The following is a 72,089-nucleotide window of genomic DNA, read 5'->3' as shown; positions in this document are numbered from 1 at the left end:
GACGATGATTTCGTCTGGTGTCGCCACGTTGACCTGAAAACACACAAACAGCAGCATAACAAAGTATTTACTCTTCTGGAGAAACACTGAGTATCAGCAGAATAAAAACTTCTGTTTAAAAACATGTTGATGCTGCTGACAGATGTACCGGTGTGTCCACATCACATGACCAATTTAAGGTGACGTGATTAACTTTCTTCCTCTGCTTTATAAGTGTTGTGGCTCAACCAACCAATGGCCGCAGCAGGCTAAACATGAGGACACAGATGACGCGCAACAATAAACGCATAAAATACACTTCTGTACCATTTGCTCCTTATATTCCACATGCAACTGTCCAATATACAAATCAGCACATGGGATTAACTATTAAACAAATGCACAGACTGCACAAACAAATAACTGCAACTCTCCAATAACTGCACTAACTACTATGTCAAATTACAACCTGGTCTATGGCATCAATTAGTGCACAAATATACAAAAACCATCAAGTTACAGTTAAAATACATCAAAATCATTCAAGCTGCGGTCAACAGAAAGTTTTGCCTCATGCTCACCCTACCTTTCTGCTCATCAACATCAGGTGCTGTGAACAGGTGAGTGCAACCACATTTATCATCTACCACACCCATGAGACACGCCCCACACCCGTGCACTACAATATATCCAAGGTTTTTCAAGGATTTCAAGCACCTGTACGAAACCTGCATATGAAGTTGATGATTGTTAAAATACAATAGAACATTTTCATCAATTTCTTGTTTGCTCCGAAATCTACGACATGGCTATATACAGAAAAGCTTGACATGTTATGCAAAAGAAAAAAAATACACGAACAAAAATTCTCGTAATTGTCAGTTTCGTAATTTCAAAATTCTCCAAAACTAACATTTTCTTTGATTGACTCATATTAAATTGCCTATGGTCAAATTTAGTGTGAACAATATTACACAAACAAACGTGTGTGTGCGCCTGTGCATACATTAGAATCACTTTGATCCCTTGTGACGCGGTAGCTTTGCTTTGATCCCAAAACCCATAATACGAGCGCTCACCCATTATACTTTATGGCATAACGGACGTTGACCTGACACCAACCCAAACCCTTTCGAGATGTTTTCAGAGCATTTTACAAAAGAAACCAAAACAAGTTCAGTTTTGTTTCTAACCAATTCACAGAGCAAACAGACAGATCGTGGCTATTAAAGTCAACAAGAGCGACCCTGAAATTCTGCAACAGGCAAAACTGACCAAAGACCAATTTCAATACGAGACAGATTATCAATCGAAGGAAACTCGATATATAAAACCAAAGCGTTTCGATGACCTCGAACAACTACTGAAGGTTAGGCGAGCACCTGAAAATGGTCAACCATTATTTCTTAGTCTAATCAAACAGATGTTGGCCATGTTTCTGAGGTACGTTTTCTCCTTTTTTATGTTGTTCTTTCAGTTTTTCTCCTGAGATGAGGTATGAAGTGTCTGTGGTGCAGCTGATCACTGCGGGGGCGCAGTGTGAATTAAAAAGAAGATTGCTTGGACACTGCTAGCATAATGGACAGGCTTTTTGACGGGTCTTCCAAACAAACGCAAAGGAGAAGATGAAGCATTGCCAAATATCCTTCCAAGCCAAAGACTAGAAAATATGATGAAGCATATCTTGCCTTTGGCTTCACCTGCACAACGGTGGTGCCAAGGTAGGCCTCCCCGACAGAATTTGTTTTCCCAGCGTCGGGAGCACGTGTTGGGCTGTCCGAATCATGGATAAACAGCATCCCACAGCTGTTCATGTTTAAACCCATTTTGCACAGAGAGGCATTTTTTGAAAAATGGCTTTATAGAATATTCTTAGACAGTAAAAACAAAACTACACAAAATAATTGTCACAGGCTGGGTCTCTGACCCAGCGCACTGAGTATAATTTGGTATTCGTCTCAAGTTAGCCTTGTGATAGTTCATGTATTATTTCTATTTAGTTTTTAGTCCACACTGTCGTTTTCAGTCATTTTCACAGAGTTGTGCGTCCACATTGAAACGGCTGAAAACGCTTATGTTCCAGTACTGCACATGTGTGAAACCCAAGACGATTTGACCTGCCTCATTTCTGTCTGTTTGTTCCCAAACTTTTTTTTGCTAAAAATCAGCAAATATAGATTATAGGCTGCAGTCTTCTATAATATTTAATACAGCTAAATCAGGTGGTATATTCAGATCCCAATGTGTACTTTTATTTTATTTGTGTGACGCTGACTGATCCGTCAGGACAAATATGGTCACGCTGCAGACACTATGAGTGAAAAATGCTTCAAGGAAATGAAAGCAACAATAACGCTCTTCCTGACTTTACGCCTGCTCACACGATAAGGAATGTCAACTATTTTCACTTTTTTAAATGAGACATAAGATAGACCATCAGATAACTCCTTGTGCCGCGATGATTACTACTGCTACTGCTTTTATCTGCAAATATTTCGCAAGTAAGTCTGAACTAATTGTACTTTAACAGCACTGTTAGTGCCATCGTTACAAAAACTAGCCTTCAAAGGATACAGTTTTCAAAACGAACGACTAACTTGAGGCTAGCCGTTCTTCATCGTTTTAGCTACACAATAAACTCATGCTAACTAACATTAACATTAAAGCTGTTGAAAAAAGTCAGTTGACTTTATGTTGGCTACTACCTCTGTCACTGTGATGGACGTTGGTGGCCTTTTCTGTCCAGCGTTGCGCTTCAGTGACCCCATCACCTTCCGTATTATTAATAACTGAACTGCCTCTTAACAGTGGCCTTGTCAACAAAGCGTCGCCCAGTAGGGTTAGCCAAAACGAAACAAGCTCAGCCCAGCTTCAGCGATTCGTTCCATAGAGTGGTCCTACATGATGCCATTGGTCTGCCCCTGTTTTCCTAACCGGGATTGGATCTTTGTTTAGTCACTTTCCTTGCTGTTCGCGACTTCTGTCGCCAGTGTTGCAAGGTGGGAGAGTTGCATCATTTCTCTCATAGTATAGGTCCCATTCATTTTGAGCATAGAAATATCAAAGGGCACATAGCTGAAGCATTTCCAAGATTTGCATCGGCATTAAAATTCCACCATATGTGAAAATGAAAAAAAAAAAGGTTTCACATATTAACTTCCGAGCCCCGCCCCCAACCACCACTACACCACGTAAATAAGCAAGAAAAAGAAAGGCTTTAATGCACGTAGACCATTAAAGATTGTGTAATACATATGTCACCTTTAGTCCGGTATGATTTCAATCAAAGTTTCAAAGAAAATGTCAGTTCTCTCTGAATAAAGACTTGGACACACTGGCCTCAGTTTAGTTCTGACTGCGAATGAATGGAGAAATAGTCTTCTCTATAATATGCAGTGCTAAGTGTAGACCTTGATCCAGTATAATAGGCCCTGTCAACAGAATAACCCTGCTTCAACTGACCATCATAATTTTCTTTAGAGCGACATAGTCTAATTGGTCAAACTCTGAATTTCCTCCTCTGTGTCCTTCCTTCTCTGCTGGCTTGCTGTTCTCCCCATGGCCATCTCTTTGAACCTTTCAGTTCAGTTGAAGGGAACAAAAGCAAACAAATCACATCGTCCTTTCAGGGATTTTGGCTTGTTCACTGCCTTTCATGACTTCTTTAGGCAACTCTATGCCTCTGCTCATTCAGGGTTTCTAAGAGAGTCAATGGTTCCTTACATCCTGGTTTGACAAGTCAGGAGGATAGACACTAATCTCCTTAATCTGGCCTTTCTCCTGTGTGCGGCCACAGGGAGAGAGGGACCACAGAGAGTAATCCTGTCAGAGAAACAATAGGATTAAAGGCCCAACACTGTGAGTGACAATTGGATATCCACTGACTGTTCTGCAAAGCAGGAGCACTGGCCACTCTTTCTTCATTGTTACTTTATTTTTGTTTGGCAGGTCTAAGAAGGATGGGGTAATGTAGGGGTTGGGATGGAAGTGAGGATTTTTCTTTGATGGGGCGTTGGAGTTCTGACAGGTCTGTAGCCCCTGAAGCACCAGGAGCCATGGATGACTGACAGGTGAGAGATAAAAGCGAGGAGGGTGTGAGATGTGTATGTATGCATCGAGCCTCTGGAAATACGCCAGCAGTTTAAGCAGTGATTGTCAGACAGACCACCTGGGAGGCGAGTGCTGACACAGGTTTTACTACATTCAGCTTGGGACATTTTTTTATTAGTTGCTTCTGCTTTCATTGTTATGGACTTGGAAAAAATGGTGGTGGTGCAGGAAGTGGTCAGAAGAGTTATTATAGTTTTTTCTAACTAGTTTTATTTAATCAGTGCCTGATCAGGCATGTTTGTTTTTAACAGACAAACAAAAACTACAAAAACGAAAGATATTTCCTCTCTATTTGTATTTTATTTTACTTCACAAAATCATTTCAGTTAGTTTTTATTTGTATTTTAGTTAACTAACATTTAGTTTTATTTCATAGTGTTGTTTTAGTCAGCTATAATAACCTTGTTAGATAGCAAAGGGTTTTCTATGTTTGCATGTTCTGCCTCTAATTGTGCATTTGAATAAGAAAGAAATAATGAAAAAACAAAGAAAAATATAGAACCAATGTGCAAATAAAAACACTATAATGTCGCTTGTTGCACTTTTTAACTGCTGTGATCAACATGGGACTTTCGCCTCATTGACACCAGAGGGCCCCATCAGCACAAGTATGTCCTTAGCAGGATCCTTCACAGTAAGAGACCTCTCTGTGGTCAGGTCAGAGATAAAACGCTGCACACAGACCTTGATAATTGAAACACTGAGGTGCTGTCAATAACATAGGACAGCAGAAACTTAGGTGCGGCTTTTGGCTTCAGAATTGAGGGAGACTAGTCGCTCATCCAGTGAAAACAGGTTCCGTTTAGCTCCACTGGACTTGGCCAAGAGAACAGCAGCTGACTCCTCACATCTCCTCGTATTACAGTCACGGTTTTCTTAAGTACTGGAGGTAAACTACAGGTTAGAGGATGGTGGCATTTCATGAGTGACAGGTGCCTGCAGTGGTTACTCTGTGTTTGTTTAGGCTAGATGGAGCAGCACTCCCAGTTGTTAGTGTGGAAATTCTGACTGAAGGTTTATTCTCAGAGGTCAGGGTTAATCAAATGGTAAACTAGGGGCCTGAGAAACTCAGGGGTGCCTGACAGAGACATTCTGAGTGACTAGCACTTTGTTCCTGATGAAAATACCCACCAAGACCACTGTTTCATATTTCAAAGCATCCTAATATTTTATTCTTTCTCCTTAAAAGCCTTTAACTTTTTTCTGAATAATCATACACAATCTGACGTTGCCAGTTGGATGTCTCGAGACCGGTCCACTTTTACATGGTCTCGCTGTCTCGGTCTTGCTGTCTTATATCAACATAGTGGTCGGGAGATTTGGAGTCAACAGTATCCATGACACACAGCGTAACGTTCGATAATGTGTCATGCGCAAAAGCTTTAGCTCTAAGAGCCGTGCTTAGAGAGTGCTTTGCAGTGAATCAGAATAGTCGACTCCCATTGAGCGAGAGCTGGCTCCTCACTTAATTTCCTTTTGCTGCTCAGCTCTCACACAGCGACACACAGTGGCTCAGCCATGCTCAAATCCCTCCACATTGTGGGATATTATTATTTCGCCTTTCGCACCCTTCAAACACAACTAAATGCAACCCATTAGATTGAGCAGTATGCCCGGTCAGTAAGTTACAGAAATGTCAGCGACTTCGTCTTTCATAAAGTTTGCGTTCATAGAACACAAAGAGTTTTCGGCAAATGCAAAAGAGAAGCATTCGGCAAAATGCAGATTTTGCAAAGTCTCCTTGACTGAGCCGGGACTACCTCAACCTTCACCAGGCACCTGGAGCGCAAACACCCTCAAAGGTAAGCTAGCCAGTAGCCATCTATGCATCTTCAAACTCTTCTACCCACCTTTCCAACCTCAGATGACCAGGTCATGTTTATGTAATATTTGTGTTGTCTTCGTATAGCTTTGAATAATTACACAGCATCCACTTGTGTTTCGCGAGCGTCTGCTCCAAACATTTTATTATCTCATTCACAAATCAGTCTTCTTTCATAGAGGCATTCATGAGCCCTCTCAAATACAGCGCCCCCTACTGGCAAAACCCCATTGGCACATGAACACCCACACATCACCACATCCCCCTTTCTCTGACAACATAGGTCCCACGAATCAACATATACACATATTTGTATTACAACAATTTTTTTTTTTCTCTCAACACCATCAGAATATAAGATAAAAACAAATCCAGTCATAGCTTTACAGATTAAGCCTAACTGGTCTCTTGACCTTACGCTCTGACCTCCTCAATACAGGTTCTGAGACAACTGCACTTTTCTCCACATGCTCATGTCCATCCAGTGGTTTTAAACCAGACACTGTCTCTGCATGTGACACATCAACATTTTCATCTTCCTCACCATATTGTTCCTCCTGAAATGTCTCTTTAGTCTTCAGCAAGTTACGACGGTTCCTTCTGAACACATGACCTTCTTCAGTTCTTACGTCATATGATCTCGGACCTGCTTCCTGAAGAACAATGGCTTTCCTGCTCCATGCATTCTGATCTTGGATTCTCACTACATCATCCTTTGCAAGCAATCCAAGTGCTCTTGTTCCCTTGTCGTATTGCAGTTTTTGCTTCCATTTCAGATATTCTTGCTTTTTTATAATTTCTTCACTCTGCTTGCTTTCTGCATAGCAGGGCAAAGTTGTGTGTAGCTTACGATTCATCAGCAATTCTGCAGGGGATAAACCACAGTGAAGAGGAGCAGTCCTGTAGTTCAGCAGAGTTAAATAAGGATCTGATCGACTGTCTGTAGCCTTCTTCAGAAGCTGCTTGATGATATGCACTCCTTTTTCAGCCTTGCCATTCGCCTGTGGATGTTGAGGACTTGATGTGACATGTTTAAAGCCGTATTCTCTTGCAAAATTCTGCCATTCTTTGCAATTATAGCAAGGACCATTGTCACTAATGACAGTTTCAGGTATTCCATGCCTGGAAAAGATAGACTTCACATGTGTGATCACATTATTAGCAGCTGTACTTGTAAGCAGAGCAATCTCAGGAAAGTTAGAGTAATAATCTATCACCAACAGATAGTCTTTCCCATTAAAATGAAATAAATCTGTTCCGACTTTCCTCCAAGGCGCTGTAGGAAGTTCAGGAATCATCATGGGTTCTCCTGCCTGTCTGCTCTGAAACTTGTTACATGTTTCACACTTTCCGACCATGGTCTCAATGTCTTTATTAATGCCAGGCCAGTACACAGTGTCTCTAGCCCTCCTTTTACACTTTTCTATTCCAGAATGTCCCTCATGTATTCTTTGAAGTATCAGCTGTCTCAGACTATGTGGTATCACAATCCTATTGCCTCTCAACAGCAGTCCATTAAACACATTGAGCTCCGATCTAACATGATAATACTTTGAACAAGACCCTTTGGGCCAGTCTCCTTGGATATTTTCCATCACCGTTTGCAGCTCCCTGTCTGCAGCTGTCTCCTCGCATATTTGTTTTATCTTTGCGTCAGACACTGGCAGAGACTCCACTATCATATTAACATGATCGTCTAAGTCTTTCTCAGTGGAGCTTGCGTGACACACCTCTGATGCTCGCGACAGTGCATCCGCTAAAGCTAAATGCTTCCCTGGTGTGTATATCAAGTCAAAGCTGTACCTCTGCAGTTTCATCATGAGACGTTGAATCCTCGGCGACATCTCGTTCAGATGTTTCTTAATGATTGACACCAAAGGACGATGATCTGTCTCAACTGTAAAGGTAGGAAGACCATAAACATAACAGTGAAAAATATCAAGTCCATATGCCAGTCCGAGACATTCTTTCTCAATCTGAGCATATCTGGTTTCAGACTTAGTCATGGATCTAGAAGCATAAGCAACTGGTTTCCAACTCCCCTCTTCAGCTTGAAGTAAAACAGCTCCAAGCCCATCCTTTGAGGCATCTGTCGAGATTTTCAGACTCTTAGTTGGATCATAATATGCAAGCACTGGGCGTGTTGTCAGTGTGGTTTTCAAATCATTCCATTCTTGTTCATGCCTCGCTGACCATTTAAATTCCATGGAATCACGAAGTAACTCCCTTAGTGCTGATGTTCTCACTGACAAGTTAGGTATGAATTTTCCTACAAAGTTTATCATTCCCTCACCCTGAGCACACCTCTCTTATCTGTCGGGCGTGGCATTGTTGCGATGGCTTTTACTTTTCTTTCATCTGGCTCAATACCTCCAGCAGAGAATTTGTCTCCCAGAAATGTTATTTCCTTTACACCAAAATGACACTTGTCACGATTTAGCTTTAATCCATTCTCCCTCATCCGCTGCAGCACCTTCACCAGTCTTTCATTATGTTCCTGTAGGGTGGAGCCCCATATAACCACATCATCAACATAACAGTGAACACCTTGTAAACCCTCTAACATGTTGTCCATGGCACGATGAAAAATCTCAGATGCTGAGATTATGCCAAATGGCATTCTGAGGAATCTATACCTGCCAAAAGGTGTATTGAAAGTACAGTATTTTGAACTTTTCTCGTCCAGCTTTATTTGCCAAAAACCCTGAGCTGCATCTAGCTTTGAAAAGTATTTGGCGCCTGCCATTTCACTTGCAACCTCTTCACGCTTTGGTATCTGGTAGTGCTCACGTTTTATGGCTTGATTTAAATCGCCAGGGTCCATGCATATTCTCAAATCATTGTTTTTATTCCTTTTATCCACACACACCATTGAGTTTACCCACGCAGTCGGTTCTTCCACTTTTGTAATGACCTGCAACTGTAACATCCTGTTAAGTTCTTTCTTTAAACGGTCCTTCAGTGGAGCTGGGACTCTACGTGGTGCATGGATCACTGGCTTTGCATCCTCTTTCAGCTGGATACTGTAATTGCATGGTAGACATCCCAAACCTTTGAAGATATCCTCATAATGCTGTACAATGGAGTCAACTGCTCCTCGCTGTCCACTTTCTGTTTCTGGACAGCTGATGTGATACACTCTTTCTACTAGGTTCAATCTTTTGGATGTCACGCCACCCAGCAGTGATTCACGACCTTCTGGAACAACATTAAACAATACATCATAATCTTTATGTTTTATTGTCACTTTAAGCCTGCATTGACCACTGCTCTCAATATACTTTCCATTGTAGTCTTTTAGAGGTACTCTTTTCTTTATTATTTTGGGCTTTGGTTTCATGGCATGGATCTCTGTCATGCTGATTAGGTTCGCCTGCGCACCTGTATCAATCCTTAGTGCCACCAAAGCTCCTTGTATTGGGAGTGAAACAATCCACGTGTCTTCATAATCTGAGCATCGCTCACTGTCCTCTGCTTCGTTATGCTCACTTTTTACATCCTCAAGTGACACTATGCCCACAAAGAAAGTCTCGCTTAAATCAGTCTCTTCAACTACATGCACTGATTTGGGTTTGGCTTTCGACAGACATTGTTTGGCAAAATGATTTTTTCCATCGCATTTCAAACATCTTTTGCCATAAGCTGGACACTGTCTAGGTTCATGTCTGCTACCACATCGCTTACAGGAGTACACTGTATCATCATTGCTGGGCTTCTGCGACATATTCTTCCTCATTTTCTTTTTAACCACAGCTATTCTTGCACTATCATGTACTGCAGCGACGCTCGTCTCATTAAATGTCTTTGCATGCTGCAGGGCTAACTCACTTGCATGACACAGTCTTTCTGCTTCATCCAGAGTTAACTTGGAATCTCTGAGCAGCCGTTCTCTAGTCCGTTTATCATGGATCCCATACACAATTTGATCACGAACCATAGAATCTTTCAGCTCTCCAAAATCACATGACTGTGCCTTCAGCTTCAAATCAGTCACAAAGCAATCAAAAGTCTCTTCTGGTTGCTGCATCCGAGATCGGAAAACATACCTTTCATATACTGTGTTCTTCTGTGGTGAACAGTGTGCATCAAACTTTTCAATCACTCTGTCATACTTATTCCTGTCACCAACTTCCTCAAACTCAAATGTGTTGAAGACTTCAATGGCTTGAGGACCAGCTACCGTGAGCAGCAATGCAATTTTCCTGGCATCGGGTTTAGAGTCCAGTCCCATGGCAGCCATGTACAGCTCAAACTGCTGCTTAAAACACCGCCAGTTGCTGTCCACATTCCCCACCAGTTTCAGTCCTTCCGGAGGCTTCAAACTTTCCATCTCAAACAGAACTTTGAGCTACTATCGCTTCCGCTCACCCACCCCACTCCTGGTACCATGTGTTGTCTTCGTATAGCTTTGAATAATTACACAGCATCCACTTGTGTTTCGCGAGCGTCTGCTCCAAACATTTTATTATCTCATTCACAAATCAGTCTTCTTTCATAGAGGCATTCATGAGCCCTCTCAAATACAGCGCCCCCTACTGGCAAAACCCCATTGGCACATGAACACCCACACATCACCACAATATTGTTATTTATAATGTGTTCTTCAAGCGGTATAAATTGTTTAGGGACAGATTTTTTGCAACCGTCTCTGCAGATTTAACTTGTGAAGATTGTAACTAACGTTACATGCTAAGTACAGGTAGCTAGCGCTAGCAGTGGCTATCAGCTACTTAAACAGTTTTCACTTTAGGTATTTTGGTGAATTCATTGAGCAGAAATATATTGAAACCATTTCAGTGAGCACTTTAAGGGCTGGTATGGTGTGGTTTGTTATCGACTTTAATGGGCATATTTATGTGGTTGCTGACTCGTAAGGAAGGACGGGTGTTTCAAGAGTGCCCCATAACATTGCTAGGCTAACAGCAGCATTCTCGACAGTGAAGCCCAGATCAGAGCGGTCTATGGCTCTGGTCCAGATACCATGGATGACAAAACTGAGTCCTAAAGTTCTAAAATTGAACTTATGGATCTTTGACTATGACTATCTTTGACTGATTCGACAAATTGATCATGTTTGATGTGGTTATCACGGTTTAGGTGTTTTCTACTATGTTGTCCTACTAAACCAGTCCAGTGTGTAGGGGCCACTGCAGCATGTCATTATTAGACACAGTTATTTTGTATTGGTGTAGTTCATTTCTTGTCAATACAGCTGTGTCTGATAGCTGACTGGCATGAGGAGGTTTAATGCAATATGCAAAGTTAATGCACAGACATTTTTTTTTTTTGTAGATTTCATTCAACTGTTTTTTTGTTCTTGTTATTTAAGGTCTTGCAACTATGAACACTCCAGTATTTTCATTATTGCTATGCCTAATGATCTATAAATGTGTCACACTGGATTGGATTAGGTTATTTTGTATGCAAAGACCTGCCCTAGGTTTAAAATTACTGTGCTTGTAAGATACAGTAGTTTGTTGTGGTTGAATAGAAACACATATCTTACAGATTCCTATTTCCCTGTCTTGTAGGTACTTGGAGTACAAAGCAGGATCTGCAACATCAATGATAGCGGTCAATCCCACACAGCCTCAATTATCATTGTTTGCTCCAAGCATCCACTTATTTTCCCCTCCAGGACCTTATAGTTGGATGCTCTCTCCCCCTGTCTATCGTTGAGAATCCACATTTTAGACACTTCCTGAATGTCCTGGATAGCAAATACACTCCTGTGTCTAGGACCACCTTGACAGAGAAGCTGATACATCACCTTGTCACCAAAGTGAAGGGTGACATAATCAAAGCCCTGGAAATCCAGCTAAATGTAGCAATAACAACAGACCTCTGGTGTGACTGGAGGCTTCGGTCTTTTCTGGGAGTTACCGCTCATGTTGCCTGCAAGAAGAAGGACTCTTACAGTTTACAATCATTTTTGCTTGACTGTAGACTGTAGGGTGAGAAGTTCGGCCATCCGGGAGGGGCTCAGAGTAGAGCCGCTGCTCCTCCACATCAAAAGGAGCCAGCTGAGGTGGTTCGGGCATCTGACAAGGATGCCTCCTGGGCGCCTCCTGGGTGAGGTGTTCCGGGCATGTCCCACCGGGAGGAGGCCCCGGGGCAGACCCAGGACACGCTGGAGAGATTATGTCTCTCGGCTGGCCTGGGAACACCTTGGTGTTCCCCCAGATAAGCTGGAGGAGGTGGCTGGGGAGAGGGAGGCCTGGGCATCTCTGCTTGGGCTGCTGGCCCCGCGACCCGGCCCCGGATAAAGTGGATGAAGATGGATGGACGGATGTAGGCGTTTCACAGGGAAGAACGAATCGCCTCAGCATTTGACAACATAGTGGAGGAGTATGGCATTGGCCATAAAATAAGCTACATTCTGACGGATAATGCATCCAATATGAAGCAGGCCTTTAAAGTCAGGATGCCAGAAGTAGAGCACCCTGAAGGTGACAGCAGTGATAACCTCGATGATGAAACAAAGCAGAAGATTCTGATCCATGGTCAACGGGTGAACGTCTTTCTTGCTTCGCCCACTCGCTGCAGCTCATAATCAATGATGGGATGATATAGGTAAAGGCAATAGCTAGAGCCATTGCCAAAGCCAGTTAGTTTACAACCCTGCTGCACAGCAGTAGTAACCACAAAGACTTGTGTGAGTCACACTTTGGCTCCAATAAGTCCATCCCAGCAGCAAACAACACCCGCTGGAATAGCACCTACAGACAGTTAAAGGCTCTGATCACACTAGACCACAGGGCCATTCCTGAAATGTGCAGCGATACAGAGAATTTAGTGTTTTCAACCCGAGAGTGGGCTCAGCTGAAAGACCTTTGTGATTTGCTTGAGCCTTTTTCTGAGGCAACAGACCTTACAGAAGGTGATCATCAGGTGACTATTAGCACGGTGGTCCCCACTGTTCTGGACTTGAAGAATCATCTTATAAAGATGGTAGTGCAATGCCCCAGGTCGTAACTATAGTCAGGGCACTGAAAAGATCCTTAGAGAAACGGTTCTCTGGAATTTTCTGGCAGATTTGCACAGACAAAAAGGATCCAGAAGAGCCGTTTAGCCATCAGATCTACTTCCTTGCCACCGTGCTCGACCCCCAGTTAGGACTGACCTGGGTAGATTTAGATGTCCAAAATGGTGAAACCGGACCAGCACTGAGGAGGTTCAGAGATGACCTTAAAAAGTGATTAATAGGTGGCTGTATGATAATAATTGTCTATTGTTATTGTTGTTGCACTTATTATCACAGTTTTATAGCATTATTGTGTGTTTGTGTGCATCCTTTTCCAGACCTTTTGATCACAGAGGTAGATGGAGATGCACTTGCAGCACCAACAGAAGAATGGTAAATGGTCTGTATTTGTATAGCGCTTTACACTATACACAATCATCCACCCATTCACACACTGGTGATGGCAAGCTACATTGTAGCCACAGCCGCCCTGGGGCGCACTGACAGAGGCGAGGCTGCCGGACACTGGCGCCACCGGGCCCTCTGACCACCACCAGTAGGCCACGGGTGAAGTGATTTAATTTGTGTTATATACTGGGATATTTATAACTGTGCTATTTGTATATATTATAGAGATTTTGTTATATTTTGTAACTTTGCAACAAGAAGACAGCCGCATGTAGCTACGACGGTGTTTGCTAGTTCACCTTACATGCATTAATGTAATAACGTGGTTAGCCTACTCAACGTAAATTACACACGAACAACATGAAGCTACTCACGCAGAGAAGAACGGCTGCTGCTGCATCATCATCCTCATCATTCCTGCTACACTGGCAGGGCTAGGGGCCAGGACTCTCCTCTTCGGGTTCTTGGGGGATGTTGCTAACTCCGGGTCCGATAACAGGCACCACACCCGCAGTAGATGCGCTCGGTGTGAGGTCTCGCAGCAAGCTATCAAATACGGCGCATTTCTCGGCTTTTAAAAAAACGCTATGCGTCGCCAGGTGTTTCATCGGATTCGAGGTGTTACCTCCTTTGCACAATATCACAGTATCAGCTTAGAGCACTTGTTGCTGCTGAGTTTGCATCTTTTGCTGTGAAGTACAGCCAGACTTTGACCTCTAGCTCTGCTCTAAAAGAACGTACGTACCTGGGCCCGCCTACTATCCTCGGAAACGTAAAATGATTGGTTAGAATCTAAAGTGTATCACAGCTCAGGAAAAAACAAAAGCACCGAAATAAAGCACCGAAATGTGCGCTGCTTTTCGGTCTGGTTACTACCGTTTATGACAGAACCGATACCGGTACCCATCCCTAGCGGTGACGCAGATCTGAAGGTTAGACCGTCCCATTTCACAGCCTCGCACTTCCGGCCTTCTCGGTCTTCGAAGGACCCGGCCCACGTAGACCGCGAATGCCGGGTCCTCTGAAGGATGAAGCCTACGTTTTGGGACACAGCTCATATTAGGACACATAGAAGCAATGGTCATGTGACTTCCTCATTTTCAGTCCTCTTTCTGGCAGGACTCTGTGAGTTTTTAAAAGGTTACAACATGAAACCATCTGGCAGGTTCAATAGGTCATGTGTTAACAGTTTATAGGCATTTGTTTTTGTTGTTCTTTCCACAGAAAAATGAATCCTTGTAGGATTATCTGTATGAGAAAGTGTGGCTTCATTCACTAAATGACCTGGTTATGATTTTTGACTAAACTGTCTCCCAGGTGAATCAAACAATAACAAAACTCACTTAAGGAACAAAGAAAAGACAAACTTGCATCACTGATTTTGATTTCCACCAGAGGAGTCGGGGTCTAGATTTAGTGCTTGAGCATGTTATGTTTAGTTGAAACTGTTGCACTGTTTTCAGTAGGAGGTTAACTCTTTTAAGATCTCATATTCACTAAATTAGAAAATTGTAATGGCCAGAGTTGGCAGTTACTGTACTTAGGTAGACTTTTCAGCTATCTATACATTACTCGAGTATTTGTTTAACACCCTTTTACTTTTACTTCCTAAATTATTAAACACATATCTGTAGTTGTACTACTTACATTTTCAAAACATTACCAAAAATATTACTTTTGGTTTAAGACATTTGAGGGGAGTTGTTTGTCGCCACTGTGTGCCTTCAAACATCAAACGATAGAAGTCAAAACAGTAACACATGAAAAACAATCCTACTGGCATATCACCAGGTTATTGCATACAAAGAGATGAAAAAGGCAAAAACATGTAATTTATGCAGAATTTATAGTGTCATGGTCAGCGGCACATTTACACTAAAGCACTGTTGGGCTGGCGTCATGGTCAGTTTTCAATTGTGTTTCGATAAGAAACAGTTGTGTTTGTGGTGTGATGTTCACGTAGTAACTGTTTGGTTGTGCTTGGAAAAAAATAAATGATTTTATTGCCTAAAATAGCAGTGATGGCGTTTTGACATCTACTTTGCCAGCTGATTGCGTGCCTCGGTACACCTGGCCTGTCGAGGAAATAGTTAGCATCTAAATGAATTACAGGAGGCTTGGGATAGTGTGTTGTAGTCAGATGTAGCCACATGATGTCATAAAGCGATGTAAAGTGGGCAGGATAGAGGACCCAAAACACAGACTGTCAAAAAAAACTAAAGTGTTACAAAAAACCAAACTAGGAAAAAGTGGAACTAAACAAACAGGCAGCGCACACAGCTGGGAAATGAGGGAGATCACGACAAAGAACTGAGGAAAATAAAGGGCTGAAATACACACAAGATCATCAGGACACAGCTGGGGAAAACAAGGCACAGGTGAGCAAAATCAACTAATGAGCAAGAGGGGAGCTAAACGGAACACGACACACACTGAGACACAGACCTGCAAACCCAGGGATCAGAGGGACAGAGAGGGCGAGAGACATGATGGGCTGGGAGAGAACACACATGGCAGACAGGGGAGACGAGGGAAGCATGGACACAACTAAAGGAGACAAGACACGCAGCTGGCCAGCAAACACGGCATAACACATAAACTCAACGACATATAAATAAAGCAAAGAATCAAAAATCACAAAGTAAACTCAAAAGCTGGGTGAAAGACCCACAACCATGACACATGAGGCATGTCCACGTAACATAACTGCATTCATACACAAACAAATCACACACAATTTAATATAATATAAAGGAAAAAGGCCTCCACCTGTAAAACCAGTCCAGTTTTGGTGTTGCCTCGTTGTTGCCCCTCTATTGCACCTGCTGGTAATTCCATTATTATCAGAGCGGCTGAAACTGATGAACAAACCTCCAAGTATCCGAGAGGTTTAACTGACTTGATGCTGTACTTAAAACTATTCCTTTAATTGACCTGTGTATAAGGAGTGGGTTGCTTTGAACATCTTCAAAATGGCACTGTACTTCTATTTGAATCTACATTTTTGTTGTAGCCACAGGGTTCCACATGTTGCTCTTGTACATCTATCCATCTAGATCTACATTTCAAATCTACTGCATTTATAAAAGAAAGAGGAAGACAAGAATTATCATGTCATGAAATCAAATTAAATCGAACCTTTTCCAGTTATTTATTTCTTGCATTTAATCTCCATTTATGGGTGAGTTTTATTTTAGGCAGAATACTAGTCCTAGTAATAACAATAGTGATATTTTTTGTGACCCAGAAAAGATATGTTGCTGTTGTAACTGTCCCCGTTCAATTCAGTCTTATTTATACAGCACCAAATCACAGCAAAAGTCTCCTCCTGGCCTGTATGATTAATTCAACTGTCAGAAGTCCCTGGGTGTTACGTCTCCTACATGTAATGTCTGCACACACCCTGGTCATGGCTCTTACGGCCCTGGTACATTATTTATTGGACAGCATATGTTCTAATATATGCCATTAAGGCACAGACTCTCAGCAGACACCTTGCCATATGTGTGCTGACACACAAGCACAACATCGTTTTTTGTTTTTTGTAACAGTCCATCTCTATTTCTGTCTTGTTTAATCAGCTCGGGAGATGTACACACAAAATGCCAATTAAAAAAAGAAACTGTTTATTTTAATTAAAAAGAAAGCAAAAGAGGAATTCAAACAGGCCATGGGCTGTGCAGGTCAGTACACTCAGCAGTGTAGATGAGTGCAGAAATGAAATGCAATGTTGTTTGCATACCCAAGCCAAAATCCAAGAAGGGCATCTCAGGGAGGAGAGGCACATGACAGACGAGCTCTGAGGTCTTTTATATATTATATGATATAATTATATTATATATTTCTAATATAAATATTTATATAAACAGGCTGGAAGGGAAACCACGTGGAGTGGGTCATCACAAATGTCTAATTGCACATCTCTGCTGATTCTTTTTTTCTATAGAAGAAAACACCTTGGCTCAGCCAACCTTAGGCTCCTTAAGGACATGGAGATTTTTTTAAAATTATGAGGCAGCCTCTGTGTCTTTTTTGGCAAGTTAGCAAATGTAATAAAAATAAATTTTATACCGTATTTTCCGCACTATAAGGCGCACTTAAAATCCTTTAATTTTCTCAAAAATCGTCAGTGCGCCTTATGTATGAATTCTGGTTGTGCTTACTGACCTCAACCAATTTTATGTCGTACACGGCGCTCAGAAATCTGTCAAAAATGTTTTAGTACGACTTTGGTGAGTTACGAAGCTGCACCGCTTGATGGATTGTCAGAGCATTATCCCTGAGAGTTAAAAACTGTCTAAATTCTTTCACCTGTAATAAAATGATCAGCGTTGCTGCTTTACCAGGTGTAACAATTAAGTTTAACATCCAGGCATCCATGAAAACAGGATTTATTAAATTTAACGGAGTTGGAAGTTAGCAGGAAGTTAGCTTGCTAGCTTCCACCTAAACATGGCATAGCATGTTCTGACAGAGATTTCTGAAACAAATTCAAACGTACAGCTCTGCTATCACTTCCAACATAAATAAAGACAGAAAACTAAACAGCAGTAAAGTTTGTAGGGTTACTGAAGTTGGGCTAGCTGGTATATAATGATGTGCTACGTGATCGCTAGCAATACAGCTATGTTAGCATAACATAAACACAGTGAAGCTGGAGGCAGGATGCTAATCCATCCACAATACAATACACAATACACATTAATATACTGCAACAACATATCTGACTGTTTTGTTTTGCTTATTGTGCTTTATTATCCGATGTACGAAAACTGAAACGTCATTGACCAAAAAAATACGGCAGTATAATTCTGCTATGGATCTGGTGCTCAGAGCTTGTCCTTGCATGATAGATTCTTCTCTTTGCTCCTCTTTCTTCTCAGGTTTCTTCTGCATGAGGTACTCACTAAGTCAGTCAGTTGTATCCATCCTTCTGTTTGTTGTATAGTCCTGCACAGCAGACTGTACAACTGACACTCTGACACTTACTAGTCCTCGGCCTCCTTCCATTTGCTTAGCGTACAATCTCAGGATGCTGTATTTGGCTTGAAGTCCTCCATCCTTCTTTGTCTTGATATCAGTGGCTGCTATCTCCTCCTTTGGCCAGCTGATTATCCCAGCAGCGTAACTGATCACTGATCAGGTAAAGGGGTAAATCAACACCTATGCCTTGATCACGCAGGGTATAGAGGTCGATTGCCAAAATCTTGTTCTTCCTATTCAGCTAACTCATCAGGACTTTCCTTACTCTCTGCAGGTGGCTGTAGCTCATGGTCCCATTTGCCTGTGGGATTCCCAGATACTAGATGTCTTTGATGACTGTAATGTTGCCTTCTGGTAGTACAATACACTCAGTTCTGATTACCTTCCCTCTCTTTGTTACCATCCGACTATACTTCCCCAGTCTGAATGAGATTCTGTTGTTGCTGTAGATTCTATTGGTGTGGATCAGTGAATCGATTCCTTGTTCACTCCTGGCATACAGCTTGATGTCACCCATATAGTGGAAGTAGCTGATGATCCACTGTGTAGTCGGTAACCGTAGCCAGTCTTGTCAATGATCTCACTGAGGGGATTCATGCCTGTGCAGAACAGTAGGAGGACCAGGCATTTCCTTGGTAGATACCGCACTTGATGGTGACTTTTGCTATTGGCTTGATCTTGGCCTCTAGTCTCTTTTTCCATGGAGAGTACTGCTCCTTGTGGCTGTTCATCTTGTAGCCAAGCATCTCCTGATCACTGCTGGTGTAGTGTAGCTCAACTGATTAGCCTCTGCGATGGTCGCAGAAGGAATTGTCTGTAATGCTGCATTCACATCTCCCAGGAACCCTTCAGAGAGTACTTCACATACTCATGTTAATTGGCCACGGAGGGTCCAGGTTTCCAACTTTGCCATGATTACATCTTTCAAGTCATTTCACTCAATGCTCCTTCAATTGTACTTGGGGCTTGGTACCCAATCTTGAGTTCCCTGTGATGATGTCTTCCCCCTGATCTAACGTCCTGGCTCCCCCTTGTTGTAGCATTTGTACTGTACCTCATCAATCTCCAGTTGTGATAGCAGTTGTTCTTCCAAATGTTGGAACACTGAGTTTCAGTTTCAATTTTATTTCTATAGCACATTTAAAAGACCAAGGTACATCAAAGTGCTTCACACAAGAACCAAATTTGCAGGGTTACAACAATAGAAAAAAAAAGAAAATACAGTTATTATTACTGGAAAGTTTCAGATAAGTGGCATGGCACAAGTTAAAATATAATTTGTTAAAAGGCTAGCTTAAACAGGTGGCTTTTTAAACGTGATTTGAAGGATTGAATGGGTTCCGATGCACGGACATCAATCGGCAGGCTATTCCAAAGTTTAGGTGCGGCAAATGCATGATCCCCCCTAGTCTTCCGTCGGGACATTGGTTGCACTAAGAGCCACTGAGTGCTCTCTTTGGGGGTGTATAGGTCAAGGAGCTACTACTTTTTTCACTGTCAGTCCGATGTTGGGTATCACATCCCACATTCTCTTCATGTAGCCACTTCCTGTGGGGTTACATGCGCAGTAGCATTCTAAAAGCGCCCCTGTTCTCATCCCTTGCCCACTTATGCCTTCTTATTCCAGTAGCCCACTTCTCATTAGTATGAGACAAGGTCCTGACATGGACCTTGTTAATCCTGGTGAGGCGGTATGGTTTCACTGATGTCTCTCTCGCTCATATCCGAGGTAGGTTTGGTTAGAATGGGGGATGCAACCTTGGGACCCTTACTGATAAAGAAGCCTTGATTGGGAGTCGAACCCCTGACCTTAAGTTCGGAGGTAGGGGAGGGGCCAGTTGTGTCAACAGAATTGATAGTAATACCAATGGACAGCTGTCTGTGCTTGTAGGGTCGGTTCACAGCGGCCCTTCAAGCTAACCTGTAGCCCAAATAAGTGACCAAAAATAACAACAATCAAAAATTCTATTTAACTAAATTCTATTTACTCATTGGCTCAAGTGGATCGGCCTACAGGGCAAATACCAGTATGCCAGATTACCAGCCCAGCCCTGTTAATGTACCTTGTTTTTAATGTAATGATTTTAATGTTAATCTAAAGCCCTTTGAGTTGACTTAAATAAATCTGCCTTGCCTTGCAGTCGGATGGAGGACCGTACACTATCTGGGGTACCACTTGGGAGGTGGGCATGTGCGCCCCCAGATAAGCAGAATATGGTCGTGCCAGATTTCCTCTCCCACTCAAGGCAGGCCAGATGTTCCACGGCCTAAGTCGGTTGGTGGAGATATGTGGCGGTTGTGGGCTGTACCCTCAGGTGCAGGGGTGGTGCAGTGGGTTCAGGCAGAGGCCACATAATAGGGACAAAAGTGATGACAAATCTAAGAGCCCATGACTGACAGGTGCCCTAGAAAACAGTCAAACAATCAATTAGTCGGATTCTGTGATTTTATTTTTTAAATTACCCTGTCACCATAAATTAATACTTGCTTCACAAGGTACTTATACCTAACCCTTACTGTTTGGTTTGCACCAGGTGCAAATGTGGCGGTGTGAAAGAGGAAAACCAATAAAGGTAACTAAATTGTACTGACCACGCCACCTAGAAGTGGATCTAACCCCATGAAATATTACATTAACCAGTGCAAAGGTTTTAACAGCTACAAAGGCATGAAGGTTCATTATTAACAAAGCAGAGGTATGGCCAATCAAGTTAATAAAAAAAGTTTATTAAACAACTGCAAATCCTACAGAGCTGCAGAAACAAAACTGGCAAATTAAGTGGCAGGACTTGTAACACCAAACCTTTAATGTAGCTAAAGACCGGCCACCTGTGAAGGCAACCTGCAGGGAGGAGTGCCCAGGGGTGCCACCACCACTCACCTGTGATGTCTCACTGCAGTCCTCACAGCCACTCTCACTGCAGCTTAAAGGGAGCTTTATACTTGTTTCCCAGTCTTTACACTCACATGCATAAGAAAGAATCCCACCAAATCCCAACACCAAAATAGAACTCCAGTTAAAAGCACCATCAGGCACACCCAAGCTGGACACCAACAAAGTGAGGTGTAGCAGAGACGCGCACACAAATGGTACACAGCATGATTAAAATATAATATAAAGTTAACACAAAACACCACAAAACACAAAGAATAACCAAACAACACAAGTCAACAAGACAAGAAGACAGCCGCAGGGTAGGCCTGCAACAAAAGAGAGAAAAACAGTTATCTGGGGTTCACCCTACTATAAAGCAAATTGCAGACCTCCTGTGGGGATCCTACCACCCTTCAAGAGTCAGGGAGTAGGCCACAGCTGCTCCCTATAACCAGCCTCTGATGAGAGAGCTAGGGGAGGGGTGAATGTTCATGCTGTGTTCACAGACACCATGCAGGAACAGAACATCTCCTACAAAATCTAACCCACTACACAAGCACTGCTGGGGAGCTGGGGTGTGATTCTGCAGCACAGTGTTACAGAGGCATGCCAACCAAGCCACTCCTACAAAATCCAGAGCCTTTAAGAACACAAGTCAAGCCTAGTCCACCTGAGGGGCCTGGCCACCAAGGAGTTGTTTAAATACCTGAGTGACCTGAGTTCACCCCATTGTTTCCAGACTCTGCTTCCTCTACAGAACATGTGTCAGTGGGATTAAGGAGTATTCCTTCCACTGCCAGACTATATCCTCAGTTGAGAACAACAGCACCCAACCCACGATATATACCGTATGTGTAGATCGGGGCAGCTGCAGCTACTTGCAGCAGCCTCAGCAATGAAAGTGCAGAGCATGGCCCATTAGGATTCAATATACCCAGCCTCCTTCAGAATGGTGTCAAAACCCTGCAGGAGTTGGGAGCTGAAGATCTTCTGGACTGGAGCTTTTGAGTTGAGCTGAATCCGACTAATAAGACCGCCAGGACTGCCGCCCCTGACCATCACCTGACACACATTACACCCGACTTCTATGGCAGGCCTCTCCTGGCTGCTCCAGGCTAAGGCTCCTCGAGCTCCCTCCCTTGGTCTGGCTCCAGGGTGGGGCTCTATTCTGGGCAGAGTAGACTTTTTCCTTTGGGTTAGTTCCTAGGTTCGTAGGGGTTGGCTGAATGGCCTTTCGACTATGACAAAATAGCCCCTGGAATCACTGGGACACACAAACCCCTCCACAATGATAAGGTGGCAATTTGTGTGTGTGTGTGTGTGTGTGTGTGGGGGGGGGTATCATAATTTATTATTATTATTATTATTGTTATTATTATGATATATTGTTTTATCCAAATATGACCTGCAGTCTCAAGTAGTCCTTGTAAGACCTCACTTTCCAAACACCTCTTTAAATGCACACATATAAAGTTAAGACTCCACTGGCACATGACGCTCAAACTTTACTCTTCTCCTGTTGAAACACCTGCTGGACTGTATGGGAGGTTTTGACATTTCCAGATGTGTGGTTAAAAAATTGATCTCTGTTTATCAAATGGATCCTCATATTGTACAAAGTGGACTTAGGAGATAAAACACTGCATTCCTCCAGTGATGCCACAGACTTTAATCCCTTCAGCGTCTGGATCCAAGCTGCTATTTCATGTTGTTGGGAGCAAAGGACGAGCTGTGTTTCCTTCTTTGGACTTAGTCTCCAGAGACAGTGTTTGCACATGATTGTATGTGTTGAGCATTTGTCTGCACATGTCTCAAGCTAATGGATAAGGAATTTACTGGCAGGCTCAGGCATGCTTTCTATGTCCAACAAGGTAGTTTGGTTTGGTTTGCTTTTACTATTTTATATTATCTTCACATGTTTTTGGTCATTAGCATCCACATAACTTGAAAACTTAAAAATACGTTTTATTTGTTGTCGTCTATCATTCACCCAGGCCTCACCCCGAGTTTCTGATTTTTCAGACTCTTTATCTATTTTCGTGATCAGCTCTAGATGGATGGATGCTAAAAATGACAGCCTCAACATGGCATTTAATCTGTTATTAGACTTCTCCTCTCAAGATGTAAAAGAACCCACCCACCACTGTAATCACACTCTAGATCTTGTTTTAACATATGGCATAGAAACTGAACAGTTAACAGTGTTTCCTGAAAACCCTCTCCTGTCTGATCATTTCCTGATAACATTTACATTTACAATAATTGATTACACAGCAGAGGAGAGTAGACTTTATCACAGTAGATGTCTTTCTGAAAGCGCTGTAACTAAGTTTAAGAATATAATCCACCCACTGTTATCATCTCCAATGCCCTGTACCAACACAGAGCAGAGCAGCTATCTGAACGCTACCCCAACAGAGGTCGATCATCTTGTTAATAATTTCACCTCCTCACTGCGTACGACTCTGGATACTGTAGCTCCTGTGAAAACTAAGGTCTCTAATCAGAAGTACCTGACTCAATTAGAACATGCTGTAGGTATTACAGGTACTGTGCTGCAGTGGTTTGTATCATATCTATCTAATAGACTCCAATTTGTGCATGTAAATGGAGAGTCCTCTTCACACACTGAGGTTAATTATGGAGTTCCACAGGGTTCAAAAGCTTACTTCAAGGTTCCTCACAGCGTTACTGGAGGCCAAGGTAATGCCATCCAGTAACGCTGTGAGGAACCTTGGAGTCATGTTTGACCAGGACATGTCCTTCAACGCACATATTAAACAAATATGTAAGACTGCGTTCTTCCATTTGTGCAACATCTCTAAAGTTAGAAATATCCTGTCTCAGAGTGACGCTGAAAAACTAGTTCATGCATTTATTACTTCCAGGCTGGACTACTGTAATTCATTATTATCAGGAAGTCCAAAAAACTCCCTGAAAAGCCTTCAGCTGATCCAAAATGCTGCAGGAAGAGTCCTGACAGGGACTAGAAAGAGAGAGCAGATTTCTCCTGTTTTGGCTTCCTGTTAAATCCAGAATTCAAAATCCTGCTCCTCACATACAAGGTCTTAAATAATCAGGCCCCATCTTATCTTAATGACCTTGTAGTACCATATCACCCTATTAGAGCGCTCCGCTCTCGCTCTGCAGGCCTACTTGTTGTTCCTAGAGTATTTAAAAGTAGAATGGGAGGCAGAGCCTTCAGTTTTCAGGCCCCTCTTCTGTGGAACCAGCTTCCAGTTTGGATTCAGGAGACAGACACTATCTCTACTTTCAAGATTAGGCTTCAAACTTTCCTTTTTGCTAAAGCATATAGTTAGGGCTGGACCAGGTGACCCTGAATCCTCCCTTAGTTATGCTGCAATAGACGTAGGCTGCCGGGGATTCCCATGATGCACTGGGGGTTTCTTCTTAAGTCACTTTTTTCCCTCACTATGTATTTATATAGCACTCTGCATTTAATGGTTAATTATTCATCTCTGGCTCTCTTCCACAGCATGTCTTTATCCTGTCTTCCTTCTATTACCCCAAACTGGTTGCGGCTGATGGCCCCGCCCCTCCCTGAGCCTGGTCCTGTTGGAGGTTTCTTCCTGTTAAAATGAAGATTTTCCTTCCCACTGTCCCCAAAGCACTGGGTCATATGATTGTTGGGATTTTCTCTGGTTTCTTTGTATTATTGTACAGTACAATATAAAGCGCCTTGAGGCGACTGTTGTTGTGATTTGGGACAATATAAATAAAACTGAATTGAATCGTAATCTGAGCACTGATATGTATTATAGTGAAAATGAGGGCTAAAGATAACAATAACCAACTTTCTTAAATTTTGAAATAGTTATAAATCTAATGTAGAATCTAATCTATGGACCTGAAAAACACATATGTGCCGATGCTGTTCATAGACTAGCTCCGCCTTCAACACCATCATACCATCCAGACTCGCCATGAAACTCCGTGACCTGAACATTGGCTCCTCCCTGTGCAGCTGGATCCTGAACGTCCTGACAGACATCACCTCATCCACACTTCCACTCAGCACAGGTGCCCCCCAGGGATGTGTGCTCAGCCCCCTGCTGTACACCCTATTCACCCACGACTGTACAGCAACACACAGCTCTAACACCATCATCAAATTTGCAGATGACACCGCCATCATCGGCTGCATTTCTGATGGAGATGAGACGGCATACAGGGCAGAGGTGAAAGCCCTGACATCACGGTGCCGCGACAACCTGCTGCTCAACGTCAGCAAAACCAAGGAGCTCTGTGTGGATTACAGGAGGAGGCCACACCCCCATCCACTTCGAAGGAGCAGAGGTGGAGAGAGTCAGGCGCTTCAGATTCTTCTTCCTGCGGCGCCTGAGAAGATTCAGCATGAACCCCAGAATACTTACAAACTTCTATCAATGCACCATTGAAAGTATTCTGACTGGCTGCATCACCACCTGGTACGGCAGCTGTAACGCTCTGGACTGCAAAGCTCTGCAGAGGGAGTTGAGATCAGCGCATCACCAGGACTGAACTGGCAGCCATGCAGCATCTCTACAGACAGCGCCGCATGAGGAAGACCCAGCGGATCCTCTCTGATCCCAGCCACAGACTTTTCTCACTCCTGCCGTCCAGCAGGCGGTTCAGGAGCATCCAGACCTGCACTACCAGACACAGGGACAGTTTTTACCCACAAGCCATCAGACCTTTGAACTGCTGACATCCCATACACACCGCTACACACTCACTACAGTTACAGGACTCTGCACACTGTCACTTCAACAAATGCCACTTAAATGCTCGTTGCACAAACTTGTAAATACCAACTCGTCTTCAATTCTCTAATGTTTAATACTTTATTTCTCTCCTTTTCATTATTATTATTAGTATTCTACAGCTAAATTCTGTTATTTTCCTCTTAATATAACTGCACACTCTCTACATGCTCATGTAAAGCTGAGGAGCACGGGCCAAAGAATTTAATTATGGATGAATGTGGATGCACGGTTTATCTGTACATGACAATAAAACATGAAACTAGGTGACCTGCTCTACCTCCTGATTACATCCTTTGTTACGTGGTGACACCAACAGGCTGAATACATGATTAGGAACACTGGCTCTGTGATTGGCTGCAAACCAGAAACTTGGAGGAAGTCAGTGAACACTGAAGTCACTTGTTCTTCATGGTGAGTAATCCTAACCACCCTCTACACCACTCACTCACTCGCAGCACAGCACTTTGCCTAACTGACCGATTTGACACCAGTGTTAAAAGAATAGAGTCATGTGCTCTTTCATTTGATCTTATTTTATTACACATTTGTAATAGTCAGAAAATAGATATTATATTTATGGAAATGATGAAACTACAAGCAGCGTCTGTGTGTATCATCTAATCTGGGTGCCATTCTGTCTGAAGTCCAGCGAATGCACAGCAGTGGCCAAGGCTGCATACAGGTGGGAGCTGTTGAACCTCAGGCAGTACACCGGGCTGCTCACAGGGTCCGAGCTCAACTGGAAAAACTGCAGAAAAGACAAAACTCCAGATGTAAGGAACAGCATCGAGTGCCACGACATTTATAATCCATCACATCAGATCCTCGACATGTTGCTGTGTGGAGGTTTTTCTGTGGCCTGAGGATTGAGATGCATTTGTTAGATAATTCCTCAATCATCTGACAAAGAGGTCCTCCACATGACTGTGTAGAATTAATGGATCCTCACCACCACCTCCTCCAGCACATATTGGACACGCAGCTGAAAACTTTCTGTGCCACTGGCATCACATAGCGCTACACCTACATGAATTTGAACCTTTTTATTGTATAATATTTAGATTTATTGAACAAAAAACTCACTTTTCTTTAAACTTTGTTGGTTGCTGTAACACATAATTGCCCAACTTTTGGGATGAATAGTTTTGTGTTCTTTTAGGCGTGTCAGACGCTGTGTTTGGTATATTTCAGTTCAGTCCTGTTTCTGTCCTTACCTGCAGACATTCAGTCTGCCGTTTGTCCCAAAGACGTACAACACCGTAATATGAGGAACCGCTGGCTATCATGTGGTTTCCATCTGTCTGGATGCAGTACAGCGCGCTATCATGAGGCTCCTCCCACTCCATTGCACACTTCCTGTAAGAAAGGATGACTTAATGCATGCTGATATGAAAGAAAGATTATTATTATTAAATTTGTAAATATAATAATTTGTATGACTTGTAAATATATGTTTGTAAGCTGGATTTATAAAAGCATAATTGTAGTTTACTCTTCATGTCAGATTCTCTGCTTGTCCCAAAATATGGCAAAAACATGTCAAACCTTTCGACAAGCTTACTGAGGTGTTAGTGCCCACAGCGTTTAAATCATATGTACCATTTTTCAAAAATGATATACTGTTGGATTTCTTGTACTAAGCCAACTTCAAAGCACCCTATGATGAGCCAGCCAATAAAATTCAGTGATTATGCAGCAGACTAACACTTAGGACCATATCTTAACAACCTCACGTCAAAACTGTTGTTTGGGCTTTGTCCCAACTTGTTCGTTATCCAAAAACAATCATTTAACTACAATAACGTCGCAGTGAGCAAGCGTGACACGGTTCGAGTCATAGTCTTCCCTTCTTCATCTTTGCCAACATCTGACAACTTAGGATGAAGTTAAACAACACAGTCGAACATGGTGGGCGTCTAAAATTTATGGCACATCACAGTCCTTGTGGAACTAATTGTTTCTTTCCATTTCCATTAAATTCATGTGTTCAAGTGTATTTCTCAAGTTACACAGACATAGACCTGTTAGCACAGCTCATATATTTAATGCCAGGATATAATAAACATGAATTTGTGGTTATGGTGAATTTGTCAACATTAAATTCGTAATTTAATATCCTGAAATTAAGAATGCAAGTCGGGATAATGTCCTCACACGTGATGTAAACACAATTGGACACACAAGTGTGTCAAAGGTGTGTTCTTGGGTTGTTAAGCAGCAGAGTGATTCTTACATGCTGTGGGGATACGATTTTTCTGTCAATAGACATCAATCCTCCATTAGTGCAGCCTCATCAATAAGTGATGGAGCGACACCGGGACAGACATTGGTGTAAGGAAGTGTGCATGCACACACACAGAGCTAACCTCTACGGGGAGCTGACCTGCTAGACTCTGAAAGTGAGACACATAAACAATGGAAACCACAATCAGAAAGACTTTATTAACCCCAAAGGAAATGATTTGGTCACAATGGCTCCATCACCAGCTGCTAATATTATCTACAGGTACTACAGCCTGTTTCAGCTGAAGCATGGTTTTCAATAAACTGCATGCTCAAAACGACGTTTGGTCCCGTTTCTTCTTTTTTACATGTTGAAGCTCGAGTTGGAAACTTGTGAAGATTCAACCATGCAAAATATGATTTTTTGCAATTTTTCAAGCAGTCTTAAACTTTTGATCAGGACTGTATTAAGTTTTGTCACAGTCTGCCAGTCCTCACCGGTCGACCTGGCCGTTGTTTCCGTGTGTTGTGTTTTTGTCTCGCCTCCTCTCCCAGTCTCCTATTTTCCTGTTTGTGTGTTTCAATTCAATTCAATTTTATTTATATAGCACCAAATCACAACACCAGTCGCCTCAAGGCGTGTTTCTGTGTGATGATGTGTGTGTGTTTCCAAAAGTCCGGTTTCACGTGTCATCTGACCTGGAAGTGTTCCTGTGCTGAAGTCGGCCACACCTGCTGCTCATCGTCCTTCGCAAGCTGCAGCTGATTGTCATCGTCAGCAGCCTCCCTACTTAATTGTGCGGCTGAGCTTCAGTTGACGCTGCATCGTTGAGTTTACTCGTCAGCACAGCGGTTGATAGCTTATGAAAACTTTGCGTGTGTTTGGATTGCCTAGTTGACAAATGTGTGTTTCTTCACCAGGAGTTGGGATCGGAGTTTGTCATGGAAGCGGGGCGAATGCTGAAGTGGGCACAAGTGGTACTGAGAACGCACCCTGAAATCACATGTAATGACTTTTTGGCTAAATTGTTGCTGTTTTTGACGAGGTTTCCCACCAAAAATGTGAATTACACGTGTAAACAGTGTCCTTCCAGGGTTTCATAGTGGAAAAGGGGCAGCTTTGGCTTGAAGTGGCCCAAGCCGAAGAATCAGAAATACAGTGGGATGCAAAAGTTTGGGCAACCTTGTTAATAGTCATTATTTTCCTGTATAAATTGTTGGTTGTTACAATAAAAATTGTCAGTTAAATATATCATATAGGAGACACACACAGTGATATTTGAGAAGTGAAATGAAGTTTATTGGATTTACAGAAAGTGTGCAATGATTATTTAAACAAAATCAGGCAGGTGCATAAATTTGGGCACCACAAAGAAATGAAATCAATATTTAGTAGATCCGCCTTCTGCAGAAATGACAGCCTCTAAACGCTACCTGTCGGTTCCAATGAGAGTCTGGATTGTGGTTGAAGGCATTTTGGATCCTTCCTCTACAAAACATCTCTCGTTCCTTCAGGTTTGATGGCTTCCGAGCATCAACAGCTCTCTTTAACTCACAGCACAGATGTTCAATAATATTCAGGTCTGGGCTGAGATGAACGTTCCAGAACGTTGTACTTGTTCCTCTGCATGAAAGCTTTAGTGGATTTTCAGCAGTGTTTCGGGTCGTTGTCTTGTTGAAAGATCCAGCCCCGGCGCAGCTTCAGCTTTGTCACTGATTCTCCAGAATCTGCTGATACTGAGTGGAATCCATGTGTCCCTCAACTTTGACAGGATTCCCAGTCCCTGCACTGGCCACACAGCCCCACAGCGTGATGGAACCACCACCATATATAACTGGAGGCAGCAGGTGTGTTTCTTGGACTGCTGTGTTCTTTTTCCTCCATGCATTACGCTCCTTGTTATGCCCAAATAACTCAATTTTAGTTTCATCAGTCCACAGCAGCTTATTCCAGAATGAAGCTGGCTTGTCCAAATGTGCTTTAGCGGCTCTGTTTGTGCTGTGGGCGGAGCAAAGGCTTCTGCATCACTCTCACATGCAGCAACTCCTTGTGTAAAGTGCACCGAAAGGTTGAACGATGCACAGCGACTCCATCTGCTGCAACATGATGTTGTAGGTCTTTGGTGCTGGTCTGTGGGTCGACTCTGACTGTTCTCACCGTCGCTTCTGTCTATCCGAGATTTTTTTCGGTCTGACACTTCAAGCCTTAACTTGAACTGAGCCTGTGGTCTTTCATTGTCTCAATATGTTCCTAACTGTGACAACAAACGGCTTTAATCTCTGAGACAGCTTTCTGTGTCCTTCCCACCATGATGGTGAACAATCTTTGTCTTCAGGTCATCTGAGAGTTGTTTTGAGACCCCCAATTCTTCAGATAAAATTAAAAGAGGAGGGAGACTTACAATTGACCCCCTTAAATACTCTTTCTCATTATTGGATTCACCTGTGTATGTAGGTCAGGGGTCACTGAGCTTACCGAGCCAATTTGAGTTCCAACAATTAGTTCTGAAGGTTTTGGAATCATTAAAATGACAACAGATTTATGCACCTGCCTGATTTTGTTTAAACAATTCTTGCACACTTCCTGTAAATCCAATGAACTTCATTTCACTTCTCAAATATCACTGTGTGTGTCTCCTGTATGATATATTTAACTGACATTTTTTATTGTAACAACCAACAATTTATACAGGAAAATAATGACTATTAACAAGGCTGCCCAAACTTTTGCATCCCACTGTAGTTGCAGATGTTGAGAGATTCACATACTTTTACAGGCGGTTTATCAGGGACTTCGACACAGTGGTAACATCCCTCACACAACTTGACCACTGAAGTGTCGTTTCAGTGGTCTCCCTCTGCTCAACAGGCTTTCGACCAGATTAAGAAGCTGTTCTTCTCCACTTCTATCCTGGTTCAAGGGGACCTCAACAAACTCTTCATGGTGGAAGTGGACGCTTCTCACCCAGGTCAGAATCACACGTCAGTTTCTTCAGCATCTGTTTTGTTGGCCTTCTTTAGTGAGAGACACACATGAATATGTGACGACCTGCTTGGTTTGCGCACAAAACAAGGTGCCAAATACTCGTCCCGCTGGCCTGATTCGACCTCTGCCTACTCCAAAGAGGCCGTGGTCTCACATTGCCTTGGACTTTGTCACTGGCCTCCCGCCTTCATCAGGTAACACAACCATCCTTACCATAATTGACCGTTTTTCCAGGTTGGTGCACTTTGGGCTCCTCTCCGTGAGCCCAATTAAATATTTGTAACCTACAATTTGTAGGTTGGAAGAAAATTGTCTTTTTTAATCACGACACATCCTTATCACACTGAACTATGTTGAAAAGGTTGATGGAACCCACTGGAATAAATGAAGGCTGAAAAATAGATTTCAGCTTTGAGATACAGGTAGTGCTGCAAAGGTTCAGCACCCATTCTTAAAAATGTTAATAGGACAATAGAAAAGTAGACTGCACACAAATGGGGAAATTCCTCTTTAAAAAATACGATTTCTCAATGAAGTGTGGAGTTCTAGCGAGGCACAAACATCAACCTATGGAACCAGTTCTACGCTGCACTTGACAGACACGACCACGACTTGTGACCCCATACAGACAGAAGGCAGCACACACTAGGAAGATATCGGAGGCACTGTGAAGTATCCTGAAAGTTTATGATCTTCAGGTGAATAATTATAAAGATAAATTTGAGGTGATTGGAATTCTTGTCAAATGAGTAAAAAACAGGCTCTTTTTTTATTTTACATGTCTTGCTTGTCAAATTTCCTCACAGCAACTTTACTTATTGATACTGTGTCTATTCTAGGTTGCCCTTAAGTGGTTATGGGGACCATCAAGCATAGGCATGAACCCCCTCAATGAGATTATTGTCAAGACTGGCTACGGATACCGAATACGGGGATTCCCAGGTACTTGTAGATGTCTTCGATATCTGCAATGTTGCCTTCTGGTAGCTCGGTCCCCTCGGTTCTGACTACCTTCCCTTTCTTCGTTACAATCCGACTACACTTCTCCAATCCAATGGCATTCCTTGCTGTAGATCCTGGTGGTGTGGATCAGTGAATCGATGTCTCGTTCACTCCTGGCACACAGCTTGATGTCATCCACGTAGAGGAGGTGACTGAGGATTGTCCGTAATGCTGCATTCACATCTTCTAGGAGACCTTCAGAGGGGACTTCCTGTATTTTAAATGTCTTCATCCCAGCAATATTCATCCTGTTTGCAAAATCCACACCATCTGTCCTTCTGTGTCTCTCTCCTTAACACCATTCCTACCCAATACCTCCTCTTCACCTACTTGACTATTAACGTCTGCTCCATTCACCACTCACTCTCTACCACTTGAACCAACTTGAACCAGCTCACTGCAGTTTATCTTTCTTTTCTGACATCCAACACTGAAAACCTTCAACATCACAACTTTGACTTTCAGATTCAAATTAATGATCCTGTTTAACACTCCCTTCATCTACACAACACATGCTCTTCCAGGTCTGCTCAACCTGGTCTTGGGCACACACAATGTTACTTCTCTCCTCATATCAACCAGCTCCCTCCCTTACTAGTCATGGTCCATAAACCAATATGATGTAGGGGTGGCTGGAGCATAGGAGAAGAGGTAAAGCAGGTCATCTACTAATCGGAAGGTTGGTGGTTCAATCCTTGGCTGCTCCAGTCTGTATGCCAAATATTCTTGGGCAAGATAACTCCAAGTTATTCCCAAAGGCATCCATCGGAGTGTGAATGTATATGAATGTTAGATACAAACACCAATGCATAGGATGCTTCTATGAATGAGGCATGTTGTGCATGTGCTTTGAGTGCTCAGATAGAACAGAAAAGCCCTACATAAGAACCGTGGTACATAATATTAATATGGCCAAGTCTGGAGTCTGTAGGTCACTCCAAACCTCCCTGTTCACCCCGGCTTTGGACTGACATTAGGAGTGATAATAATGATTATAGTTATTGTAAATTTTCTTAAAACGACCAGACCTTCATTTGTTGGCACACATGGTCAGCATGATTTATGCAGACGTGTGAGTGTATGCACTGTTAGTAACTGAGGGTACTGATTCCACACTGGACCGTATAAGCACCATGGCATCATGTAAAATGTGTATTAGTTTTGTTCTTTTGTTTTATTTCTTGAGTGATCACAGTGCATTTTCTGCTGAACCTCTGACAAAGTGCAGCTTCAGCATGGTCACAGAAGTCTTTTAAGTCTTGTTAGGTTTGTGCATATGAATTATTGATATCTAAAGAGGGACCCCCTCCTGTGCCAGCCATTCTCCAAACCCAACTCCTTTCATAGTCCCTAGAGAGATCAGCCAATCAGATCAGATTTGTCTTACTTGACTGATCCCTGAGAAACAGAGACTGAAACTCCTTGTAACCCTTTTGATCCAAAATAATGTCGTTATATAGAGAATTGCTGGTTAGCTGCCTGCACTGGTCATAGAATAATGGTGTTCTGTCAGGACAAGCAAGGCAAGCAGTGTTTGCCTTTTAAAAGCTAAAAATTGATATAAAATGTTCCAAATTAAGTTATCTCTCTCTTTTCATCTAAGACAGCGCTGTCATAAAGCCCCTCGCATGTCAATGTGTGCATCCAGCTTTTACACTACTGCCATCTTGTGGCCACAGTCGTCTATTGTCGCTGAAACCTGCGCTTATTTCATCTCGTAGCAAAGTCTGGTCTGTCTCTGAGGGCATGTTCATCTCCCATTGACAATGACTGCAGCTGAGGAAGCTGAGAGGCCAGCAGCTTGTATCTCGTGATTTATGAGGACACACTCTGGACGAAGCGCTGTTCTGTGACTTTACACTGATCGGAGAGAATCGGTGTGAGGCGTGTTTGCCTTTCTGTAAGAGCATCCCCTGCTTCAAAGAAATTGTGCCAACTTCATGCAAGCATTCCAACTTTGATGGCAGTTTGTAATGCACATACTGCAAGAACCTGTTTTCTTCTGCTTATCCACTTCAAGGTTGTGGGAGGAGGGGGTGGGGTGGGGTGGAGCCTGCTGTCATAGAGGCAGAGTACATTCTGGACAGGTCGCCAGTGTATCTCAGGGCTAACACGTAGAGACTGACAACCATCACACTCACATCTACAGCATCATTCATGTCTTTGGAGTGTGGAAGGAGCCATGCAGACTCAGAGCCCAGGCAGACTCGGAGCCCAGGCAGACTCAGAGCCCTGGCAGACTCGGAGCAAAAAAAAACAACAGAAACAAAACACCAAGAAGAACAATTTGCAGCTGAATTAGGTTTCGTTTTGGTAACATGACTGGGTATAAAAAAGACCGTCTATATGAGCCAGCTTTTCTCAAAAGTAAAGATAGGCAGAGGTTTGTCAAATTTGTTTGTCAATTGCAAAAACTTTGAATATTTCATCATCTACAATATGCATGAATCAGGCTTACATTATGACCACCTGCCTGATATTGTGTTGAGCCCCCTTTTCCAGTCAAAACAGCATTGACCCATCGGGGATTGGACTCCACTAGACGTCAGTAGCAGTGCTGTAGTATCTTGCAAGATGTTAGCAATAATTCCTGTAAGTTGTGAGATGGGGCCTCCATGAATCAAAATAGTTTCCCCAGCATATCCCACAGATCGTTGAGGGGATTGAGATCTTGGGAATTTGAAGGCCAAGTCAACACCCAAACCTTATTGTACTCTTCAAACTGATCCTGAAACAGTTTTACGTTACGGCAAGATGAAATGTCCTGATGAAAGCCATAAAAGATAACTGTTTCAATGACACTGTGTGCATCATCTGCACGACTGCTTGCTTGTACGAGTCAAGCAGGACCTAAGGTTTCCCAACAGAAGCCCAAAGCATCACTCTGCCTTAGCACAGTTGCTCTCTTCTCAAAGGGCATCCTGATTCCAGGTGATCCCCAGGAAAGTCTCACACACATGTACCCGGCCATCCACGTGACATAAAAGAAAATGTGATTCCTCAGACTACGTCATCTTCTTCCATTGCTGCAGTTTTGATGCTCACATGCCCATTGTTGGTGCTTTTGACGGTGAAGAGGGGTCAGCATGTGCACCCTGTAATCTGTAGTTATGCAGTCCATACACAACAAACTGTACTGCACTGTGTATTCTGACGCGTTCCATTCAAAACCAGCTTGAACTTTTTCTGCAATTAGAGCTTCAGGAGCTTGTCCGTTAGATCAGATGACAAGGGCCAATCTTTGGTCCCCATATGCATCAATATGCCTTGGTGGTCAATGCCTCGAAGAGATTCTGGCAAACCGTCAGACGTCTCAGGAGGGGAAAGCGGTGCTCTACCTGCACTGTGTATAGTGCTGGTGGAGCGCTGCTGACGTCGACTGAGAAAATTGTCAGGCGGTGGAAGGAATACTTCGAGGACCTCCTCAATCCCACTGACACGTCTTCCGAGGAGGAAGCAGAGTCTGGGGATGAGGGGAATGACCCGCCAATTTCCGGGGGCGAGGTCACTGAGGCAGTTAAACAACTCCTTGGTGGCAGAGCCCCTGGTGTTGATGAGGTCCGCCCCGAGTTCCTGAAGGCTCTGGACGTTGTAGGGCTGTCCTGGTTGACACGCCTCTGCAATGTTGCGTGGAGATCAGGGGCAGTACCTGTGGACTGGCAGACCGGGGTGGTGGTCCCCATCTTTAAGAAGGGGGACCGGAGGGTGTGTTCCAACTACAGGGGGATCACACTCCTCAGCCTCCCTGGGAAAGTCTATGCCAGGGTGCTGGAAAGGAGAGTTCGTCCGCTAGTTGAACCTCGGATACAGGAGGAACAATGCGGTTTTTGTCCTGGTCGCGGAACACTGGACCAGCTCTTTATCCTCTCCAGGATACTTGAGGGTGCATGGGAGTTTGCCCAACCAGTCTACATGTGTTTTGTGGACTTGGAGAAGGCATTCGACCGTGTCCCTCGGGGTGTCCTGTGGGAGGTGTTGCGGGAATATGGGGTGTCTGGCCCATTGCTACGGGCCATTCGATCCCTATATAACCGTTGCAAGAGCTTGGTTCGCATTGCCGGCAATAAGTCGGACTCGTTCCCGGTGGGTGATGGGCTCCGCCTTTGTCTCCGGTTCTGTTCATAATTTTTATGGACAGGATTTCTAGGCGCAGCCAAGTGGCGGAGGGCTTTCGCTTTGGTGGCCTCAGAATCTCATCTCTGATTTTTGCAGATGATGTGGTTCTGTTGGCTTCATCGGGTGAGGGCCTCCAGCTCGCACTGGAACGGTTCACAGCAGAGTCTGAAGCAGCGGGAATGAGGATCAGCACCTCCAAATCTGAGGCCATGGTTCTCAGCCGGAAAAGGGTGGAGTGCCCACTCCGGGTCGGGGATGAGTTCCTGCCCCAAGTGGAGGAGTTCAAGTATCTTGGGGTCTTGTTCGCGAGTGATGGGAGAAGGGAGCCGGAGATCGACAGACGGATTGGGGCTGCAGCTGCAGTAATGCGGACGCTGCACCGGTCCGTCGTGGTGAAGAGGGAGCTGAGTGTAAAAGCGAAGCTCTCAATTTACCGGTCGATCTACGTCCCTACCCTCACCTATGGCCACGAGCTGTGGGTAGTGACCGAAAGAACGAGATCGCGGATACAAGCGGCAGAAATAAGCTTCCTCCGAAGGGTGGCTGGCCTTTCCCTTAGAGATAGGGTGAGAAGTTCGGCCATCCGGGAGGGGCTCAGAGTAGAGCAGCTGCTGCTCCACATCGAAAGGAGCCAGCTGAGGTGGTTCGGGCATCTGACAAGGATGCCCCCTGGGCGCCTCCTGGGTGAGGTGTTCCAGGCATGTCCCACCGGGAGGAGGCCCCGGGGCAGACCCAGGACACGCTGGAGAGATTATATCTCTCGGCTGGCCTGGGAACGCCTTGGTGTTCCCCCGGATAAGCTGGAGGAGGTGGCTGGGGAGAGGGAGGTCTGGGCCTCTTTGCTTAGGCTGCTGCCCCCGCGACCCGGCCCCGGATAAAGCGGATGAAGATGGATGGATGGATGGATGGGTCAATGACCCTGTTGCTGGTTCACTACTGTTTGTTCCTTGGACCAGTTCTGATAGATGCACACCACGGCAGGACAGAATTACTACACAAGAACGGCAGTTTTGGCTTTGACCCAGTCGAACTGGCATTTTTAACATTGTTGAAGCGCCATCAAAGATGAAGCTTTGCTAGCGGGACTCCGTGTTTGACTTGTGTCTCTGTGTCTCTAACTGGAATCAAACCAGTTCAACCAATTTATGATTCACTGAATTCAGTGTTTATTTACATTCATACAGCAACACAACTTTTAAGGAAACAAACTCCAGAGAAACACTGACTTTAAAACCAAACCTGGCAAGAGGAAAATGGTGGCATACCTTGGGCAGAGTCGAAGGTCCCACAGTCGAATAAAGGTATCATAACCACAGGTGAAGAGCTGGAACGGAGACTCAAACCTGATATCCAGCACACCGGCACCACGACGAAAGTCTGAGCCCAGAGTGCCTAAGAATATCGATCTAGTGAAGACAGGAGTGGTAAATGTATTTATTGAGTTTTTTTATTCCACATATGAAATTAAACAGAGTTTAAAAACTGAAAAAAAGAAACTGAAAGTTATTTTTTTGTGGTTTTGTGTTTTGTTCGCCAGCATGACATTGCTGAGTCATTCCTATGCTAATATGCACAGTAGGTTGAATAATTAGACAAATTAATGCTTAACTAGTGGTGCTCTAAGGGGCTATTGGAGAGCTTTATAATAATATGAATACAGTATAGGGCGATACACAACTGTTATTTAATACATGTTAGTCACAGTTTCAGTATTTACGAATAAAAGCTACGTCTCACTCCACATCTGTCATTGCTTTAATAAAGGCAAGAGCCAGAGTGTCAAGCCACAGTATTCTGCCAGCCCCAAGCATGGATGAGTGCAGAGGACTGCATCGGGAAAGGGAACCAACATAAAATCTTTGCCAGATTAAACATGAAGATCATCAACAAAACGTCCGTACTGGAATGGGCGTGGCCCAGGTTAACAACGACTGCCACCGGTGCTGTTGGCCAGGATGGTGCCGGTGGAAACGGTGCTACTGTTGGCTGAAGACGGAGGCGTTGAAAGAAGAGGAGGAGAACGCATGTTTTGAGGCCGTGAGAGAGAAAGAAGATTATGAGTGTATATGTGAGGGTAAAAATTTGAAACACAGGGGCATAAGAGGGAATTCAAACTATTCTACCATAGTGAAGATAGGAAGAGAAATAGAATATATGAAAAGTGTTGTGCAGATGAAGAGGATGTTGAGTTTGAAGCTGGGAATCAACGGACTAATACTGAATGTTGTCAATTTAATGTTAGAAGTGAAAGAGTTATTCTGGAGTAAGTTGGATGAAGTGGTAGAAAGCGTGCCCAGATAAGAGGTGACGAGAATGGACTTCAGTGGAGGTGACGGGAAGAGAAGGGAGGAATAAAGCAGTAGAGGAACATGCCGTGGACTATCTTTAGACGCTGCAACCCAACATGTGGTGTCAGGGGAGAATGTTGCTAGGCAGTGTTAGATGGTTGGATGGAGGGTGACTAAAAGTCAAGAAAAAGAAGCAAGACCCAAAGATTACTTTGTGGAAGTTTAAGAAGAAAGAATGTTGGTACTTTCAGCTGCTCCCATATTTCCTGAGCAATCACTCAGGATCATGTCTGAATCATGTTTTGATTTAGCACAGCTTTAATAATAATAATAATAATAATAATAATAATAATGGATACTTTATTGATCCCCATGGGGAAATTACTTGTTTTTCTCTGCATTTGACCCATTCACTCTGTGAAGCAGTGGGCAGCCCACTAAGCAGGCGCCCGGGGAGCAGTGTGTAGGGACGGTACCTTGCTCAGGGGTACCTCAGGGTAGCCGTTAAGTGGATTCGAACCGCCGACCTTCCAATCATGGGGTGACCACTTTACCTACTGAGCTATCCCTGCCCCAAATGCCGAAAGCCCTTCCTGATTTAACCCTCCCCATTTATCCAGGCATGGGACCAGCACTGGGACTAACTGGTAAATGGACTGGTTCTTATATAGCACTTTTCTACACTACTGGAGTAAGCGCTTTATACGACTTGCCTCTTTCACCCATTCATACAAGCACCTCTTTTCCTATGCCTATGTGCTTTTCTATCTAACATTCACACTGCAGTTAATGTATTGTAGATCAACCATGGATTCAGTATCTTGCCCAACAGCCAAGCTTCCAACCTACAGATAAGTAGATGACCAGCTTGTGACCACCTGAGGCTGGGTTAGTGGCTCTTACTCTTGAACTAATGGTCTTTTGTATTGGTGCAACGGATCACGGTTGATCCGTAATCCGAACCGATCCCACTCCACGGTTCGGCACGCACAAAGATTCGAAAAAGAAGGAAAAAAAGTATGCGTGGTGAGTCTGTCAAGTGATAGTTATGGCCAGCGCTAGCGGTCCAAGTGCAGGAGCAGAGGAGTTTGCTGCCCAGTCCGACCGGGCTAAAGCTATTACAGAAGCTGTTGGGGTGTTTAGCTGCAGACGGGAGGCCGTATTCTGTTGTGCAAAACAAGGGGTTTAAACTACGATGAACGTGCTTCAGCCACGCTACGATATCTCGTTTGCGCGTCCACTTTAGTGGCAAGATCGTTCCAAGCATGTCTGAGCAGCAAAGGATTTAAGTTGTGGCTGAACTGTCCCAGGCATCTTCTGTTGCCCCAGCTACAAATGGGTGGAGCTCCAGGGCAACGGAAAGCTTCGTGACCGTGACAGCTCATTATGTCGCAGCGGAGTGCGATATAATGAGCCTTGAGGCGACTGTTGTTGTGATTTGGTGCTGTGTAAATAAAACTGAATTGAATTGAGTGGTAGATACAAAGACTGTACTGCCCTATATTGAACCATAATTTTTTTTAATAATTGAGTCTTGAGTTGAATGTTTTTAACAGGCAAAAAATACTTCAATAAGTGAAGTAGTAAATGTTACATTTTTTTGTCTTTTTTCCTTTTTTGCTGATCGGAAGATTGATCCGATCCAAACCGTGAGAGTTTTGATCCGTTGCACCACGAGTCTTTTGCATGTAGAGTAAATGTGCTAACATCACAGCATGGAGCCAAATGACTGGGATTTTACTGTCAAGGTATCAAACAGAGTTTCACAGCAACCTCGTGTTCTCTGAGGTAACTTTAATGTTCTCTGTTTTGTGGTTAACAGAATCTGCGTTTGAAGACAGAAAGTTAAAAGCTCTGATAAAATATCAGAAGGTGAGTGTAACGCATTCTGCCACAAATCTTTGTAAGGGCAGACTACACGAGCAGGTGCTTGAGTTTCCATACCTGTGGGACTAAAAACACCTGGATTCAGAGATTAAGAGGTGTGGACTGATACCTTGTCCCTCCAGTGTCTCTCTGAGCGTGGGGGCAGCGAGACAGCTAAATTATCAGAATGAGCGACTGAAAAATAAAGTTTGTGTTTCCGAGCAGATGTAGTGTGTCCCTGCAGTCTACCTCGGTGCACCACGCTCTTATGATCACAGCTCCATTCCACTTGCTCCTCAGCTCTTGATTACTGAAGAATAACTTGCACTCAGCAGGATGGATTATTAGAGAATAACTGTCTCATTGTTGCCATTTAATACCCTCCATGACCGTGACTGTGTGCGACTCTCGCATGTTTGATACCTGTCTCGTAGCAACCATTTAAAGGAGACTGCCGGCCATAGCAACCGAGCAGCCCTACGCCTCAGCTAATGTCCCCCTCCCTAAACCTGGAGCTCTATCCATAGCCTTGGGATGGTAATCCCCTAGCCTTACCTCAGGGAACCTTTTTATTGGGCCAGGGCTTTCCCTACAGGGTGCCTTATTGGGTGAGAGCTTTCTCATTGCTCGGGTCTCATGACTAAGAGTTTGTGTCTCTGTGAGGTGGTTGTGAGGTAGTGACCCCTCATTTTCCCCTTACCACCAAAACCAAGGAGCTTAGCATATGCCACAAAAGGAAACTCATTTAAGCCAAAGGGATACAAGCCTGTCTATTCATAACTAAATAATGATGTCTCCATCACAGCACTACCACTAACTAAAAAGAGATCAACAATTCATAACCCCAGCTATTGAAATCCTGTTGACACGATGTTATTCCTAAAAACGAGCTAATAAAACACAAAGCATCCAAATGTGAGAGGAAAAGAAAAACAACTTTCATCAAAGAGCTGATATTTGTGCAGCGATCTTAAAGGCAGTAACAGCACCATGAAATGAACTGAAGCACAGCAAGAAACAGCAGGAAATCTCAAACTGGCAGGCCACTGGCTTTTACTGGTGTGTGTTCACAGAACAGAGGCAGAACCATGCAATCTGTCAAAATCTGCTCTCATGTGACCAGCAGAATCTTCTGTTATTACTTACCAAGATCTCAATAACCTAAACTGTTATACAGATGCCACCAAAGAAACCGAGACATATCCACACACATCCCTGAAAAAGAAAAGACAGATGTGCGCTAAACTTATCGCACCAACCACGGCTTCTGCTCAGCCGTCTCCGATTTGTGTAACGTTTATAATGATTGCTGTGAAATGTAACTTCATATATCAAATACTTTTCAAGATCATTAAAAGAGGTCGGTCAACCCACTTATAGGCTGGAGGATTTAACATGAACAGAATATTAAAGACAAAAGCTTGAACTTTGTCACCATTAAATGATTCAGAATCGGTCATTTGCCACAGATACGTCCACAATAGTGTCGGTAAGTTAAAACATGAAACAAAACCCTGCAAAGTCCCAAACAAGCAAACTGCAAAATCACTAAATAGTGGTGATTTCTGAAATTCACAATGCTGTAAAATAAAGCACGTAGAAAACTTTCTAACATGAAATTAGCCACAAAAATCAGGAAAGAGCCATTTTCATTCAGCGTTCATGTTGAACTGAAAGTCTGTCCTGAGTGGAAGGAAATTCTGGAGTTTCCAGATCATACGCTAATGATAACCGAGGAAATCATTTTGTTAAATAAGTGAATATTTTTTATTTTCTAGACCTACTATTTTGAGACCTATTGACCCGGAAGACTTAAAATATACTGAGAGGCAAAACGTGCATATAGTTAACAGAACTTTCTACTGATATTTTTGTTTTTGTGATACTTTTGTTTGCTCGATCCAGCATTAAAGTTGAACGAAAATCACATTTTGTTCATTTTGTTACTAACAAATTCTAGTTGTAAAGTATTCGGGCTAGTTTTGAATTATTGTGAAATCCGGTTGTTCAGTCTGATGTCACTAGCCGTGTCTGGGCCTAAACTCCGCTGCAGATCCATATATCAAACGATCACTATGGCATTACTGAGAGTTGAAAAACTGTCTAAAGTCTTTCATCTTTAATAAAATGATCAGCGTTCTGCTCTACCAGGTGTAACAACTGAGTTTAACATCCAGGCATCCATGAAAACGGAATTTATGACATTTAACGGAGTTAGAAGTTAGCAGGAAGTTAGCTCGCTAGCTTCTATCTAAATACAATATAGCATGTCCTGACTGCGGGGTTTTGGAAACAAATTCAAATGTACAGCTCTGTTATCACTTCCAGCATAAATGAAGACAGAAAACTAAACAGCAGTGACGTTTGTAGGGTTACTGACGTTGGGCTAGCTGCTATATAATGATGTGCTAGCGACCGCTAGCGACACAGCTATGTTAGCATAATATAAACAAGCTAACTTTTTTTCCACTCGATAAAAGTTACCGTGAGTGTTCTCGGTGGTCAGGAACAAATGTAATCGCATGGCAGGATGCTGTAAAAGGACCAAACTTCAGCCAGGAGAACAACTGAGATAATCCATCCACAATACGAGGTTAGTCATTCATATACTGCTGCATGGGCTGGGCTGTAGTTACATCCTAAGGTTTTAAAAACTGAGCTTAAATAAATGATTAGTGGTGATAAAAGCCGAGGGAGGTCAACAGTGATCACTGACTGTTTTAGGAGCTTTTTGAGATTAAATAGAAGAAAATACAAAACATTAAACATGTTAACAACACAAAAGCCATATTAAACACAGACTACTTTAGACCCGGAAGTAGGATTCGTCACGTCATCACTGAACAACCGGATATATTTATATACAGTTCAGAAACTGGCACTACTTGTCTTTTTTATATTGGTGTGCTCCCTAATATGCGAGTTTATGAGACAGCTTGAATACATTTGTTATTTCTTCATGTTTTACGCAGCGTGCACTCACTCTGCGCTTCCAGATTACAGACTCTGGTTTATTTTGATGGTTTGACAGACCAGTGAAAATATCAGGTTTTTTGACGTATCCATGTTCAAACATTGACCGAAAAGTGATTTTCTATATGAAAATTTCACAGCACTAAATATGTTCAAACTTTGCAGTTTTATCAGACTTGGTTGATCAGGACATGAAACTGGCTGATGCTAAAGATTCACACGTAAATGCAACTTTGTTGGAAAAATAATCCATTTCTTCAGATGAAGCGATCCGAGCTGCACTTGGGAAGTTATTTTATGAGATGGGCAGCCTGGTGCCCTGGCTGGGTGTGGGGTGGGTATGTGGGGGGGGGGGGCTACAGGCTTAGTATTTGTTATGAAGAGACTTCTGGCTGCGTGACACACAGCGTCTGTCTTGATTTAAGCCTGTCTGGCCTTATTGTAGGAGTCAGGTTGGCTTTAGTGGGCCACACACAAGCAAGCAGTGAAAGGATTTACTAATGAATTGACAATGTTGAAAAAAACACTAAGAAAGGCTGATTATCCTTCAGTATGTGGCAGCTGTAGAATAGTAGTGTGTGTATATTTTTGTGTTTTGGTGACAGGCGGGGTTGAAGGCTCCAAAACTGGATCCTGGGGATGTGCTGGGAAACAGGCCTCCTGTCAAAAGCAATCACACAGGTAGAGAAAAGGAGCCACGCTGAGGTTTTTAGCCACTAAAACAAACAGAGGGGAGCCGTGCATCCACCCAATTTACCCACACCTCTGCGCTCGCTGCTCCACAACTGCACGTCTCCTGGCAGAGTCAGTGGAGGTGGGTGTTGGGACCACATCAATGTCACATACACATGTGCGTCTGCCATTTGTTTAACAGAGCTTCTGCTCCGATTCAGTCATTTCACCGCGCTCCTTTCAGATTCAGGAATGTGAGGAATCCCAGCCCGACCGTTTGATTGTTAAAAGGAGCGCCTCCTTTGGGAAGGAGCCGAGGGTAACGTTGGGTGTTGGGAGCGATGGTCGGGGTGGTTTTTCTTTGATGTGTTTTTCCCCTTCTCTGTGTTTAACCATGAGTGAAGACAGTGTGAAATGTTGGGTTGCCCCTTGTGTGGGATGCACCTCTATATGGGTGATCATAAGACTTCTTTGTCCCTCTGAGATGAGAAAAAAGACAAAATCGACTTGAAGAGGGTGAGAAAGAAAAACGGTTAAACCCAAAGCAAAGCCAAAGGAAGCTTCCTTGTGGAAGCTTGTGGTTTGTTCTTCTCTAAACTGGCTGCAGCAGCTGATGTTCGGTTTGGTGTGATGGCTTTTGTTCTGATATGTACAGAGTTTGATGCTGGAGAGTGTTTGATGCACTGAAAGTATTCACAAAATTCCAGGTAAAGTGTATTTGCACATTATTTCCTCAGAAATGAGGAATTAAAAAATGCCTGCATACCCGTGTTTAGCTGTAAAATAAAGAAATTTACATGAGATAAATAAATAACACAGAAACCGTCTTGATGCCTGCAAAATCATCCAGGTGAGCAAATCCCAAAAAGTTGTTTCTGTTTATCTGGATGTAGTTTACAGTCAGTCCAGATGAACAGAGACTGAGATCGCTCGGCTAACCTTTATCCAAAATTTGAATAAAAGGACTTAACATCCAGTCGTTTATGGCTAAAGTGATAAAGAGTGTTAAAACAGTTTATTTATATGTGATTTTACTAACAGTTAATCATGCTTTATATTGCATTTCTATTTTTTGTGCCGTGTTGGAACCCCAAGGATTTGACGGTTTCCTGTTGGAGTATAACTTCAAACGATTTGGCTCCTTTCTATTGGCTTACACTGACATGGATTAGTTATTATTATAGAACTATAGAAAAACTGAAAATATATAATAAAAAATATAGATAATAAATGATGTGGTTTTGCCTCTTACATCTCATGTATGCGCGGATTAAACGTGTAACCTGGTATTTAAAAGTAAAAAGGTGTCAGAAAAATAAATACTCGAGTACCTGAAAAATCCTACTTAAGTACAGTAACAAAGTATTTCCCTGTAGTGTGATCCTGATGCTGGCAAGGTCACCGAGCGTGTAGAGCACTGCCACTTCTGACACTCGTGTCTTCTTCACACGGTCGAGTTCACTGATAATATTTGTTCAGAAAATGTTGCTGTCAGTGTTTCTCAGCTGCTCTCCCTCTCAAAGGCTGCAGAAGGTTGTCAGGTGTGAGGAGTGAACGTCCATCCACGTGGACTAAGCTCTGAAGGCTGGATGCTCTGTTCTTCACTACTTAGACTTCCATCCTCTGCGCTTGGTCCGGCCTGATGTCAGCTCCTTCTGTCATATTTGAAATTATTTAGAGGTTTTTTCTAAGGTCCAAACATTTTGGGAAACAGGGCTGCTGCCATAACATTTCAATATCATTCAAATATATAAATGCTGTTCAAGGGCCATCTCTCTTTAAATAATCAAATTCATTTCATGTCAGGGTAGTGTTTCCTGTTCAGCCGGGAGAAAAACCCAACAGCACAACAACAGCCTCCGGTCGTCGTGCGCCGTCAGTCTGTTCTCACTGGCTCAATGACAGGAGCTTCAGGTCCTCACTTTGGACTGACAAAGACTTGCTCCATGGAGTTTTCAAGCTGATGCAGATTTGTTAGTAAGATGGAAAATCAACAAAAGTCGAAATAGGCAGAGATCCGGTGAATTAAGACTGTTGAGGAGTTTTGATTCCAGCTCATCACACATGCTGAATCTTTGCTTCGAGTCTCACAATAACATAAAACATGCTCATTGTTCTCGTTTCAGGACTGTGTAACCTTTCACAGGAACACATGACGATTTAGAAGACTGAACTTGTGCGTGTTGTATATTGTGTTGTACAGAAACACCGTACACAGCTCATCGCGTTGCACTTCTGTCATGTGGATTACAGCCAAAGCTGCCGCTGCTCATTATCAAAAAGTTTCTAGCTGAGCTAATAATTATTGAAACATTTACATGACAAAAAACAAAGCAGGGTGTATGGAAGCATGTGTTGTGTGACTAACAATACTTTAACGATATGTTGCTCAACACAACGTTGTTATAGCGAGGAGCTTCCTGACTCACCGTTCAACATCCCAGATGCAGAGAGGGGAGAAGTTCTCGCAGCATGCAGTGCCTGTGACGAAGGAGCTGCACACAGAGAGGCAGAACATGTCCTTAAACAAGGTGAACAAACATGTACTGACACAAGAAAACAAGGTAGGAATCTACCCAAAATGATTGATTTAATTTTTACTTTTCATTTTTATCAGCTGGCTTATTGTCCTATATGGAAAAATATATTAAAAACAATTGCAGTGGATGAAAATGACCCTTATGTCCACATATGTAAAAGGAAGCGGTCATTCCAACGTTTCCTGTTTAACCAGCGTACTTTCCAAAATGCACAGAAGACATTTTATAAATGATGCTGAGATCTGGAAATCTTATTATTTCAAATCATTATTCTTTTTTAGATTTGCTTCCCTGTGGCTTCATCTGAACATCCAGATGAACAGACACAGTTTGAAACAGTGGATCCAGCACGAATCAGAAAGGGACAAGTATGAGGAGCCGGCAGGATTTAGCTGCTGGGCTCAAGATGCTCTAAAAGTGCATAAAGAGATTATCCCAGAACGCCTGCATCACATATTGCAAAGTAGCAAAAGATACACAAAAACTCCCTTTTAAAAACATTTGAAGTGTTTACTTTGAGTGAAATTAAAAGTGATTTAATACAGTTTGACAGTTTGTGCTAGCTCTGCTGTCTCAGAGTCAGAAGACTGTCTATAGTCTCCTTTCTCTGTGGGAGCACATGTGAGTGCACAGCATAGAAAGTGTTTCTGAAAAAGACAGTTTTGCACTGCTAAAGGAACAAAACTGTGAGCGCAGGTTCGAGACTGCTGTCTGTACAGAGCACCAGCGGCAGCACCTTAGAGGATTCATCGAGGCCCACTTTGCACTTGATTTCTTGACCTCATTTAGCAATTGTTATAAAAATGTTCTCTCATCACATAAAAGGTTCATTTTGAATAAGAATGTTTGTCTCTGGGGCCAGCGTAGCACAGCTGCATGCATACAGTACGTGTAGACAGCACATGCAGGGTTTGTCTGACCAGAATGGAGAGAAATGGGGAGTCTGGTAGGAAAATGTTCATTATCACAAATAACCAGATTCTCTTCTGGTCTTACATTCAGCACATGTTGTTTCCCAGCAGAATAAAAGACAAGAAAAGACCGCTCGAGCCTTTGACTCAAGAGGCAGGTTGGAATTAGCAGCCTCGGTATGCACAGTGAATGTCACGCATGTGGGGAGGTTAGGGAGAGGAAAAGGTGAGGGGAGGAGCACTGTGGGAGAAGGCTGACTAGGAGGGCTGAACTGGATGTGGAGACTCAGAGCTTAGTGCCCTCCTACAGGGTTGACAGACAGGGGGAGGACCCGCCTTTTACATGCAGAGGTAGCTACTGACAGATGCTTATGTCAAAATAATGAGGACTCAAGTCTGTACTGGAGTAGGTGGAGATGTTATTTGGAAAATATCACACTGCATCATTTCCACAGACTTGTCAGTTACACTTGTCATGCTTTCAACCTCCCATTCAGGCACAGCTTACAGGTACGAGATTAGACAGATTCTGGCTCCACGGAGTCATGCTAACGCTGGCTAAGTCTGTGCATTTGTGAATTTGCAGCCTACGTAGAAATAAAAAGTCTCCTTCCAGCATCAGAGTTCAGATTTCTGTTCCAAGCTGACAGAAGTTGAATCTGCTCTCTTTTTGTGTATTACTGATGAAACTCACTGCATGGCATTGTTTGTTATAATTCAGAGTAAATTCCCAAGATTATTAATGTCCTAGTTTTTAATCTGTGGTAAGATAGGAAGCTCACTGCTAACTTTGAACTTCAGAGTCATCAAATTACATAAAAGCAGAACCAACTAAAACTTCAAAGCAAGATTTTGAGCAAGTGATGAGGTAGCACGGTACATGGGGAGAACTTTATCTCAAACTAGCTTTTAATAGAAGATATTTCTAGATTGAATGTATTAGATCAGGGGTGTCCAACTCCAGGCCTCGAGGGCCGCTGTCCTGCAGGTTTTAGATCTCACCCTGGGTCAGCACACCTGAATCGCACGATTAGTTCATCAGCTGTGTTGGATCAAGGACACATCTAAAGCCTGCAGGACAGGCGCCCTCGAGGCCTGGAGTTGCCCACACCTGTATTAAAGAATTGAGGGGAAACAAGAGAAAACTGAGGCGGGAACAGAAAGACACAAAGCGGGACTGGAACCCAACCAGCACCATAACCATCATCTTGTTCTTTATTACATTTTTTTTATATGGCATATTGTTCATGCCGTATTTCTATAAAGAGTCAAGTCCATAATCTTGACAAACATTTGTAGAACAAAACCTACAAGGTTCTGTGAGATGTCGAGGATGCAGCTGTACTCCAGCCTACATGTTCCTCCTCAGGACCAGACTCTCTTATGTTGAAAGGGCCACATGCTCTGTCTGACCTTCTTCCCCTCTCCTCTGCTTGACACAGCTCAAGTTGAATCAGCATATACTTTTAGCTCCACAGACAAACAAGCTGCTTGTGAACAGTAATGGCACTGTGGTGGAATCACATGCACTGGCTTGACTGAGCATTTATCATCCTGGAGGCTGTGCTGCCAAACCTAACAGGACTTGGCCTTACAAAGGCCTTGCAGCGGTGCAAAGCGTACCAAGCAGAGCTGCGACTGAGCCATGCTGTTGGCGTGTATGTACTTTGAACTGGAGCAACGAAGAACGTGCATGTTTGCAGGAAAACACACGCTCAGTAATGCGGGCAGCTGTCAGCCCCGTCACATAGCACAGACCTTTGGCAGGTTCCCAGTAATTAGTGTTGGGTAAACTCATTTATGACCCAGATGGGTCTGGGACCAGTAGGCACAGTGGGTGACCTCTGACCTTCCTGACACAGGATACAATAGGGTTATAGTCACACTTGCTATCTGGACCCTATTACTCTCCATTACTCACATTACTCACCCCTGACTTGGCTGTATCACAGCAAGAGGAGAGGAGGGGGACACCACCTACACAAAGAATGACTCCTTCTTATTTCTTCTGCTTCCTAAGCCAACTGAATCACCAACCAGATCTGATCTGGAGTCAGAACAATGGACTGATATTATAGCTGTTAAGGTCAAAGCCTCTATCGTGCCTAATTTTACCTAAACACATGCAAACAAACACGCAGCCACATCTCTGACCAGACTCCTTCTCTTCTGCTCAGTCAGTGGCTCCCCATCACATCACCTCTCATTAGCAACACCCTGGCCAACCTCAACAGCTGGCTGTATCATCTGAAGGCCCATGTGTGTTCAGTGGGAACCAGTCATATCAGCAGGTCAAAAAGAAACAACAATTTTTCATCTCTCCAAACACACATTCATACACACTGATACAAAAACACAGGCAGCACCAGACACAGACACTTAAAATGGTCTCATCAGTGACAGGATCATGATTGATCCCTGATGGAATCGTGACCGACGGTCGACCGTAAGGATATCCCCCACCTGCGACGTGGATGATGCAACCACGAGTGGTAACACCGCTAAGCGGCATTTAGAAAAACCAGTGGTAATGTAAAATGTAACCACCAGGGGGAGCAGTACTTGTATTTCATTGCGCTGCTAACGTTCTTATATAAAACGCAAAATCGAAATGTAAACACACTCGGATTGTGCAACAATATATGTGTGTGTGTGTGTGTATTTCTGCCACGAATATGTGGCACTCTGTTGATCTCTGATGATTAATCAGGTCAGTGAAACGCTGCTGTACAAGTCTCATTTGGCACTGTGCTTAAAACTACTGATGCTTCTCACCATTTCCACTGTCCAAATAAATTAGCAGCCATAGCGGTGATGATGACAGTCTTGCTCAGGTTTTCTGCTGCTAATCTTAGTATGTCACCTTTGCTGTTTAATTTATGCATGTATGTTACTAAAACTGGTGTTAATACACCTGCAAACTTTGCTACATCGTGTTGAATTTATACTTAAAAATGCGCAGAAGTAATTTGTACTTGATGACATAATCTGAGGCAGCACGGTGACGCGGTGGTTAGCACTGTTGCCTCACAGCAAGAAGGTTGCTTTCTATGTGCAGCGCACGAGCTGCATTCATGTGAACTCCGACGTCACAACATCGGCCTTTTTTTATCTTGGGGTAACTGTGAGAGCATGTCCTCTGCTGCTTTCAACAGGAACAACACAAGCTGAATATCATGTAGGAAAACCTTAAATTCATGGAGTTCACATAGTAGTTTTCTACTGTCCCAATTTTGTGAAAGCACCAAGAGGTAGCTTCATTTTTTATCACATTTTCAAAGACCGAGCCCATAAAACGCAGCCCAAACAGCTGATCAGAGTCACATCTATCCAGTTCACACGGTTGGAACGAACTTTATTGGAAAAATGATGAGTGATGATAGGGTGTGTTTAAACCATCTTCTTGAGATGTTGTCTTCGGAGCTTGTGTCTGACATCCCCTACTATGTGGACTGGCTGGCAGAACATTTGACATGGGTGTTTTTCACATACGCATCTGCTGCTCAACCCACAAATGCATTTTCCTTACAAATGTGGGCAAATGAGGGAAAAAGTCTCTATCCAGTTCATTACATGCAATCACAATCATGGAGGAGACTGCTGCCATGATAGATGTCCACAGAATTCATAGTGTTTTAAGTTTAGTGTCAAGTTTCTGCAGTCTGTGATTATTTATAATGTATTTCTGCCCACAGTGCCAAAACTACTCCAAAACAGTGTGTTGACTGTGGTTGATTAGCAAGCCCTGATTGACCTGAATTCTAGAGCGGGTGTAGTTAAGAGGAAGGCCAGTATGTAAATATCGTTGAAGACAAAATGATTAGCCATCCCATTATTGTTATGATGTTTATTTTCTACACATACCGTATTTCCCGGACTACAAAGCGCACCCGAATATTAGCCGCACAAGCTAAAATCAGGGGAAAATCCTGTTTTGTACATACATTAGCCGCACCTGACTAAAAGCCGCAGGTGTTTCAATGTTGACTTATCATATGTAAGAGAATATGCACAAAGGGAATTGTCAGGAAAGAGATGGCTGTTTGGAGACATAACTTTTATTAATATTTTGAAAAACAAGTTATGGGTACATATTTGCACATGTGCTGTGCTTCATAAATGAGTAACAAATGTAGTACATAACAGTAACCTACAGCACACCAGAAAAATAGATCCGGACTACCTTTTAGGCTCAGGTGCAGTGACACGGCTTTAACAAGAAGAAAAGTCAGTCATTCACCATCTTTCTCTTCTTCCTGCCACTAAAACCACCAAAGTCCTCTTCTCCAGTGTCGGAGACGAACAGGCTCAGGATGGCTTCGTCATCCACTCTCAGCTCCTTTCTTTCGTTGTCACTTTCAAAACCAAAGAAATCCTCGTTGTCAGTGTCGGAGTCGAACACCTTCTGAAGGGCCGTGGCGGTGTCCTCCTCTCCATCATGCAGCAGTCCAGCCCTTCAAATCCGTTGGTGATCGTGGATGTTTTCACACTTTTCCACGCTGTCAGGTTCCACCGGTGGAGTTGAGCATAACTTGCTTTTCGCAAGTTTATCGCCGCTCGTCATCCACGCCTCCCGCTGAACGCGTAGCGCTACTTTGAAGTTTGTTTTTCGCGCTACTTGTACGGCACTATGTTGCCTGGCGGACGGACATGTGACCAACATACCAATCTTGAACCCCGATCCTTCCGCCAGGCAACGTAGTGCCGTACAACAGCGGAACAAAAAACAAATCGTCTTACGATATGACAAAAATCAGGGACAATCCATAGAAAAGCCGCACCTGACTAAAAGCCGCAGGGTTCAAAGCTTGTGCAAAAAGTAGCGGCTTATAGTCCGACAATTACGGTACTAGTTTTCTTTAGAATTAACAAATTATTTTTATTTGGACACGATAACAGAACTATTTCAGAAAAAACAAAAATGACCAGGGAGGATATTATTGGCCCCTGAAAAACTGAGCTTTTAATTGAGCCAGAGCACAGCCCATGCCAAAAATGAAAGAAATTTGTTTAGAGCATTTCCAAGTGTCTGGAGTGAGGCGTCTCATCTAGAAATGTAAAGTGAGCCAAACAGCACAGAACAAGCCTGGCAGAGGTAGAGAAAGCAAAAGATTTTAAAGACTATGGAAAAACAACAAGTGAGAGAATGACTGCCAGGACACGAGTGAAGGACTGAACCTGGTCTGTAGTCTCAATGAGGACAATCACTAGAACCCTGCACAAGAGTTCAACAGGAACTCCTCTTCTGTGGAAGACAGACAGAAGGATGTTAAGGACAACCTGGAGAAAGATTATGGACACTGGACCTTTGGTAGAAACTAGAACGTGTGCGCCACAGAGATGCTGCCTACATATGGAGAGAAAGGAGGGAGTGTACAACCCAAAGAACACTGTGTGTGGCTGTATTATGCAGGGGGGGGGGGGGGGGGGGGGGGGTGCATCTAGAGCTGGGAATCTCATCAAGGTGGAAGAAAGAGGCATATGTGAGATTTTAAAGGAAAACCTGAAGGAAGAGTGGGTGGTAATATGAAAGAGTATGAAAATGCTTAAATAATGAAAACTAATTGCATTTGAACTTTCTGAATTACATAAGGTTTTCATGATGACCTACCTTTTTGGAGATGCATCAGCATTTGATAAAGGCTTCTCTAAGATGCTAAAAATCGCGACGGGGGTTTCAATGTGTGAAACAAATAAGCGACAAATAAGATTCTTGCCTTTCATAGTAGCCGTCTTGACTTTTGTTCGAGTTACGGTAGGCAAGTCTTCTATAAAGAGGATTATAATAGAAACAAAAGTAAGTCAGCATTCACTCAGCCTCTCAGACCAATTACACATGAATGCAAGAAAGCAGCCCTCTTCACCACCCTGGGAAGCTGGGCTCCAGCATTTCAGCTCCAGCCTGTCACCAAGCTTCCAGCTCTCACCCCCACCCCCTGTCAGAAATAGGGCTGTTAATTTGTTGCGCTTGACCCCGGGCTTTGTGACCGACGTGTATCTAGTTTGTAAAAAGTGCTTTTATGTGGTTTCTAAATATGTCTGGGCTCAAAGGGTTATGATGCTTTTATATTGCCAGGGAGGGAAACAATGCTCAAAGGGTGCAAGTGCTGACCTCCAAACCCCCTATGCACACTCCCTCTCTTTCTTTCACTTCCAGGGTTCTCTCCCTCGCCCCCTACCCCTTTACACAACGACATGCATGGACAAACATTTGCCTGCCTACAAGCATGCACTTTTTTCTCTCACAAATAGACACTCTTATGCATGGGGACACACACACGCGCATGCCTGGACCCTGTTGTCCCATCACCACCCCCTGTGGCCCTTTTGGCTTCTGTTTGTGTCTCATGTCTGTGGGGTCAGCAGGACATTCCTCAGCTGGGGCTGCTCAGCCGGGTGGAATAGACCAGGACCTAACGCGATGTCCCACACTGGACATCAGCGTGGAAGAACTCTGCTGTATACAAACTGCGTTGGCAACAAATTTGCAACAGCAAATAGGATTAGGAGAAAAGATCATTGTGATAGATTTTCTTAAACATAACAAGGAATATTATATCACTTTGTCTTTCATTTCGGTGATCTGAGGTTATTATATTTCTCATTATTATTAAGCTTATATCTAACACAGACTTGTTGAACCACCAAAGAAATTACAGAGATCTGTACTTCTAACTACCACATGCTAAAATATCTCGACATTCTGGATAACTGACTTGCAGATTGTTGTGTAAGAAAATATGATTAAAAACAAAAATGAACTAATTATCATAGCTTCATGATCTCTACGATTCTTAGATTTTCAAAGCTGCCAAACTAAGAATAATAATAACACAAACGGGCAGCTTGGTAGTGTGGTGGTTAGCACTGTTGCCTCACACCAAGACACAAAGACTCTGTGTTTGCATGTTCTCCCCGTGGTTGCGTGGCTTCTCTCCGGATACTCCGGCTTCATCAAGGTTGGGTTAAATGTGAATCTAAACTGCCCAGGTGTCAATGTGAGAGCAAATGTCTCTTTGTATTTGCCCAACGTCAGGCTGGGCAGTTATCCATCAGGTATCCTGCCTGCCTATCATATCTGATCTCTAGGATTCTTAGATTTTCAAAGCTGCAAATGTAATAATAATAATAATGATGTTGAATTTAAAAAAAAAACCCTAATGATAACAAACAACAAAACTGTGGACAGACAATCCCAAAGTGGGATTGGCCATAATACACAGCACTATATTTAGCTTCAAACCCCTCATACCAACTATCAACCGCTGGTGGACGGCTGACGAAGGCCACAGGACCTGGGCACCTTGTAATTATTGAGTAAACCATAAACTCCTGGGTATACCAAATAATTCTAGAGACAAATGTGAGCCCACCTGTCTAACAACTAAATCATGGCCAAAACTGGGTGATGCAACAGGACAATGATCCCAAGCACAGCAGCAAATCTACAACCGAATATCTAAAAAACAAACAAATCAAGATGTTGCAATGTTTAAACATAACTGAACTCTGCTTAAATTACTCTGTAACAAGATGAGAGATTGTACACTTAAGATCATTTTGCATATATAACAAGTAACTGCCAGACCATAACGCAAATATCATGTAATCCAAAAAGTCAAACATTACAAAGTACCATAGGTACCTAGCTGGGTGCAAAGATGCTACATTGTCCTTCCCTCCTGTAGGCCCACCACCCGCAGGAGGAGCTGTAGAGGTCGGGTACATTGTGCATCAAGCAGCAGTCAAGCATGGGGGCCATGTCGGTCCAATCCCAGGCTATTGAGGCTGACTACTGGGACATGGAATTTCACCTCTCTGGTGTGGAAGGAGCCCGAGCTTGTGTGTAATGTTGACAGATCCCGACTAGATATAGTTGGGCTCACCTCAATACACAGGTCGGGCTCTGGAACCAGTCTCCTGAAGAGGGGCTGGACTTTCTTCCAGTTTGGAGCTGTCCTCAATAAGAGGCAGTGAAGAGGGGTGGGTATTCTTGTATCCCTTGGTTTGCTACCTGTACATGTGGAGGCTTTGCCACTGGACAAAGGGTTGTTTCCCTGCGTCTTCGGGGAATGGGTCCTGACAATATGACTGCCTTTTGAGAGTCACTGGATGGGGTGCTTCAGGGTCCTCCATCTGATGACTCCATTGTCCTATTGGGAGACTTCAATTCACATGAGCAATGCATCAAGTGACAGAGAGTGCAGTTCTGCTATTGGACTTCTGTGCAAATAACAGTTTGTCTATAACAAACACCACTTTTTAACATAAAGATGTGCAAATGGCACCAGGACACCCTAGGTCATAGGTCAGTGGTCGATTTTGAAAACATATCAATGGATCTGTGATCATATGTTCTAAACACTCGGTTAAAAAGAGAAGCCCAGCTATCAACTGATCACTACCTCATGGTAGGTTGGATCAGGTGGTGGAGGAGGATGCTGGACGACCTGGCACATCTAAATGTATTGGGAGGGTGTGCTGGGAATGCCTGACAGAGGCCCTGATCCATGAGATGTTCAACTCCCATCTCTGGCAGAACTTTGACAGCATTTGGAGGGAGACTGGGGACATTAAGTTCTAATGGACCATGTTCCGCACCTCCATTTCTAAGGCTGCAGCAAGGAGCTATGGCTACAGTGTGGTTGGTGCCTGATACGGTGGTAGTCCTCGAGAAAGGTAGTGGACAGGTGAAAGGTGCCATGAGGCTGAAGTCCTGGTTAGCCTATGGGACTTTAAAAGCAGCTGAAGAATAGCAGCAGGCCAAGTGGAATGCAGCTCAGGTGGTAGCTGAAGCAAAAACTCAGTTGTGGGAGGAGTTTGGTGAGGCAATGGAAAAAGACTTTCAGTATGCCTCAAAGTGATTCTGGCAAATTGTCAGGCGACTTGGGGACGAGGTAGTACTCTACTCAGATGTTGGATAGTGGGGGTGGACCTGCTTAATCCTACTGACACATCTTCTGGAGAGGAAGCAGAGTCTGGGAACGAGGGGATGACTCTCCCATCACAAGGGGAGAGGTCAGTGAGGCAATTAAACAACTCCTTGGTGGCCGGAACCCTAGGGTGGATGTTCACTCCGAGTTCCTAAAGGTCCTGGATTTTATAGGGCTATAATGGTTGACACGCCTCTACAACACCACATGGAGATCTAGGGCGGAACCTCTAGACTGGCACACTGTGGTGGCGGTCCCAGAGGGAGACCCAGAGGATGTGTTTTGACTACAGGGGGATTACACTCCTAAGCCTCCCGGGTAAGGCCTATTGAAGGGTACTGGAGAGGACAGTTTGTCTGTCTTTAGTCGAACCTTGGAAGCAAGAGCAACAATGTGGTTGTGGTTTTTGTGCCCCAGCTCTTTATCCTTACAATGATATTTGAGGGTGCATGGGAGTTTACCCAACCAGTCTACATGTGGTTGTTTTTGAAGAAAGCATTCAACTGCGTTCCTCAGACTATCCTGTGGGGAATTGCTTTGGGAGTATAGGATGTCTGACCCATTCCTACCAGCCATTCAATCCCTGTATAACCGTTACAGGAGCATGATTGGTGGCGATATTTCGGAATCTTTTCAGTAAATGCTGGACTCAGGGGTGCCCCTTATCACCGATGCGGCTCATAGTTTTTATGGACAAAATTTCTAGCTCTACTCAGGTGGTGGAAGGCTTTTTGTAGACGATGTGTTTCTGTTGGTTTTATTAGAGGGTTGCAGTGGAATGTGAAGAGCACCTTCAAGTCAAGTCATGGTCCTAAGCCAAGAAAAGAGTGAACTGCCTACTCTGGGTCAGGGACAGGTTACTGCCCCCCAGGGGAGTAGTTTAAGACTCTCAGGGTCTTGTTCATGTGAGTGAGGGGTGAAGGGAGCAGATGGATTGGGACCACACCTGCAATGATGCTCTTGCTTTACCAGTCCCTTCCTGTTACCTATGGTCACAAGCTCTGGATAGTGACTGAAATTATAAGATTGTGGATACAAGTGGCAGAAATTAGCTTTCTCCAAAGGGTGGCAGGCCTCTCCCTTAGATATAGGGTGAGGAGTTGAGCAATCCGACAGGTGCTCATAGTAGAACCAGATAAGCTAGAAGAAGTGGCTGGGCGTTCTTACTTAGGCTGCTTCTCCCGCGACCGAACCCCAGATAAAGGGAAGAAAATGATTGAGATATGGATATTACTGAATGTATTTTCTAATTTTTATTAATTGTATTTGATCAACTTTTATTCTTCTTATAGGCCATTTCAATTTTTATTTCCTCGTTATCAGCTTGTCAGTCATCTGTCAAAAAGTTTGATAATCTGCATGAATGTTGCTATAAAAATGAAAGTTTGATTGATACTATAGTGCATATATTCACCCAAAATATGCCCCTCCTGATGGAAACAGACATGGACTGCCATTTATATAGTGTTTTTCCAAAATCCTTCTTGCTTTGAGACAACAGTGCTAACCACTGGACTTCCACAAAAGAAAAATCTATAGACAAAACAACGATCCTTAATAACCATCAACACACTGTTTGCAGTTACAGATATACTCTGTCTACCTATTTCAATTATGCATCGCTCTAGTAATTATTAAGTATCAATTGCTTGGAAACTGTTTACAAAGTTGCCAGTTTAAGTGTAGCTCTAAAACACTACTTGCTGTAAACTCAAGACAGGAGAACACCTGTACGAGTGCAGCAGGCTTTCACGTGCCAAGTGTGTTTTTGATGGGAATACTTGTGTGTTTGTTTCTCAGAGTGTATGTTTATCCATGGTAAGTGTGGGGGATCTGCAAGGTGTGTTGCTCTTAGGTGGAATGTCTGCTTGTAATACGTGTCTGAATGAAACTATCTGTGTGCGTCAGGAATGCAAGGTGCGTGCATGTGTGTGTGTGTGCATGCGCGTCTGTAATGAGGGGGTTTGGAACGAGCTGTGATTATTCTCGCCTCCTGCGGTGTAGGTTCTCTGGCTCTGTGGGCCCCAGAAAAAGCGCTCTGTATTTAGTGTGTGGGAACGCACATTCTGCCCCCTTATCGCTGTATTGTTGCAGCTTCGATCTTTTCTTCTCTTTTTTTAACTAATTGAATTCTTGACTCCTGAGCCACAGGAACGGCTCAGAAGAGACCAAAGAGAAAGACTTGAATTTCGAGCTTTTTCTTGTAGTTGAGTAAGGCAGAGCAGTGGGAGTGAAATTGGAGTGTCTGAGGTTGGGTGGCAGTGGTGGGCAGTAGTTAGAGAGGGCCAGTTCAGGATGGCTAGGTGGCTGCTGTGGCTTAACCCTGTACTTACTGGAGGTCAAAGGTCCTCCTTCCCTGGTGGTGGTGAGAAGTGTTGAAGAGATGGTTTACCCAACAATCATGTTCCTCTTTTTGAAACGTTCAAAGGCGCTTTTGGTCTCTGCAACATCTTTGTAGTTGTGCTTGAGGAATCCTACACAAAACAACTCAAACCCCCCCACCCGCCTGTTCTCACTTCTCTTCAGGGTAGCTGCTTTCTTCATTAGGTTCTGCCAACCCCCTCTTCTCTACATTAGTGATCAGTGTGGCATACCCTCCATGCCAAACCCCACCACATGGCCGTAAAGATTTAGTGTAAAGACATTTCTGGCTCTCTGCTTCTTGGTGGGAATTTTAAAGTTACTCTTTTTTTCTTTATATAGACATAGCAAGACTGCACACGCACACAAATGTGTAAGTGTCAGGGCCAATGAGCACTTAGAGATCATCCAAATAATTCATTATTTTACAAGTATCTCTGTCTGATCTATGAAGGGTTAGGGGTAATTTATACAACCAAAATAACCCGTTCTTGGTGCCAAATACTGATGACAACCTTTAGATGTTTTGTAGGATCCATGCCTGTACTGGAGCTGGAGCAGGAGTGAAAGCGTGTCATGCAGGAGTGGTCATAATGCTTGTTAAATGTTAAAACTACTTTAAATTTAAAAAATGTTTTATAATAACAAACAATTCTGATCCAAAACTGTAAAATGAAACATTTTCAGTTTATTAACTTATGCTGTGCTGAAATTAATTTAAATACATTTAACTGACTGTGTGAAGTGACTTCAATGAAACATTAGTAGAAATAAGTGTATTCACATTAATCACAGCTGTGCACCTAAACAGAAAGAACTGCATTAACACCAGTGTTTACCTGCTATTTCAGCTCAAGTTCAGCTCAGGTTCTGTTGACTGTAATTCATTTAAAGTCATTAATCAGAATTTTGATCATTACAAAGAGGTAACATGGATTCTTTATATATCTATTTTTATGTGCAGGGCTAATAAAAATGTAAACAAAAACAAAACATGTCATATTAATCAGCATCACTTTGGTTGAGACCAGTTACTGCAGGAAATACCTGGTCATCTATTCACCTACTAACTAACTGAAATGCCACTGCCTAGCCCCATACACACATACAGCAGTGAGAGAGAGAGCTACAATAGAAGTTGTTTATCAGTGCGTATCAGAATGGGAGAGTGACTCTGAGCACAGAATGGTTGATGGTCCCAGACAAGCATTTCAGAAACTGCACATATACTGAGATTTGGCTACATAACCATTTCTGGATTTAAAAATGGTAGAAAATAAATAAATTAAAATACATATACAGGCTAAATGATGATCTTCTAAATTTGTGAAAGATCATTTCCTCTCCAGCTTACGAGTTATCTGCTTTAAGGTGCACGTTTGAGAGTTATACCAGGCAGTCAAGTACTTCTGACGAAGCAGGAAAATTATTAACAAGATAATCGACCTCTGTTGGAGCAGCGTTCAGATAGCTGCTCTGCTCTGTGTTGGTACAGGGCATTGAAGATGATAACAGTGGGTGGATTATATTCTTAAACTTAGTTACAGCGCTTTCAGAAAGACATCTACTGTGATAAAGTCTACTCTCCACCGCTGTGTAATCAATTATTGTAAATGTAAATGTTATCAGGAAATGATCAGACAGGAGAGGGTTTTCAGGAAACACTGTTAAATGTTCAGTTTCTATGCCATATGTTAAAACAAGATCTAGAGTGTGATTAAAGTGGTGGGTGGGTTCTTTTACATTTTGACAGAAACCAATTGAGTCTAATAACAGATTAAATGCCATGTTGAGGCTGTCATTTTTAGCATCTACATGGATGTGGAGATCACCCGCTTCAGGACATGAAGTAATCCAGTGACAGCTGTATTTGCGTAGAGAAGTGAATCTTTCCATCACACACGATACGGCGTCACTGATTTCAAAGCAAGCAATAAGATTAGGATCCAGTTTGGCATTCAGTATGTTGCCTAAGAACATGCCAAATCCTAGCCATGTAGAAATGTTGGCCAATCAGAAGTCTAGAAGCCTGGGAGGAAAAAAGTACTTCTGAAAAGTTTGTGTGTTTTTCTGGGAAGGCGGATCATTTTGTGTTACTTTTCAAGTGCCTTCATCATTTCAAATGTTAATTACCAAAAACAGTATTTTGGTTGGTGTCGACAACAAAATGCATACAGCACACATACATTTACTTTAAAAGAATAAATGTATTCAAAACCGATGACGACGTTGGTGTCGGGAGTGTGAGAGCGTCTGTGTTGAATGTAGAAGCCATGTCCACAGTTCTGACAGCTGTAGACAGTTTTTTGGACTACAAGCCACATTTATTGATACATTATTATTCTATACACTTTAAGCACCTCATCAATTACTTACTTTACTATGGAAGGAAGCTTGAAAACCTGCATGAATAGGTACTGGGAGATAATGGAGACTACACGACAAAGCTGACCAGTACACCATCATGCTGCCCACCCTGGGAGACACTTTCCTGATGAGTTCATGGTTTCAGTGATCATTTTCATAGTCTTTTATTAACTATGGCCTCAGCTACAGTCAAATAAATGGGAAATGTTCTTGAGAAATAGTCTACTCTGAAGGTCTGTCTCACCTTTCCTTTCACTGCTTTTTCACACATTCTCAGTTCGGTTCTTGCATCGGAGCATTTCCAGAGAAAAACGGTCAGAGGACATTTTTTCCTTCTGTAAGCTGTAATTGAATTATTCCATATATGAACCAGTGCTGTGTCTACAACTAAAGAACCTATTTTAAACTGTGTTTGTACACAGATGTTAATAGCAAAACAACATTTGGTTTCTTTAGCTGAATCTATGAAAAACAGATAATTCAGTTTAAGGGGCACAAAAGTGCATTTCTGCACCGACCACAGACATGACAAATTCTGGGCATTTCCTGACGTGGTTTACAGCGTGTCTTTAAAAAAACTGAGGAAACTTAAAACTTTGAGGACAAAGAACAAGTGGCACGCCTTATAAACCATGTCCGGCAGATGAAGCGTCTCTGTGGACGGACAATCACCTGCCTCTCAGACCAGCAGGTGATGAAGTGGATACTGTTACAAACGTCTGCATCTGTCTGTGCAGTCAGCAGAGCTGTGAGTGTGTGTAAGTCTGTGTTATTAGGTTTCTGAGCCAAAACATGGTTGAGAAATCAAAGGCACTTCTAAAGCGCCGCCACAAAGAATCTGCTTCTGCTGTTTCACGCACAGTCTGTGACCAGCCAACGTCTGAAAATCAGCAGAAATCTGCCAGCTGCTTTATTACAAACTAGGTTTAAATGAAATATACCTAAAAATGATGCAAATGTAGGCATGACAGAAATTAGTTTGCATTGAATGTAACAAAAGAAGAAACAAGCCGGGCCACAGTGTTAATGCTGCTGTTAACATCCATATTTGTTCACACTTATCCTTTTTTATTGGTATTTATTTTACTTTATTAGCTTTTATTTAACACATTTAACCTTTTTTCGTGGAATCCTTTTTGTATCGCCCAGATTTCCTACAACAAAATTAAGATGAGCTGCAGTCAAAGGTTTTTAGTCTGGTGATTCCTGTTATTCGCTGTGTAGCACCGTGCTACTGAGCCACTGCACACGGCTGGAATGAAACTAAAACCACTGAACCGTGATGATGTTCCTGCGCCACATGTAGGTATAACATGGCACTGACACCTGCATGACTCATGGTTCCTCACTGTTTACTTATCATTAGTTTCTTTCTTTCATGTCTTTCTTTTAGCACCACTGTGGGTCAGTGTTCCAGTTATGTGCTCTTGTAAAAATTATGACTGAACAATGGCAACAAAGAGTTAAAATTAGTTGCCAATGCTGCATTCACACATTCAACTTATTAACGTCACTTTTATGCATAAACGATGCAGGAAAGCTGCTCCTCTTTAACAAGGGCTGAAAAACTGGGTTCTTAGAGCTGCAACAGCCCCCAGGTCCTGGTGAGGTGCCAGCACGTCCAGCAGCTACTATGAAAAAGTGCTTTAAATAACGATAAGAGAAAACACAAGTGAGTGGGTGACTCTTACCTCAGTGTGGGATTAATAGCCACGGACCACACTCTGTCACACATGGGAATTGTATCTCTGGGAGCGGTGGAAGTCAAACTCCAAATCTAAAGAAAAAAAGCTTATTAGATCATCTATGTATTACATGACAAATTAAATTACATGACATTATTATTGTAATACCAATAACTGAACACGTGATGATTTAGATATAGAGTGAAATGTAGCATTTGTTTAGTTAAAATATGAGTAAATGTTTCGTTAACTTCAGTCTTATAAACATGGAGCGGACAGCCTCTGTGTACAGGTCAGGATGCTCTGTGTTTCATGTGAGCAGTGGGGGCGGGGACACAGCAAGGACAGGACGGATATCAGAAAAGTCAGAGAATTAACTTTTGTCTACCTTCATGTGTTCGGTACGCAAACAGGGAGCGTGTTACTTTATAATGGGACATAAATCTGGTGAAGTTCTTCTGTAATGCTTATCAATGATTATTCTACTAGATCCACAATTTCATGAGCTGTGCACCACAATCATCCAGATTAAAACAAAGATTACAAGTATTTCATTTTGAATATACAGCATATGAAAGCTTTCCTGTTGAATTCAACTATATTAAAAAGCTTTTTTGCAGATTTCCATCCAGCTGTATCCTCTGTGTTTGAACATGCTTGCCAGTGATTTCACTGTTACATGTAAAAACTACAGTTATGTCCTTAAATATTTGGACAACTTTTTCCTCATTTCGTCCTGTACATCATCACAATGAATTTTAAATAAAACCTCAGATGTAGCTGAAGTGCAGAGTTTCAGCTTTGACTCAGTGGGTTGAACAAAAAGATTACATAAAAATGTGATGAACTAAAGCATGTTTAACACCGTCCCTTCATGTCAGCAGCTCATAAATAATTGGACAAATTAAATATGTGAAGATGAAATGTTCGTCTCTAATACTCGGTATAAATCCCTTTGCTGGACTGACAGCGTGAAGTCACCAGGTGCTGGTTTGCTCCTGTTTAATGCTCTGCCAGGTCTTTACTGCAGCTGCTGTCCATTATACAACTATATATAACCAAATATGTTTCAGTAAACAGATAAAAGACTTGTGTCAGTGTCCAAATATGTATGGAGCTAACTGTAACCAGCTCGGTGTATGATTGGGCAGGTTCCTGAGTTTCAGGAAGTTGTGCAAAGAGCTCCGCCGTTTAAGAAACTGCAAAGAAGCAGGTATTTATCTAAGCTATATAACGTCAGGAAAGCATCACAACTTGATGCTTAAAAATAAAAACAGACTCGGTGCTTTTCAGCTGGCCTAAGGCCGTCTGCCAGTCTGTCCATCGTCCATTTCTATTCCTCTGATGCAGCTCAGGAGCTGTGAAGACGTGAGGCACATCCTGGACATGCTGCCAGTCTACTGCAGGGCTAATACAAATAACAACCATTCAATCTCACATCTGCACTGCACTAGTTAACCTAGCAAGCCAATGCAGGCACAGGGAGAACATGCAAGCTGTACACAGAAAGGCCTCAGACTGGATCAGAACCCACGACTGCTGCTGTGCCACCCCCGGTGATTTGGCTGAATAGTGAAGGGACTGTTTGACTTGTGATTGGCTCACAGTTCAAAAGTGATTTGCAAATCATTGATATGACATTTTACACAGCATCTTAGAAGTAGGACTGTAAACACTCTGCTACTGTGCATCACATAATGAACCCGAAGCGTAGAGTCATTCTGACCCGGGCTGTCCGGTCTCTGGAGCCGCTGATGATGAGTCCGTCTTTAGCATCCACACAGTTCACCTCCTGGTTATGACCTGAGAACTCCACTGGCACATCACTTCTCCTGCTGTGGACGACGATCTTCCCGTCACTGACACGATAAAGAAGAGCATTAGACTTTCTTTACATTTCAGCCGTCCAAAGTAAATCTGTACTCACATAAACAGAAGCTCTGAAGTTGTTTGATCGGCTGGAACCCACAAATCACAAGTCTTGACCTCTCTTATGCTGACAGGAGCACAGTAAATGTCTTTACATCAGTGTAAACCAGCGCTTCGTTCAGCCAGCCAGATGTATGGAAGCGTGACAGTAAGTCTGAGCCACGGTTTCAAGCTCTCTTTGCTCACTCATCACATCACATTTCACATGTATTCAAATTTAGCAACTGTAAAACCTTTTGAATCCGAGCTGGATGTACTCGTGTTTTTGGGTCTAGATTATTGCCCATAAAGGAGTTGCAGAGTGCGTTTTGAATGTGGACCCTTCTGAGACACTGTTTAAAGCTTATATAGACCCCGTGTAAGGAAATCAGGATCAAATACGCCAAAATAAGGCTAAGCATTAAGGCTGTATCGGATGCTGAGGTGTGCAGACGTGTCAATCTCTACAGACCTCCAAACTTCACGTTTCCTTCAGATTAGAACAACCAACAGTTTTCCTTCAGCTACCTTCCACCGCTGATCAGGAGAGAATCTGTGAGAACGAAGCGACAGACGTCACCCTTGTGGCCCGAGTAGACTTCAAACGGACTACGCTGGAGTCTCCCCGAGTCTTTGTGGATATGGTACACCTTTATGTCAGCAGCCTGAGACAGAAAAAGAGTGTCCCCGTCCAGCTGTAACCATGGTAACAGTCTGACAATGAGATACAAATAAAATGTGAGCGATTTCAACGTCACACCTGAACGTCTTTAAAGTATGCAGATAATGAGGTAAACTGGCTCTTTATCAGGCAGAGATATGATGAACAGTTCTTCTGTGAAACCGATCACAAGTTTAATCTTTGACGGCGCTGAAATCCAAACTCTCGTTGTACATCTGGACATGTTTGCATGATGTGAACTGAAATAAGGTGCAACAGGGGACTTACTTAGTTTTCCATCTCAGAGGAATTCTTCTTCTGCAGATCCCGCTGTACCAGTTTTGAGCAAACTTCACTCTGTCCTTCAGGCGTATGAGAGGATATCTGCAGGGACAGCAGCAACCGAGATGACTACACTTTGATCTGTGTGGGTTTGAATGCTGGTGGCATTATCCATGAAAACAATGCACATCTGACCCTTTCATCAATCTATACATTTTCAGATGACATGTGAACATTTTTATGAAATAAAATGTTTTGTCACAGAAAAACTGTGACGTGCAAACTGTTGTTCAGAACTTCTCAAACATCTGTCAAAGACTATGGTTACAATTTCAATTCAGTTTTATTTATATAGCACCAAATCACAGCAACAGTCACCTAAAGGCTCTTAATATTAAAATAAAGACGCTACAATAATACTGCATCAATAATCTTAGGAGCTGTTTACTGAACTTACATATAACCCCACAATACATTTGAATCAGCTTGTTGAGAGGGTCACCTGACCCTACGGCTTCAGCGAGGAATTCGATTATAAACGCTCTGTAGCGCGCCGCTGTGTTAAACGATGTCAACACCAGCGTTTCACCCACATGTGCCACTAAAAACAGACCTGCAACAGAATGAATACAAAGTCTGACAGCCCACTGACGACACCACAGCAGCAGTGATGATGACCCTGGCACAGAGTCTGCTGACACACCGTGAAGAGGCGGAGCCGTTACCGGCACGCTGAGCTCAGCGAGCGTGAAAGAAACACCAGCGCTGTTCCTGTAACCACCACAAAACCTTTACTGGGACGACGTTAGCAGGAGTCCATCAAAGCACCTGATCAACAAGCTGTGACGGGTGCAGCTGCTCCACCCTCAGCCTGCACATGTTCCATTATACTATGTAGACAAACTGTTGACTTGGTCTGATTGTTGTTGTTGTTGTTGTTGATGCATGTTTACATCCAGCTTAATGAAGGCTGACGCCAGCAGGACATGATACCTGCAAACGTGGGTGAGTCTAAAGGGACGTGGGGGGACCAGACCACATTATTTCAATTCTTTTGTAACATTTCTCAGATTAAAAGTGATATAAAATATTGCATTAATAAAAATGCATTCATAATTAAAAACACAAAAACGTACGTGGGCCATTAAACCCTGAGTGAGGGGTGTCAGCTTGGACCCTGAATTGTTATTATTATTAAATAATGTCCACACCATGATAAAGGTTCTGCTTCCAGCAGCACAAACATCTGCCTCGTATTAACGAGAGAGCCTGCCAAGAATACAGAGGGAAGACTTTTTGACTGTACTGGAGATGATTCATGTTTCCTTTTAAAAATGTAGTTTTAATCTGGCACTTACAGTCAAAGGGTTTCGTCTAGTATGCAGTTACATTTAAAAGCACCGACATTTCTACAATTGAAAGCAGTGAGCATTCACTTTAAAAGACCTGATTTTTCTCTTTTGAATATTTGTTATTGCTCATGAATAAAACTAAAGTATTTCGATTCGTTGATAGATTACAAATAGAGAGCTGCAGCCTGAGTTTACACAAATGATTTTTTCTTTCAGCTTCCTACTGCGACTCTGTCTCTATGCAAACGGTTTTGGTGATATTTTACTGCAAAGAAAATTCAGCACGGTCAGGTCTAGTTAATGTTAGCCTGAACAATTGGAGATCACTATGACGACAGTGGTTTTCATCTTAGTTGTTCATGCAGGCTGTCCTCTTTAAGAACTGTGCTTGCTCACATACAGGTGAGGGAAGAAAGTGCATCTAAAGTTCAAAAACAATGAAAGGAAGACGTCAGATCTCAATGGGAACTCAAATCATCCTGCATATGGGCTGGACAGTGTGTTAGGACTGAAAGGATGCAGCATCGTTAGTTAGAAATGAAAATCATACGGGGCTGAATACATAGACCTGCAAAAACAAAGTGAAAAAACGATGAAGCCAGTCCAAATTTCATTGCAGCAACTCAAGATGTGCTCTGTGCTCCCGCGTGAGGCAAGTGTAGGGAGCAATCAACAGACTGATCCAGGAACTGCCCGGTGAACCCAGGACCCAGTGTGCATCAATGGGTCCACACTGACAGACTTCTTTGGGTCGTTCTCTATAAAAGCTAGCATCTTTTGAAAAACGCAGAGCAGCTCTCTGTCACCAAACATTTACGTTTAACTCTCTTCTCCGTTATGATACTTGACCTTGTCATATAATTGGCTAATTCGATATTTGCATAAATGGCTGGTATATGCATTTTACTGCTCGGCGTACTCTCAGTGATGCACTTTATTTTGAAAAGCCAGACAATCAGAGGTCTGAAACTGCAGTTTTCTAACTGACTGGAACGATGTAAAAGCTGAACATGATAAGGGTGAAAAACACACAAAATAACTGACAGACAAGATGAGGACAACACCACGAGTCCTACTCTGGTTCCTGACTTTACAGTGCTCGCACCTTAAACTAAATACTAGGATCAGGACCTGAGGTCAGGTGTGGAACCTTTGGTTCAAACACTGCACTGCTGACTGAGAAGCAGTATCAGGGCAGCTGTCTCAGTGTTCGTGGTCACAGATGTGGAACACTTACTCCCTCATAGCAACACGTGTACGTTTAAGCCAAAGCAGGTGATGCTGCAGCCTGAATTTCACATCGCATTTTATGAAAAGCTACTTAGTCGCGTTTATCGCTGTCATTCAATCAAAAGTGCTGAAAGTGATTTAAAGTGCATCACTTTTATTTAAAGTAAAAGGAAGTCTGTTCACTGGTTTCTGTAAAATGATGCACTGGGACCACAGCGCTTACGGTTACACACAACAACATGCCACGGCCACAGGTGTGGAGTCAGCTGCTGTCAGCGTGAGACGGTGCGGCAGCAGCACGGGCCAATGGACGCTGCATGTTAGGCTAACGCTAAGCTAGAAACACCCAGCAGCTTGCTCAGAAGTGTGCGACTGTTTTCTTACATGTCCTTCCCCTCCCGAGTAATGCCCGTGTTTAAAAGAGCTTTAGCAATCTTCTTCCAAACAGCGTCCCGGTTTACAAAGCGGTAAAAGCTTCTACAAACTTGAGAGAGGCGACTGAGAGATCTGTAGTCCAAATAAGATAAGATGTAATAGAGTAGATCCTCTGGCAGCTGAGACAGCAGCATGGCGAGCCCTCGGGCACCGCTGCGCCGCTCTCGAAGCCTCTATGTCCGGTTCTGCGTGTTTACTTTGTGTATTACGCACAGCGGTAAAGTTTCATCGCTCACAGAGCAGGGGCAGAGATGAGACAGGAAGCCATTCTTGCAGTGAACCACCGCCTGATGACGACACGCAACGTGTCTGTACGTCATGACGTCACGTGTTGCTTTCCCGTTTTAGGCTCGACACGTTGTTGGCCTCCACTGCAAAAGTCAGATTTCTAATGACATCACGTTGTTCTTGAAAGAGAAAAAAAGAGGTTAAAAAGCAGCAAAACAGCGCATGCGTGTGTGCACAGACAGTGTTTATTTGGGAGTTCAATGAAGGGCTTCAGTTAAAAGAAAATTACATTCGAGTGTTGTTCTACAATATTTGAAGTAAAAAACAAAATTACATTTTCGGAAATATGTATATTTGTATAAAAAATATTTAAGTTTGAGACCCCTGCTCCTTTAGCTCCTCTGCATTAACCTTGGTTTGTCCTTGTCTGAGTCACCTACCAGCCCGCCCTCCTCGACTCTGTTCTCTGTTGGACTCAGTAAATGAACCTGCTGGATACATTTCCTGCTCAAAAACTCTCTCGGCAACCTCCTCCTAGGAGTAACTCACTCCAGCTCGCAAGTAAGCCACGTTTTTGCCCAGCCTTTCATACTTTTCACTGCATCAATGGAATATTTCCCCCAGTTAACTCTGTGTCAATCACAGAGCTAGGAGAAAACGATACACACTAATAACCAAATTAAGAATAGCTAATTGGGGACGGGAATCGAGAACTGGTACCAGTGGTTCAATTTCTTGGAATTTTTAGTCTGTTTGCTTATTGGTTCCACAGTCAGCTGATTTCAGTTTGTGTACTGGAGAATAGTGGTGCAGGCTCCAGCACTGAAACTGTGCTCAGAGTTGGATCACATCCCACATCGCTTAAGAAAAAATATTTAATATTAATATTATGAATAATATTAACAAGATACTTCAAGTCTGTGTGTGGCTTATTGACAGACAGCTGTTCCCCATTAAACTGAACGGATTTGATCTGTGAATGTGCACATTGTGCCACTGTCTAAATACTTACACAGCTGATAATCCAACTACAAGCTGAATAAGTTTACTTTGAGTTTTTGTAACTTCTAACTACGTGTTCTTGTTTCTGCCTACTTGTTTTTGCTAAAAACCTAAATTAAAAACAAGCAAATGTGTTACTTTTCCTTTTCAGGATCAGCTTTTGTCCAGAAAATTTCTTGCTAAAACCAACAGTTAATTTATTTCAAACAAATCATCTTTATCTTCTAACAAATATTTACAAATTTACAATTTCAATAAATTTACAATTTGCAAAAAAATTCCATTTCCATAAAGCTACAGTTGTCAAACTATACAACTATACATCCTGGCAGGAGGTCAGTTATTATGTCTGCAAGTCCTCTGGTTCACATGTATCAGTGGAAGTAAACTCCACGTTACCCACTGATGCGCTCGCTGCTGTACGGGTGTTACATGGTAAAAAGTTTAATGTTTAAAATACAACACCTTAAGAATGGGGTGAATGATGCTTGTGTAAATGCGTTTTGAGAACTCGTTTTTTATCATAACAGCAGACATGTGTGAGCTTCAGTCATCTTCACTGTTCCTCTGCAGTTACATTAAAACACTCCTCTGTGGGAGAGTTTTGGATGGAAGCTTTAGAAACTTTGTAGTTACTTTTTTATTTCACTATGTTCAGTTTCTCACGCAGGTGAATTCAGGTCCATAAATTAGAGGCCGATACTTCTAAAGTATATGATACATAACTTCAGAGCAACACAAGGTTTGGTTTGAACGTCTTTACTGCTGTTCTCTCCTGGCCTGCAGACCCTGGGACAGTTTCGCCACTAAAACTGTCAAGGCTGTGTTATGGTCACATGACTACCAAAGCTTCATTGACCTTAGCTGTTTAGCATCAGTAGCATCAGTTTGTGCTCATTCACATTATTTTACAAGTTGCTCTTTGATCAGCTGAACTGTTTGTAATTAAAACATGCATCATAAAAATGTGTGTTCAAAGCTTTGCACTCTAAAGGATGAACCAAACACTACGCTGCCAAAAGATCATTTACGGCTGGCTTTCCAGCTGAACTATCATGGCTAAAAAAGAGAAGAGGTTGGGAGGAGGGATACATGGAGTGGAAAGGATGTATGGGGTTTGCAGTGGGGGTGTTTGAAGGGTGAGGGGGAGTCCTTTTCTTTTGATCTTTGATAGCAAAAGGGCGGAAAAGAGCGAGGGAGCTTTGCCAAAGCTGGCAAACACATTTAGCTGGTAATTGTTCAGATTATACTGACAATCTGTGTTAGAAATGCACAGACAAACAAAGGTTTACAGCTCCAGTTGGAAAAGTCAACAGGTCCTGTGTAAAGCCTGTACATAAGCAATAAAACTGCTGAGCTAGAGCGTTACTGTGATCAGCTGAGTGCGTTTCAGTTATCCACACTGGTCTAACTAACTTTTAGCAATTTAAAGCCATTTAAAACCTGCCATTTCTGAAGGAAATCCACCTTATTGCATTTGTGCTCATTGCATAATACATATACATTACAGTATGAAACTAATCAGACTTCTTGAGTTGTCTGTAGTCACCTAATTACAGGAAATCAACATCTCACAGATGCATTTTTCAAATGAACTCATTTTTAAATTTGGACCATTACACGTTGTAATATTGTAAAACAGTTTACTCAGCAAATAGAGAGAAATCTCAGGAAACTGAGAGTGGCCTTTGGGACCGACAGCGTATCCTTGTTGAAAATAGGCTGACATGTTTAGGAAGTCTCCAGGGTGTCACTAACAGAGTCCTGAGAACTTTTTCAACGTATCTGTTTTTTATTTTTCAAATCCATTTTCCTGATTCTGTATTGGTTCACAGTTCAGACAGAGGCCTGTTTAAATATATTTATGTTACTCTGATTTGCTAAGCCATTAAAAATCAAGCTGCAGGAGGACGGGAACACACAGGTCGCCAGTGTCACAGGGCACAGAAAGACAGAAAACCCGGGCATGGTGGTTAGCACTGTGCCTCACAGAGTATGTAGCCAGCATCTGGCCAGGGCCTTTCTGTGTCAGGTATGCACACTCTCTCCACATCTGGGTGAGTACTCAAGTACTCCAGCTTCCTCCTAAAGACATGCAGTTCCTGTGGCTGAAGCATTCTCCAAATGCTTCAGCATTTAGTGAATTTTCACAATAAATAAG

The 72,089-nt window shown here is 42.9% G+C and overlaps 1 protein-coding gene across 2 annotated transcripts; it reads right to left on the bottom strand.

Moving 5' to 3' along the window:
* Positions 1-26,421: 26,421 nt before the first annotated feature.
* On the bottom strand, positions 26,422-69,033 carry fbxw4 (F-box and WD repeat domain containing 4). 2 transcript variants are annotated; one of them, XM_076891361.1, is made up of 9 exons: positions 68,912-69,033; positions 65,688-65,783; positions 65,267-65,452; positions 64,557-64,689; positions 62,837-62,922; positions 46,463-46,528; positions 37,500-37,640; positions 27,122-27,263; positions 26,422-26,655 (listed from the first exon to the last, which is right to left on the bottom strand). In XM_076891361.1, the coding sequence occupies exons 1-9, from the start codon at positions 69,016-69,018 to the stop codon at positions 26,521-26,523; spliced, it is 1,092 nt and encodes a 363-aa protein (XP_076747476.1). In that variant the 5' UTR covers positions 69,019-69,033; the 3' UTR covers positions 26,422-26,520. The 2 variants fall into 2 exon arrangements, with proteins under 2 accessions (XP_076747476.1, XP_004573853.2); XM_004573796.3 differs by having other exon boundaries at positions 68,648-68,997.
* Between the last annotated feature and the right edge of the window lie 3,056 nt (positions 69,034-72,089).

This window comes from Maylandia zebra, linkage group LG13, assembly GCF_041146795.1.
Source record: "Maylandia zebra isolate NMK-2024a linkage group LG13, Mzebra_GT3a, whole genome shotgun sequence".
In the NCBI taxonomy this organism is placed as follows: domain Eukaryota; kingdom Metazoa; phylum Chordata; class Actinopteri; order Cichliformes; family Cichlidae; genus Maylandia; species Maylandia zebra.
The sequence above is the reverse complement of the archived record's forward strand: the minus strand, read 5'-3'. Positions and strand labels throughout refer to the sequence as shown.

Excerpts from the sequence above, each read along its gene's own strand:
- fbxw4 (XM_004573796.3), bottom strand. The coding sequence starts at position 68,832 with ATGCTGCTGTCTCAGCTGCCAGAGGATCTACTCTATTACATCTTATCT. Across the intron at positions 65,453-65,687 it reads CCTCTGAGATGGAAAACTAA|ACTGTTACCATGGTTACAGC; the intron begins GTAAGTCCCCTG and ends TCTCATTGTCAG. Across the intron at positions 37,641-46,462 it reads TGCATCTGGGATGTTGAACG|ATCGATATTCTTAGGCACTC; the intron begins GTGAGTCAGGAA and ends TGTCTTCACTAG.